This window comes from Oncorhynchus clarkii, chromosome 25 (genome assembly GCF_045791955.1).
Source record: "Oncorhynchus clarkii lewisi isolate Uvic-CL-2024 chromosome 25, UVic_Ocla_1.0, whole genome shotgun sequence".
NCBI lineage: Eukaryota > Metazoa > Chordata > Actinopteri > Salmoniformes > Salmonidae > Oncorhynchus > Oncorhynchus clarkii.
In genome coordinates this window covers 47,278,353-47,350,441 of record NC_092171.1, presented here as the reverse complement: position 1 = coordinate 47,350,441, position 72,089 = coordinate 47,278,353, and the positions used below count along the sequence as shown (strand labels likewise).

Below are 72,089 nucleotides of genomic sequence, written 5' to 3'. Positions count from 1 at the left end.
TGTCATAATATAATACAGACAACAGATCGACCTGGTCTGTCATAATATAATAGAAACAGTAGATCTAGCTGGTCTGTCATAATATAATAGAGACAGTAGATCTAACTGGTCTGTCATAATACAATAGATCTAGCTGGTCTCTCATAATATAATAGAGACAGTAGATCTTACTGGTCTGTCATAATATAATAGAGACAGTAGATCTAGCTGGTCTATCATAATGTAATAGAGACATAGAGACAGTAGATCTAGCTGGTCTGTCATAATATAATAGAGACAGCAGATCTAGTTGGTCTGTCATAATATAATAGAGACAGCAGATCTAGCTGGTCTGTCATAATATAATAGACACAGTAGATCTAGCTGGTCTGTCATAATATAATAGAGAAAGTAGATCAAGCTGGTCTGTCATAATATAATAGAGACAGTAGATCTAGCTGGTCTGTCAAAACACAATAGAGACAGTAGATCAAGCTGGTCTGTCATAATATAATAGAGACAGTAGATCAAGCTGGTCTGTCATAATATAATAGAGACAGTATATCTAGCTGGTCTGTCATCATATAATAGATACAGTATATCTAGTTGGCCTGTCATAATATAATAGAGACAGAGAGACTGTAGATATAGCTGGTCTGTCATATTATAATAGAGACAGTAGATCTAGCTGTTCTGTCATAATACAATACAGACAATCGATCTAGCTGTTCGTCATTATATAATAGAGACAGTAGATCTAGCTGGTCTGTCATTATATAATAGAGACAGTAGATCTAGCTGGTCTGTCATAATAAAATAGAGACAGTATATCTAGTTGGCCTGTCATAATATAATAGAGACAGAGAGACTGTAGATCTAGCTGGTCTGTCATATTATAATAGAGACAGTAGATCTAGCTGTTCTGTCATAATATAATAGAGACAGTAGATCTAGCTGGTCTGTCATAATATAATAGAGATAGTATATCTAGTTGATCTGTCATAATATAATAGAGACATAGATAAAGTAGATCTAGCTGGTCTGTCATATTATAATAGAGAAGGTAGATCTAGCTGGTCTGTCATAATATAATAGAGACAGTAGATCTAGCTGTTCTGTCATAATACAATAGAGACAATCAATCTAGCTGGTCTGTCATAATATAATAGAGACAGTAGATCTAGCTGGTCTGTCATAATATAATAGAGACAGTAGATCTAGCTGGTCTGTCATAATATAATAGAGGCATAGAGAAAGTAGATCTAGCTGGTCTGTCATATTATAATAGAGACAGTAGATCTAGCTGGTCTGTCATAATATAATAGAAACAGTAGATCGAGCTGGCCTGCCATAACATAATAGAGACAGCAGATCTAGCTGTTCTGTCATAATACAATAGAGACAATCGATCTAGCTGGTATGTCATAATATAATAGAGACAGTAGATCTAGCTGGTCTGTCATAATATAATAGAGACAGTAGATCGAGCTGGTTTGTCATATTATGATAGAGACAGTAGATCTAGCTGGTCTGTCATAATATAATAGAGACAGTAGATCGAGCTGGTCTGCCATAATATAATAGAGACAGCAGATCTAGCTGGTCTGTCATAATATAATAGAGACATAGAGACAGTAGATCTAGCTGGTCTATCATAATACAATAGAGGCAGTAGATCTAGCTGGTCTGTCACAATATAATAGAGACATTAGATCTAGCTGGTCTGTCATAAAATAACAGAGACAGTAGTTCTAGCTGTTCTGTCATAATACAATGGAGACAATCGATCTAGCTGGTCTGTCATAATATAATAGAGACAGAATATCTAATTTGTCTGTCATAATATAATAGAGACAGAGACAGTAGATCTAGCTGGTCTGTCATATTATAATAGAGACAGTAGATCTAGCTGTTCTGTCATAATACAATAGAGACAATCGATCTAGCTGTTCGTCATTATATAATAGAGACAGTAGATCTAGCTGGTCTGTCATTATATAATAGAGACAGTAGATCTAGCTGGTCTGTCATAATACAATAGAGACAATCAATCTAGCTGGTCTGTCATAATATAATAGAGACATAGAGACAGTAGATCTAGCTGGTCTGTCATATTATAATAGAGACAGTAGATCTAGCTGGTCTGTCATAATACAATAGAGACAATCAATCTAGCTGTTCGTCATTATATAATAGAGACAGTAGATCTAGCTGGTCTGTCATTATATAATAGAGACAGTAGATCTAGCTGGTCTGTCATAATACAATAGAGACAATCAATCTAGGTGGTCTGTCATAATATAATAGAGACATAGAGACAGTAGATCTAGCTGGTCTGTCATAATATAATACAGACAACAGATCGACCTGGTCTGTCATAATATAATAGAAACAGTAGATCTAGCTGGTCTGTCATAATATAATAGAGACAGTAGATCTAACTGGTCTGTCATAATACAATAGATCTAGCTGGTCTCTCATAATATAATAGAGACAGTAGATCTTACTGGTCTGTCATAATATAATAGAGACAGTAGATCTAGCTGGTCTATCATAATATAATAGAGACATAGAGACAGTAGATCTAGCTGGTCTGTCATAATATAATAGAGACAGCAGATCTAGTTGGTCTGTCATAATATAATAGAGACAGCAGATCTAGCTGGTCTGTCATAATATAATAGACACAGTAGATCTAGCTGGTCTGTCATAATATAATAGAGAAAGTAGATCAAGCTGGTCTTTCATAATATAATAGAGACAGTAGATCTAGCTGGTCTGTCAAAACACAATAGAGACAGTAGATCAAGCTGGTCTGTCATAATATAATAGAGACAGTAGATCAAGCTGGTCTGTCATAATATAATAGAGACAGTATATCTAGCTGGTCTGTCATCATATAATAGATACAGTATATCTAGTTGGCCTGTCATAATATAATAGAGACAGAGAGACTGTAGATATAGCTGGTCTGTCATATTATAATAGAGACAGTAGATCTAGCTGTTCTGTCATAATACAATACTACAATCGATCTAGCTGTTCGTCATTATATAATAGAGACAGTAGATCTAGCTGGTCTGTCATTATATAATAGAGACAGTAGATCTAGCTGGTCTGTCATAATAAAATAGAGACAGTATATCTAGTTGGCCTGTCATAATATAATAGAGACAGAGAGACTGTAGATCTAGCTGGTCTGTCATATTATAATAGAGACAGTAGATCTAGCTGTTCTGTCATAATATAATAGAGACAGTAGATCTAGCTGGTCTGTCATAATATAATAGAGATAGTATATCTAGTTGATCTGTCATAATATAATAGAGACATAGATAAAGTAGATCTAGCTGGTCTGTCATATTATAATAGAGAAGGTAGATCTAGCTGGTCTGTCATAATATAATAGAGACAGTAGATCTAGCTGTTCTGTCATAATACAATAGAGACAATCAATCTAGCTGGTCTGTCATAATATAATAGAGACAGTAGATCTAGCTGGTCTGTCATAATATAATAGAGACAGTAGATCTAGCTGGTCTGTCATAATATAATAGAGGCATAGAGAAAGTAGATCTAGCTGGTCTGTCATATTATAATAGAGACAGTAGATCTAGCTGGTCTGTCATAATATAATAGAAACAGTAGATCGAGCTGGTCTGCCAAAACATAATAGAGACAGCAGATCTAGCTGTTCTGTCATAATACAATAGAGACAATCGATCTAGCTGGTATGTCATAATATAATAGAGACAGTAGATCTAGCTGGTCTGTCATAATATAATAGAGACAGTAGATCGAGCTGGTTTGTCATATTATGATAGAGACAGTAGATCTAGCTGGTCTGTCATAATATAATAGAGACAGTAGATCGAGCTGGTCTGCCATAATATAATAGAGACATTAGATCTAGCTGGTCTGTCATAAAATAACAGAGACAGTAGTTCTAGCTGTTCTGTCATAATATAATGGAGACAATCGATCTAGCTGGTCTGTCATAATATAATAGAGACAGAATATCTAATTTGTCTGTCATAATATAATAGAGACAGAGACAGTAGATCTAGCTGGTCTGTCATATTATAATAGAGACAGTAGATCTAGCTGTTCTGTCATAATACAATAGAGACAATCGATCTAGCTGTTCGTCATTATATAATAGAGACAGTAGATCTAGCTGGTCTGTCATTATATAATAGAGACAGTAGATCTAGCTGGTCTGTCAAAATACAATAGAGACAATCAATCTAGCTGGTCTGTCATAATATAATAGAGACATAGAGACAGTAGATCTAGCTGGTCTGTCATATTATAATAGAGACACTAGATCTAGCTGGTCTGTCATAATATAATAGAGACAGTAGATAGAGCTGGTCTGCCATAACATAATAGAGACAGCAAATCTAGCTGTTCTGTCATAATACAATACAGACAACAGATCTACCTGGTCTGTCATAATATAATAGAAACAGTAGATCTAGCTGGTCTGTCATAATATAATAGAGACAGTAGATCTAACTGGTCTGTCATAATACAATAGATCTAGCTGGTCTCTCATAATATAATAGAGACAGTAGATCTTACTGGTCTGTCATAATATAATAGAGACAGTAGATCTAGCTGGTCTATCATAATACAATAGATCTAGCTAGTCTGTCATAATATAACAGAGACAGTAGATCTAGCTGGTCTGTCATAATATAATAGAGACAGCAGATCTAGTTGGTCTGTCATAATATAATAGAGACAGCAGATCTAGCTGGCCTGTCATAATATAATAGACACAGTAGATCTAGCTGGTCTGTCATAATATAATAGAGACAGTAGATCAAGATGGTCTGTCATAATATAATAGAGACAGTAGATCTAGCTGGTCTGTCAAAACACAATAGAGACAGTAGATCACGCTGGTCTGTCATAATATAATAGAGACAGTAGATCAAGCTGGTCTGTCATAATATAATAGAGACAGTATATCTAGCTGGTCTGTCATCGTATAATAGAGACAGTATATCTAGCTGGTCTGTCATAATATAATAGAGACAGTAGATCTAGCTGGTCTGTCATATTATGATAGAGACAGTAGATCTAGCTGGTCTGTCATAATATAATAGAGACAGTAGATCGAGCTGGTTTGTCATATTATGATAGAGACAGTAGATCTAGCTGGCCTGTCATAATATAATAGAGACAGTAGATCGAGCTGGTCTGCCATAATATAATAGAGACAGCAGATCTAGCTGGTCTGTCATAATATAATAGAGACATAGAGACAGTAGATCTAGCTGGTCTATCATAATACAATAGAGGCAGTAGATCCAGCTGGTCTGTCATAATATAATAGAGACATTAGATCTAGCTGGTCTGTCATAAAATAACAGAGACAGTAGTTCTAGCTGTTCTGTCATAATACAATGGAGACAATCGATCTAGCTGGTCTGTCATAATATAATAGAGACAGTATATCTAATTTGTCTGTCATAATATAATAGAGACAGAGACAGTAGATCTAGCTGGTCTGTCATATTATAATAGACACAGTAGATCTAGCTGTTCTGTCATAATACAATAGAGACAATCGATCTAGCTGTTCGTCATTATATAATAGAGACAGTAGATCTAGCTGGTCTGTCATAATATAACAGAGACAGTAGATCTTGCTGGTCCGTCATAATATAATAGAGACAGTAGATCTAGCTGTTCTGTCATAATACAATACAGACAATCGATCTAGCTGTTCGTCATTATATAATAGAGACAGTAGATCTAGCTGGTCTGTCATTATATAATAGAGACAGTAGATCCAGCTGGACTGTCATAATACAATAGAGACAATCAATCTAACTGGTCTGTCATAATATAATAGAGACAGTAGATCTAGCTGGTCTGTCATAATATAATAGAGACAGTAGATCGAGCTGGTCTGCCATAACATAATAGAGACAGCAGATCTAGCTGTTCTGTCATAATACAATAGAGACAATCGATCTAGCTGGTATGTCATAATACAATAGAATCAGTAATCTAGCTGGTCGGTCAAAATATAATAGAGACAGTAGATCTAGCTGGTCTGTCATATTATAATAGAGACATTAGATCTAGCTGTTCTGTCATAATACAATAGAGACAATCGATCTAGCTGGTCTGTCATAATATAATAGAGACAGTAGATGTAGCTGGTCTGTCATAATATAATAGAGACAGTAGATCTAGCTGGTCTGTCATATTATAATAGAGACAGCAGATCTAGCTGGTCTGTCATAATATAATAGAGACAGTAGATCGAGCCGGTCTGCCATAATATAATAGAGACAGCAGATCTAGCTGTTCTGTAATAATATAATAGAGACAGTAGTTCTAGCTGGTCTGTCATAATATAATAGAGACATAGAGACAGTAGATCTAGCTGGTCTGTCATAATACAATAGAGACAGTAGATCTAGCTGGTCTGTCATAATATAATAGAGACAGTAGATCTAGCTGGTCTGTCATAATACAATAGAGAAAATCAATCTAGCTGTTCGTCATTATATAATAGAGACAGTAGATCTAGCTGGTCTGTCATAATATAATAGAGACAGTAGATCTAGCTGTTCTGTCATAATACAATAGAGAAAATCAATCTAGCTGTTCGTCATTATATAATAGAGACAGTAGATCTAGCTGGTCTGTCATAATATAACAGAGACAGTAGATCTTGCTGGTCCGTCATAATATAATAGAGACAGCAGATCTAGTTGGTCTGTCATAATATAATAGAGACAGCAGATCTAGTTGTTTTGTCATAATATAATAGAGACAGTAGATCTAGCTGGTCTGTCATAATATAATAGAGACATAGAGACAGTAGATCTAGCTGGTCTGTCATAATACGATAGAGGCAGTAGATCTAGCTGGTCTGTCATAATATAATAGAGACAGTAGATCTAGCTGGTCTGTCATAAAATAACCGAGACAGTAGTTCTAGCTAGTCTGTAATAATATAATAGAGACAGTAGATCGAGCTGGTCTGCCATAACATAATAGAGACAGCAGATCTAGCTGTTCTGTCATAATATAATAGAGACAGTAGTTCTAGCTGGTCTGTCATAATATAATAGAGACATAGAGACAGTAGATCTAGCTGGTCTGTCATAATACAATAGAGACAGTAGATCTAGCTGTTCTGTCATAATACAATGGAGACAATCGATCTAGCTGGTCTGTCATAATACAATAGAATCAGTAGATCTAGCTGGTCTGTCATAATATAATAGAGACAGTATATCTAATTTGTCTGTCATAATATAATAGAGACAGAGACAGTAGATCTAGCTGGTCTGTCATATTATAATAGAGACAGTAGATCTAGCTGTTCTGTCATAATACAATAGAGAAAATCGATCTAGCTGTTCGTCATTATATAATAGAGACAGTAGATCTAGCTGGTCTGTCATAATATAACAGAGACAGTAGATCTTGCTGGTCCGTCATAATATAATAGAGACAGCAGATTTAGTAGGTCTGTCATAATATAATAGAGACAGCAGATCTAGCTGTTTTGTCATAATATAATAGAGACAGTAGATCTAGCAGGTCTGTCATATTATAATAGAGACAGTATATCGAGCTGGTCTGTCAAAATAAAAAAAGAGACAGTAGATCTAGCTGGTCTATCATAATACAATAGAGACAGCAGATCTAGCTGGTCTGTCATAATATAATAGAGACATTATATCTAATTTGTCTGTCATAATATAATAGAGACAGAGACAGTAGATATAGCTGGTCTGTCATAATATAATAGAGACAGTATATCGAGCTGCTCTGTCAAAATACAAAAGAGACAGTAGATCTAGCTGGTCTATCATAATACAATAGAGACAGCAGATCTAGCTGGTCTGTCACAATATAATAGAGACAGTAGATCGAGCTGGTCTGCCATAATATAATAGAGACAGCAGATCTAGCTGTTCTGTCATAATATAATAGAGACAGTAGTTCTAGCTGGTCTGTCATAATATAATAGAGACATAGAGACAGTAGATCAGGCTGGTCTGTCATAATACAATAGAGACAGTATATCTAGCTGTTCTGTCATAATACAATGGAGACAATCGATCTAGCTGGTCTGTCATAATACAATAGAATCAGTAGATCTAGCTGGTCTGTCATAATATAATAGAGACAGTATATCTAATTTGTCTGTCATAATATAATAGAGACAGAGACAGTAGATCTAGCTGGTCTGTCATATTATAATAGAGACAGTAGATCTAGCTGTTCTGTCATAATACAATAGAGAAAATCAATCTAGCTGTTCGTCATTATATAATAGAGACAGTAGATCTAGCTGGTCTGTCATAATATAACAGAGACAGTAGATCTTGCTGGTCCGTCATAACATAATAGAGACAGCAGATCTAGTTGGTCTGTCATAATATAATAGAGACAGCAGATCTAGTTGTTTTGTCATAATATAATAGAGACAGTAGATCTAGCTGGTCTGTCATAATATAATAGAGACATAGAGACAGTAGATCTAGCTGGTCTGTCATAATACAATAGAGGCAGTAGATCTAGCTAGTCTGTCATAATATAATAGAGACAGTAGATCTAGCTGGTCTGTCATAAAATAACCGAGACAGTAGTTCTAGCTAGTCTGTAATAATATAATAGAGACAGTAGATCGAGCTGGTCTGCCATAACGTAATAGAGACAGCAGATCTAGCTGTTCTGTCATAATATAATAGAGACAGTAGTTCTAGCTGGTCTGTCATAATATAATAGAGACATAGAGACAGTAGATCTAGCTGGTCTGTCATAATACAATAGAGACAGTAGATCTAGCTGTTCTGTCATAATACAATGGAGACAATCGATCTAGCTGGTCTGTCATAATACAATAGAATCAGTAGATCTAGCTGGTCTGTCATAATATAATAGAGACAGTATATCTAATTTGTCTGTCATAATATAATAGAGACAGAGACAGTAGATCTAGCTGGTCTGTCATATTATAATAGAGACAGTAGATCTAGCTGTTCTGTCATAATACAATAGAGAAAATCGATCTAGCTGTTCGTCATTATATAATAGAGACAGTAGATCTAGCTGGTCTGTCATAATATAACAGAGACAGTAGATCTTGCTGGTCCGTCATAATATATAGAGACAGCAGATCTAGTTGGTCTGTCATATTATAATAGAGACAGTAGATCTAGCTGTTTTGTCATAATATAATAGAGACAGTAGATCTAGCTGGTCTGTCATAATATAATAGAGACAGTATATCGAGCTGGTCTGTCAAAATACAAAAGAGACAGTAGATCTAGCTGGTCTATCATAATACAATAGAGACAGCAGATCTAGCTGTTATGTCATAATATAATAGAGACAGTAGATCTAGCTGGTCTGTCATAATATAATAGAGACAGTATATCTAATTTGTCTGTCATAATATAATAGAGACAGAGACAGTAGATCTAGCTGGTCTGTCATAATATAATAGAGACAGTAGATCTAGCTGGTCTGTCATAATATAATAGAGACAGTATATCGAGCTGCTCTGTCAAAATACAAAAGAGACAGTAGATCTAGCTGGTCTATCATAACATAATAGATACAGCAGATCTAGCTGTTCTGTCATAATATAATAGAGACATAGAGACAGTAGTTCTAGCTGGTCTGTCATAATATAATAGAGACAGTAGATCTAGCTGGTCTGCCATAAAAGAACAGAGACAGTAGTTCTAGCTAGTCTGTAATAATATAATAGAGACAGTAGATCAAGCTGGTCTGTCATAATATAATAGAGACAGTAGATCTAGCTGTTCTGTCATAATACAATAGAGACAATCGATCTAGCTGGTATGTCATAATACAATAGAATCAGTAATCTAGCTGGTCTGTCTAAATATAATAGAGACAGTAGATCTAGCTGGTCTGTCATATTATAATAGAGAAGGTAGATCTAGCTGGTCTGTCATAATATAATAGAGACAGTAGATCTAGCTGTTCTGTCATAATACAATAGAGACAATCGATTTAGCTGGTCTGTCATAATATAATAGAGGCAGTAGATCTAGCTGGTCTGTCATATTATAATAGAGACAGTAGATCTAGCTGGTCTGTCATAATATAATAGAGACAGTAGATCGAGCTGGTCTGTCATAATATAATAGAGACAGCAGATTTAGCTGTTCTGTCATAATATAATAGAGACAGTAGTTCTAGCTGGTCTGTCATAATATAATAGAGACAGAGACAGTAGATCTAGCTGGTCTGTCATAATACAATAGAGGCAGTAGATCTAGCTGGTCTGTCATAATATAATAGAGACAGTAGATCTAGCTGCTCTGTCATAATAGAATAGAGACAGTAGATCTAGCTGTTCTGTCATAATACAATAGAGACAATCGATCTAGCTGGTCTGTCATAATATAATAGAGGCAGTAGATCTAGCTGGTCTGTCATAATATAATAGAGACAGTAGATCTAGCTGGTCTATCATATTATAATAGAGACAGTAGATCTAGCTGGTCTGTCATAATATAATAGAGACAGTAGATCTAGCTGGTCTGCCATAATATAAAAGAGACAGTAGATCTAGCCGGTCTGTCATAATATAACAGAGACAGTAGATCTAGCTGGTCTGTCATAATATAATAGAGACAGAGACAGTAGATCTAGCTGGTCTGTCATATTATAATAGAGACAGTAGATCTAGCTGGTTTGACATAATATAATAGAGACAGTAGATCGAGCTGGTCTGCCATATCATAATAGATACAGCAGATCTAGCTGTTCTGTCATAATATAATAGAGACAGTAGTTCTAGCTGGTCTGTCATAATATAATAGAGACATAGAGACAGTAGATCTAGCTGGTCTGTCATAATATAATAGAGACAGTAGATCTAGCTGGTCTGTCATAAAAGAACAGAGACAGTAGTTCTAGCTAGTCTGTAATAATATAATAGAGACAGTAGATCAAGCTGGTCTGTCATAATATAATAGAGACAGTAGATCTAGCTGTTCTGTCATAATACAATAGAGACAATCGATCTAGCTGGTATTTCATAATACAATAGAATCAGTAATCTAGCTGGTCTGTCATAATATAATAGAGACAGTAGATCTAGCTGGTCTGTCATATTATAATAGAGAATGTAGATCTAGCTGGTCTGTCATAATATAATAGAGACAGTAGATCTAGCTGTTCTGTCATAATACAATAGAGACAATCGATCTAGCTGGTATTTCATAATACAATAGAATCAGTAATCTAGCTGGTCTGTCAAAATATAAGAGACAGTAGATCTAGCTGGTCTGTCATATTATAATAGAGACAGTAGATCTAGCCGGTCTGTCATAATATAACAGAGACAGCAGATCTAGCTGGTCTGTCATAATATAATAGAGACAGAGACATTAGATCTAGCTGGTCTGTCATATTATAATAGAGACAGTAGATCTAGCTGGTCTGGCATAATATAATAGAGACAGTAGATCGAGCTGGTCTGCCATAACATAATAGATACAGCAGATCTAGCTGTTCTGTCATAATATAATAGAGACAGTAGTTCTAGCTGGTCTGTCATAATATAATAGAGACATAGAGACAGAAGATCTAGCTGGTCTGTCATAATATAATAGAGACAGTAGATCTAGCTGGAATGTCATAAAAGAACAGAGACAGTAGTTCTAGCTAGTCTGTAATAATATAATAGAGACAGTAGATCAAGCTGGTCTGTCATAATATAATAGAGACAGTAGATCTAGCTTTTCTGTCATAATACAATAGAGACAATCGATATAGCTGGTATGTCATAATACAATAGAATCAGTAATCTAGCTGGTCTGTCAAAATATAATAGAGACAGTAGATCTAGCTGGTCTGTCATATTATAATAGAGACAGTAGATCTAGCTGTTCTTTCATAATACAATAGAGACAATCGATCTAGCTGGTATGTCATAATACAATAGAATCAGTAATCTAGCTGTTCTGTCATAATACAATAGAGACAGTAGATCTAGCTGTTCTGTCATAATACAATGGAGACAATCGATCTAGCTGGTCTGTCATAATACAATAGAATCAGTAGATCTAGCTGGTCTGTCATAATATAATAGAGACAGTATATCTAATTTGTCTGTCATAATATAATAGAGACAGAGACAGTAGATCTAGCTGGTCTGTCATATTATAATAGAGACAGTAGATCTAGTTTGTCTGTCATAATATAATAGAGACAGCAGATCTAGCTGTTTTGTCATAATATAATAGAGACAGTAGTTCTAGCTGGTCTGTCATAATATAATAGAGACATAGAGACAGTAGATCTAGCTGGTCTGTCATAATACAATAGAGGCAGTAGATCTAGCTGGTCTGTCATAATATAATAGAGACAGTAGATCGAGCTGGTCTGCCATAACATAATAGAGACAGCAGATCTAGCTGGTCTGTCATAATATAATAGAGACATAGAGACAGTAGATCTAGCTGGTCTGTCATAATACAATAGAGACAGTAGATCTAGCTGTTCTGTCATAATACAATAGAGAAAATCGGTCTAGCTGTTCGTCATTATATAATAGAGACAGTAGATCTAGCTGGTCTGTCATAATATAACAGAGACAGTAGATCTTGCTGGTCCGTCATAATATAATAGAGACAGTAGATCGAGCTGGTCTGCCATAACATAATAGAGACAGCAGATCTAGCTGGTCTGTCATAATATAATAGAGACATAGAGACAGTAGATCTAGCTGTTCTGTCATAATACAATACAGACAATCGATCTAGCTGTTCGTCATTATATAATAGAGACAGTAGATCTAGCTGGTCTGTCATTATATAATAGAGACAGTAGATCCAGCTGGACTGTCATAATACAATAGAGACAATCAATCTAACTGGTCTGTCATAATATAATAGAGACAGTAGATCTAGCTGGTCTGTCATAATATAATAGAGACAGTAGATCGAGCTGGTCTGCCATAACATAATAGAGACAGCAGATCTAGCTGTTCTGTCATAATACAATAGAGACAATCGATCTAGCTGGTATGTCATAATACAATAGAATCAGTAATCTAGCTGGTCGGTCAAAATATAATAGAGACAGTAGATCTAGCTGGTCTGTCATATTATAATAGAGACATTAGATCTAGCTGTTCTGTCATAATACAATAGAGACAATCGATCTAGCTGGTCTGTCATAATATAATAGAGACAGTAGATGTAGCTGGTCTGTCATAATATAATAGAGACAGTAGATCTAGCTGGTCTGTCATATTATAATAGAGACAGCAGATCTAGCTGGTCTGTCATAATATAATAGAGACAGTAGATCGAGCTGGTCTGCCATAATATAATAGAGACAGCAGATCTAGCTGTTCTGTCATAATATAATAGAGACAGTAGTTCTAGCTGGTCTGTCATAATATAATAGAGACATAGAGACAGTAGATCTAGCTGGTCTGTCATAATACAATAGAGACAGTAGATCTAGCTGGTCTGTCATAATATAATAGAGACAGTAGATCTAGCTGGTCTGTCATAATACAATAGAGAAAATCAATCTAGCTGTTCGTCATTATATAATAGAGACAGTAGATCTAGCTGGTCTGTCATAATATAATAGAGACAGTAGATCTAGCTGTTCTGTCATAATACAATAGAGAAAATCAATCTAGCTGTTCGTCATTATATAATAGAGACAGTAGATCTAGCTGGTCTGTCATAATATAACAGAGACAGTAGATCTTGCTGGTCCGTCATAATATAATAGAGACAGCAGATCTAGTTGGTCTGTCATAATATAATAGAGACAGCAGATCTAGTTGTTTTGTCATAATATAATAGAGACAGTAGATCTAGCTGGTCTGTCATAATATAATAGAGACATAGAGACAGTAGATCTAGCTGGTCTGTCATAATACGATAGAGGCAGTAGATCTAGCTGGTCTGTCATAATATAATAGAGACAGTAGATCTAGCTGGTCTGTCATAAAATAACCGAGACAGTAGTTCTAGCTAGTCTGTAATAATATAATAGAGACAGTAGATCGAGCTGGTCTGCCATAACATAATAGAGACAGCAGATCTAGCTGTTCTGTCATAATATAATAGAGACAGTAGTTCTAGCTGGTCTGTCATAATATAATAGAGACATAGAGACAGTAGATCTAGCTGGTCTGTCATAATACAATAGAGACAGTAGATCTAGCTGTTCTGTCATAATACAATGGAGACAATCGATCTAGCTGGTCTGTCATAATACAATAGAATCAGTAGATCTAGCTGGTCTGTCATAATATAATAGAGACAGTATATCTAATTTGTCTGTCATAATATAATAGAGACAGAGACAGTAGATCTAGCTGGTCTGTCATATTATAATAGAGACAGTAGATCTAGCTGTTCTGTCATAATACAATAGAGAAAATCGATCTAGCTGTTCGTCATTATATAATAGAGACAGTAGATCTAGCTGGTCTGTCATAATATAACAGAGACAGTAGATCTTGCTGGTCCGTCATAATATAATAGAGACAGCAGATTTAGTAGGTCTGTCATAATATAATAGAGACAGCAGATCTAGCTGTTTTGTCATAATATAATAGAGACAGTAGATCTAGCAGGTCTGTCATATTATAATAGAGACAGTATATCGAGCTGGTCTGTCAAAATAAAAAAAGAGACAGTAGATCTAGCTGGTCTATCATAATACAATAGAGACAGCAGATCTAGCTGGTCTGTCATAATATAATAGAGACAGTATATCTAATTTGTCTGTCATAATATAATAGAGACAGAGGCAGTAGATATAGCTGGTCTGTCATAATATAATAGAGACAGTATATCGAGCTGCTCTGTCAAAATACAAAAGAGACAGTAGATCTAGCTGGTCTATCATAATACAATAGAGACAGCAGATCTAGCTGGTCTGTCACAATATAATAGAGACAGTAGATCGAGCTGGTCTGCCATAATATAATAGAGACAGCAGATCTAGCTGTTCTGTCATAATATAATAGAGACAGTAGTTCTAGCTGGTCTGTCATAATATAATAGAGACATAGAGACAGTAGATCAGGCTGGTCTGTCATAATACAATAGAGACAGTATATCTAGCTGTTCTGTCATAATACAATGGAGACAATCGATCTAGCTGGTCTGTCATAATACAATAGAATCAGTAGATCTAGCTGGTCTGTCATAATATAATAGAGACAGTATATCTAATTTGTCTGTCATAATATAATAGAGACAGAGACAGTAGATCTAGCTGGACTGTCATATTATAATAGAGACAGTAGATCTAGCTGTTCTGTCATAATACAATAGAGAAAATCAATCTAGCTGTTCGTCATTATATAATAGAGACAGTAGATCTAGCTGGTCTGTCATAATATAACAGAGACAGTAGATCTTGCTGGTCCGTCATAACATAATAGAGACAGCAGATCTAGTTGGTCTGTCATAATATAATAGAGACAGCAGATCTAGTTGTTTTGTCATAATATAATAGAGACAGTAGATCTAGCTGGTCTGTCATAATATAATAGAGACATAGAGACAGTAGATCTAGCTGGTCTGTCATAATACAATAGAGGCAGTAGATCTAGCTAGTCTGTAATAATATAATAGAGACAGTAGATCGAGCTGGTCTGCCATAACGTAATAGAGACAGCAGATCTAGCTGTTCTGTCATAATATAATAGAGACAGTAGTTCTAGCTGGTCTGTCATAATATAATAGAGACATAGAGACAGTAGATCTAGCTGGTCTGTCATAATACAATAGAGACAGTAGATCTAGCTGTTCTGTCATAATACAATGGAGACAATCGATCTAGCTGGTCTGTCATAATACAATAGAATCAGTAGATCTAGCTGGTCTGTCATAATATAATAGAGACAGTATATCTAATTTGTCTGTCATAATATAATAGAGACAGAGACAGTAGATCTAGCTGGTCTGTCATATTATAATAGAGACAGTAGATCTAGCTGTTCTGTCATAATACAATAGAGAAAATCGATCTAGCTGTTCGTCATTATATAATAGAGACAGTAGATCTAGCTGGTCTGTCATAATATAACAGAGACAGTAGATCTTGCTGGTCCGTCATAATATATAGAGACAGCAGATCTAGTTGGTCTGTCATATTATAATAGAGACAGTAGATCTAGCTGTTTTGTCATAATATAATAGAGACAGTAGATCTAGCTGGTCTGTCATAATATAATAGAGACAGTATATCGAGCTGGTCTGTCAAAATACAAAAGAGACAGTAGATCTAGCTGGTCTATCATAATACAATAGAGACAGCAGATCTAGCTGTTCTGTCATAATATAATAGAGACAGTAGATCTAGCTGGTCTGTCATAATATAATAGAGACAGTATATCTAATTTGTCTGTCATAATATAATAGAGACAGAGACAGTAGATCTAGCTGGTCTGTCATAATATAATAGAGACAGTAGATCTAGCTGGTCTGTCATAATATAATAGAGACAGTATATCGAGCTGCTCTGTCAAAATACAAAAGAGACAGTAGATCTAGCTGGTCTATCATAATACAATAGAGAGAGCAGATCTAGCTGTTCTGTCATAATATAATAGAGACAGTAGATCTAGCTGGTCTGTCATAATATAATAGAGACAGTAGATCTAGCTGGTCTGTCATAATATAATAGAGACAGTAGATCTAGCTGGTCTGTCATAATATAATAGAGACAGTAGATCTAGCTGGTCTATCATAATATAATAGAGACATAGAGACAGTAGACCTAGCCGGTCTGTCATATTATAATAGAGACAGTAGATCTAGCTGGTCTGTCATAATATAATAGAGACAGTAGATCTAGCTGGTCTGCCATAACATAATAGAGACAGCAGATCTAGTTGGTCTGTCACAATATAATAGAGACAGTAGATCTAGCTGGTCTGTCATAATATAACAGAGACAGTAGATCTAGCTGGTCTGTCATAATATAACAGAGACAGTAGATCTAGCCGGTCTGTCATAATATAACAGAGACAGTAGATCTAGCTGGTCTGTCATAATATAATAGAGACAGAGACAGTAGATCTAGCTGGTCTGTCATATTATAATAGAGACAGTAGATCTAGCTGGTCTGGCATAATATAATAGAGACAGAAAATCGAGCTGGTCTGCCATAACATAATAGATACAGCAGATCTAGCTGTTCTGTCATAATATAATAGAGACATAGAGACAGTAGTTCTAGCTGGTCTGTCATAATATAATAGAGACAGTAGATCTAGCTGGTCTGCCATAAAAGAACAGAGACAGTAGTTCTAGCTAGTCTGTAATAATATAATAGAGACAGTAGATCAAGCTGGTCTGTCATAATATAATAGAGACAGTAGATCTAGCTGTTCTGTCATAATACAATAGAGACAATCGATCTAGCTGGTATGTCATAATACAATAGAATCAGTAATCTAGCTGGTCTGTCTAAATATAATAGAGACAGTAGATCTAGCTGGTCTGTCATATTATAATAGAGAAGGTAGATCTAGCTGGTCTGTCATAATATAATAGAGACAGTAGATCTAGCTGTTCTGTCATAATACAATAGAGACAATCGATTTAGCTGGTCTGTCATAATATAATAGAGGCAGTAGATCTAGCTGGTCTGTCATATTATAATAGAGACAGTAGATCTAGCTGGTCTGTCATAATATAATAGAGACAGTAGATCGAGCTGGTCTGTCATAATATAATAGAGACAGCAGATTTAGCTGTTCTGTCATAATATAATAGAGACAGTAGTTCTAGCTGGTCTGTCATAATATAATAGAGACAGAGACAGTAGATCTAGCTGGTCTGTCATAATACAATAGAGGCAGTAGATCTAGCTGGTCTGTCATAATATAATAGAGACAGTAGATCTAGCTGGTCTGTCATAATAGAATAGAGACAGTAGATCTAGCTGTTCTGTCATAATACAATAGAGACAATCGATCTAGCTTGTCTGTCATAATATAATAGAGGCAGTAGATCTAGCTGGTCTGTCATAATATAATAGAGACAGTAGATCTAGCTGGTCTGCCATAATATAAAAGAGACAGTAGATCTAGCCGGTCTGTCATAATATAACAGAGACAGTAGATCTAGCTGGTCTGTCATAATATAATAGAGACAGAGACAGTAGATCTAGCTGGTCTGTCATATTATAATAGAGACAGTAGATCTAGCTGGTTTGGCATAATATAATAGAGACAGTAGATCGAGCTGGTCTGCCATATCATAATAGATACAGCAGATCTAGCTGTTCTGTCATAATATAATAGAGACAGTAGTTCTAGCTGGTCTGTCATAATATAATAGAGACATAGAGACAGTAGATCTAGCTGGTCTGTCATAATATAATAGAGACAGTAGATCTAGCTGGTCTGTCATAAAAGAACAGAGACAGTAGTTCTAGCTAGTCTGTAATAATATAATAGAGACAGTAGATCAAGCTGGTCTGTCATAATATAATAGAGACAGTAGATCTAGCTGTTCTGTCATAATACAATAGAGACAATCGATCTAGCTGGTATTTCATAATACAATAGAATCAGTAATCTAGCTGGTCTGTCATAATATAATAGAGACAGTAGATCTAGCTGGTCTGTCATATTATAATAGAGAATGTAGATCTAGCTGGTCTGTCATAATATAATAGAGACAGTAGATCTAGCTGTTCTGTCATAATACAATAGAGACAATCGATCTAGCTGGTATTTCATAATACAATAGAATCAGTAATCTAGCTGGTCTGTCAAAATATAAGAGACAGTAGATCTAGCTGGTCTGTCATATTATAATAGAGACAGTAGATCTAGCCGGTCTGTCATAATATAACAGAGACAGCAGATCTAGCTGGTCTGTCATAATATAATAGAGACAGAGACAGTAGATCTAGCTGGTCTGTCATATTATAATAGAGACAGTAGATCTAGCTGGTCTGGCATAATATAATAGAGACAGTAGATCGAGCTGGTCTGCCATAACATAATAGATACAGCAGATCTAGCTGTTCTGTCATAATATAATAGAGACAGTAGTTCTAGCTGGTCTGTCATAATATAATAGAGACATAGAGACAGAAGATCTAGCTAGTCTGTAATAATATAATAGAGACAGTAGATCAAGCTGGTCTGTCATAATATAATAGAGACAGTAGATCTAGCTTTTCTGTCATAATACAATAGAGACAATCGATATAGCTGGTATGTCATAATACAATAGAATCAGTAATCTAGCTGGTCTGTCAAAATATAATAGAGACAGTAGATCTAGCTGGTCTGTCATATTATAATAGAGACAGTAGATCTAGCTGTTCTTTCATAATACAATAGAGACAATCGATCTAGCTGGTATGTCATAATACAATAGAATCAGTAATCTAGCTGTTCTGTCATAATACAATAGAGACAGTAGATCTAGCTGTTCTGTCATAATACAATGGAGACAATCGATCTAGCTGGTCTGTCATAATACAATAGAATCAGTAGATCTAGCTGGTCTGTCATAATATAATAGAGACAGTATATCTAATTTGTCTGTCATAATATAATAGAGACAGAGACAGTAGATCTACCTGGTCTGTCATATTATAATAGAGACAGTAGATCTAGTTGGTCTGTCATAATATAATAGAGACAGCAGATCTAGCTGTTTTGTCATAATATAATAGAGACAGTAGTTCTAGCTGGTCTGTCATAATATAATAGAGACATAGAGACAGTAGATCTAGCTGGTCTGTCATAATACAATAGAGGCAGTAGATCTAGCTGGTCTGTCATAATATAATAGAGACAGTAGATCGAGCTGGTCTGCCATAACATAATAGAGACAGCAGATCTAGCTGGTCTGTCATAATATAATAGAGACATAGAGACAGTAGATCTAGCTGGTCTGTCATAATACAATAGAGACAGTAGATCTAGCTGTTCTGTCATAATACAATAGAGAAAATCGGTCTAGCTGTTCGTCATTATATAATAGAGACAGTAGATCTAGCTGGTCTGTCATAATATAACAGAGACAGTAGATCTTGCTGGTCCGTCATAATATAATAGAGACAGTAGATCGAGCTGGTCTGCCATAACATAATAGAGACAGCAGATCTAGCTGGTCTGTCATAATATAATAGAGACATAGAGACAGTAGATCTAGCTGGTCTGTCATAATACAATAGAGACAGTAGATCTAGCTGTTCTGTCATAATACAAAAGAGAAAATCGGTCTAGCTGTTCGTCATTATATAATAGAGACAGTAGATCTAGCTGGTCTGTCATAATATAACAGAGACAGTAGATCTTGCTGGTCCGTCATAATATAATAGAGACAGCAGATCTAGTTGGTCTGTCATAATATAATAGAGACAGCAGATCTAGCTGTTTTGTCATAATATAATAGAGACAGTAGATCTAGCTGGTCTGTCATAATATAATAGAGACAGTATATCGAGCTGGTCTGTCAAAATACAAAAGAGACAGTAGATCTAGCTGTTCTGTCATAATATAATAGAGACAGTAGATCTAGCTGGTCTGTCATAATATAATAGAGACAGTATATCTAATTTGTCTGTCATAATATAATAGAGACAGAGACAGTAGATCTAGCTGGTCTGTCATAATATAATAGAGACAGTAGATCTAGCTGGTCTGTCATAATATAATAGAGACAGTAGATCTAGCTGGTCTGTCATAATATAATAGAGACAGTAGATCTAGCTGGTCTATCATAATATAATAGAGACTTAGAGACAGTAGACCTAGCCGGTCTGTCATATTATAATAGAGACAGTAGATCTAGCTGGTCTGTCATAATATAATAGAGACAGTAGATCTAGCTGGTCTGCCATAATATAACAGAGACAGCAGATCTAGCTGGTCTGTCATAATATAATAGAGACAGAGACAGTAGATCTAGCTGGTCTGTCATATTATAATAGAGACAGTAGATCTAGCTGTTTTGTCATAATATAATAGAGACAGTAGATCTAGCTGGTCTGTCATAATATAATAGAGACAGAATATCGAGCTGGTCTGTCAAAATACAAAAGAGACAGTAGATCTAGCTGGTCTATCATAATACAATAGAGACAGCAGATCTAGCTGTTCTGTCATAATATAATAGAGACAGTAGATCTAGCTGGTCTGTCATAATATAATAGAGACAGTAGATCTAGCTGGTCTGTCATAATATAATAGAGACAGTAGATCTAGCTGGTCTGTCATAATATAATAGAGACAGTAGATCTAGCTGGTCTGTCATAATATAATAGAGACAGTATATCTAATTTGTCTGTCATAATATAATAGAGACAGAGACAGTAGATCTAGCTGGTCTGTCATAATATAATAGAGACAGTAGATCTAGCTGGTCTGTCATAATATAATAGAGACAGTATATCGAGCTGCTCTGTCAAAATACAAAAGAGACAGTAGATCTAGCTGGTCTATCATAATACAATAGAGAGAGCAGATCTAGCTGTTCTGTCATAATATAATAGAGACAGTAGATCTAGCTGGTCTGTCATAATATAATAGAGACAGTAGATCTAGCTGGTCTGTCATAATATAATAGAGACAGTAGATCTAGCTGGTCTGTCATAATATAATAGAGACAGTAGATCTAGCTGGTCTATCATAATATAATAGAGACATAGAGACAGTAGACCTAGCCGGTCTGTCATATTATAATAGAGACAGTAGATCTAGCTGGTCTGTCATAATATAATAGAGACAGTAGATCTAGCTGGTCTGCCATAACATAATAGAGACAGCAGATCTAGTTGGTCTGTCACAATATAATAGAGACAGTAGATCTAGCTGGTCTGTCATAATATAACAGAGACAGTAGATCTAGCTGGTCTGTCATAATATAACAGAGACAGTAGATCTAGCCGGTCTGTCATAATATAACAGAGACAGTAGATCTAGCTGGTCTGTCATAATATAATAGAGACAGAGACAGTAGATCTAGCTGGTCTGCCATAATATAATAGAGACTGCAGATCTAGTTGGTCTGTCATAATATAATAGAGACAGAGACAGTAGATCTAGCTGGTCTGTCATATTATAATAGAGACAGTAGATCTAGCTGGTTTGGCATAATATAATAGAGACAGTAGATCGAGCTGGTCTGCCATATCATAATAGATACAGCAGATCTAGCTGTTCTGTCATAATATAATAGAGACAGTAGTTCTAGCTGGTCTGTCATAATATAATAGAGACATAGAGACAGTAGATCTAGCTGGTCTGTCATAATATAATAGAGACAGTAGATCTAGCTGGTCTGTCATAAAAGAACAGAGACAGTAGTTCTAGCTAGTCTGTAATAATATAATAGAGACAGTAGATCTAGCTGGTCTGTCATAATACAATAGAGACAGTAGATCTAGCTGTTCTGTCATAATACAATGGAGACAATCGATCTAGCTGGTCTGTCATAATACAATAGAATCAGTAGATCTAGCTGGTCTGTCATAATATAATAGAGACAGTATATCTAATTTGTCTGTCATAATATAATAGAGACAGAGACAGTAGATCTAGCTGGTCTGTCATATTATAATAGAGACAGTAGATCTAGCTGTTCTGTCATAATACAATAGAGAAAATCGATCTAGCTGTTCGTCATTATATAATAGAGACAGTAGATCTAGCTGGTCTGTCATAATATAACAGAGACAGTAGATCTTGCTGGTCCGTCATAATATATAGAGACAGCAGATCTAGTTGGTCTGTCATATTATAATAGAGACAGTAGATCTAGCTGTTTTGTCATAATATAATAGAGACAGTAGATCTAGCTGGTCTGTCATAATATAATAGAGACAGAATATCGAGCTGGTCTGTCAAAATACAAAAGAGACAGTAGATCTAGCTGGTCTATCATAATACAATAGAGACAGCAGATCTAGCTGTTCTGTCATAATATAATAGAGACAGTAGATCTAGCTGGTCTGTCATAATATAATAGAGACAGTATATCTAATTTGTCTGTCATAATATAATAGAGACAGAGACAGTAGATCTAGCTGGTCTGTCATAATATAATAGAGACAGTAGATCTAGCTGGTCTGTCATAATATAATAGAGACAGTATATCGAGCTGCTCTGTCAAAATACAAAAGAGACAGTAGATCTAGCTGGTCTATCATAATACAATAGAGAGAGCAGATCTAGCTGTTCTGTCATAATATAATAGAGACAGTAGATCTAGCTGGTCTGTCATAATATAATAGAGACAGTAGATCTAGCTGGTCTGTCATAATATAATAGAGACAGTAGATCTAGCTGGTCTGTCATAATATAATAGAGACAGTAGATCTAGCTGGTCTATCATAATATAATAGAGACATAGAGACAGTAGACCTAGCCGGTCTGTCATATTATAATAGAGACAGTAGATCTAGCTGGTCTGTCATAATATAATAGAGACAGTAGATCTAGCTGGTCTGCCATAACATAATAGAGACAGCAGATCTAGTTGGTCTGTCACAATATAATAGAGACAGTAGATCTAGCTGGTCTGTCATAATATAACAGAGACAGTAGATCTAGCTGGTCTGTCATAATATAACAGAGACAGTAGATCTAGCCGGTCTGTCATAATATAACAGAGACAGTAGATCTAGCTGGTCTGTCATAATATAATAGAGACAGAGACAGTAGATCTAGCTGGTCTGTCATATTATAATAGAGACAGTAGATCTAGCTGGTCTGGCATAATATAATAGAGACAGTAGATCGAGCTGGTCTGCCATAACATAATAGATACAGCAGATCTAGCTGTTCTGTCATAATATAATAGAGACATAGAGACAGTAGATCTAGCTGGTCTGTCATAATATAATAGAGACAGTAGATCTAGCTGGTCTGTCATAAAAGAACAGAGACAGTAGTTCTAGCTAGTCTGTAATAATATAATAGAGACAGTAGATCAAGCTGGTCTGTCATAATATAATAGAGACAGTAGATCTAGCTGTTCTGTCATAATACAATAGAGACAATCGATCTAGCTGGTATGTCATAATACAATAGAATCAGTAATCTAGCTGGTCTGTCTAAATATAATAGAGACAGTAGATCTAGCTGGTCTGTCATGTTATAATAGAGAAGGTAGATCTAGCTGGTCTGTCATAATATAATAGAGACAGTAGATCTAGCTGTTCTGTCATAATACAATAGAGACAATCGATTTAGCTGGTCTGTCATAATATAATAGAGGCAGTAGATCTAGCTGGTCTGTCATAATATAATAGAGACAGTAGATCTAGCTGGTCTGTCATATTATAATAGAGACAGTAGATCTAGCTGGTCTGTCATAATATAATAGAGACAGTAGATCGAGCTGGTCTGTCATAATATAATAGAGACAGCAGATTTAGCTGTTCTGTCATAATATAATAGAGACAGTAGTTCTAGCTGGTCTGTCATAATATAATAGAGACAGAGACAGTAGATCTAGCTGGTCTGTCATAATACAATAGAGGCAGTAGATCTAGCTGGTCTGTCATAATATAATAGAGACAGTAGATCTAGCTGGTCTGTCATAATAGAATAGAGACAGTAGATCTAGCTGTTCTGTCATAATACAATAGAGACAATCGATCTAGCTGGTCTGTCATAATATAATAGAGGCAGTAGATCTAGCTGGTCTGTCATAATATAATAGAGACAGTAGATCTAGCTGGTCTGTCATATTATAATAGAGACAGTAGATCTAGCTGGTCTGTCATAACATAATAGAGACAGTAGATCGAGCTGGTCTGCCATAATATAATAGTAACAGTAGATCTAGCTGGTCTGTCATAATATAATAGAGACAGTAGATCTAGCTGGTCTGTCATAATATAATAGAGACAGTAGATCGAGCTGGTCTGTCATTTTATAATAGAGACAGTAGATCTAGCTGTTCGTCATTATATAATAGAGACAGTAGATCTAGCTGGTCTGTCATAATATAACAGAGACAGTAGATCTTGCTGGTCCGTCATTATATAATAGAGACAGCAGATCTAGTTGGTCTGTCATAATATAATAGAGACAGCAGATCTAGCTGTTCTGTCATAATATAATAGAGACAGTAGATCTAGCTGGTCTGTCATAATATAATAGAGACAGTAGATCTAGATGGTCTGTCATAATATAATAGAGACAGTAGATCTAGCTGGTCTGTCATAATATAATAGAGACAGTAGATCTAGCTGGTCTGTCATAATATAATACAGACAGTAGATCTAGCTGGTCTATCATAATATAATAGAGACATAGAGACAGTAGACCTAGCCGGTCTGTCATATTATAATAGAGACAGTAGATCTAGCTGGTCTGTCATAATATAATAGAGACAGTAGATCTAGCTGGTCTGCCATAATATAATAGAGACAGCAGATCTAGTTGGTCTGTCACAATATAATAGAGACAGTAGATCTAGCTGGTCTGTCATAATATAACAGAGACAGTAGATCTAGCTGGTCTGTCATAATGTAACAGAGACAGTAGATCTAGCTTATCTGTCATAATATAACAGAGACAGTAGATCTAGCTGGTCTGTCATAATATAATAGAGACAGAGACAGTAGATCTAGCTGGTCTGTCATATTATAATAGAGACAGTAGATCTAGCTGGTCTGGCATAATATAAGAGAGACCGTATATCGAGTTGGTCTGCCATAACATAATAGAAGCACGTGGGTTCAATCCTTGTTTGACGTTTATGGAAGCTAGCTGATATTATGAAAATGTACTTTCATTAGAACAGTGTAAAGAAAAGGTCAATTGCGTCCAGACTGCAAATGAATCGCACATGCGGGAAGCTGCCGCTGGCTGATCCCGCCCTGGCTTACACAAAAAAAAAACACAATTAACCTGATTTAGAGCCAGACTAGTTACCGTAATTTTCTCACATTGCCATTGCCATTTTTTTCTATTGTCTCTTTTTGGTCCATTTAGATTGCTAATGTCGATTGTATACCATTTCTTTTTTCTAAATGTTAAGGTTAAAAATGTCAAATGTTTTAGGCTCCTAAGTGGACCATAAGGTTAAAACCAAAACAAATTAAGAAAACTAAACTGAAAAACTAAAAACAAAGAATAAAATAAAAAGGTCATGAAAAACTAAGTAGCTCCGCTCCGCCAGTATGTCTCTTTTGGTTCACTTTTGCCGGTCTCAAGCCAGCCGGGTAAAGGACGAGGGTTGGAATTGTATCATAAAAAAACAAGGATCGACAGAAGAAAGTTCATTTGTAGTTCCAAACATATTTAGGGAGTTTTTTACTCACTTTTTGTCTCTCCCACAATGTTATTCCTCACTCCTCCTTCCTTCACATTTACATGCACATTGCCAATTCTGCAAATTAGGTGATGACATGTTTTAGCAACTTCTAGCGACTTTTAGGACAGCCAATAGCTACTTTCCTTACTGAGGTGTTGGCAACACTGCTGACTTTAAACATCGGCTATCTGAGCAGCTAACTGATTGCTGCAGCTGTACATAGCCCATCTGTAAATAGCCCACCCAATCTACCTACCTCATCCCCATATTGTTTTAATTTACATTCTGCTCTTTGCACACCAGTATTTCTACTTGCACATCATCATTTGCTCATCTATCACTCCAGTGTTCATTTGCTAAATTGTAATTACTTCGCTACTATGGCCTATTTATTGCCCTACCTCCATTTGCACGCACTGTATATAGACTTTCTTTTTTTTCTTCTATTGTGTTATTGACTGTACTCTTTATTATTCCATCTGTAACTCTGTGTTGTTGTTTGTGTTGCGCTGCTTTCCTTTATCTTGGCTAGGTCGCAGTTGTAAATAAAAACTTGTTCTCAACTAGCTTACCTGGTTATATAAAGGTGAAATTTAAAAAAACAAGAAACATTTTCCTTTTTCCCAGAAAGGGGATGTAGCTCAGTGGTAGAGCGCATGTATGAGGTCCTGGGTTCAATCCCCAGCTTCTCCATTGAAAGCTTTGCAATGGCCCATCTCCTACTTTCCAGAATGTTGAAATTCTCACCAGGAAACAGAAGTGGTATGGTTGCCAACTTCAATTGCATCATTTTCAAAAACTGAAGTTCATGGGTTCAATGACTGGTCCATACTTGTATTAAGAATTGCTGCTATCATTTCATTGTAGATTCAATGGAGTGGTGTATATAAAAAGTACATTGTTTTAATATTGTATTTTACCTGCAAATAAAATGGGATGGAAGCTCAGAGGGGGAGTGCATGCTATTTATGCATGAGGTCCTTGGTTCAATCCCAAGGTTCTCCACTGAGTTTATTTGTGTGCCAAATTCACATTACACAACTACTACTTTCCAGAATGTTGATAAATATTTTGCAGCATAGATTGGCATGGTGGCCAAGTGGCAAGGCGTCGGTCTTGTAAACCGAAGATCATGGGTTCAAATCCCATCTGTGCCTTACTGAAAATTAGCTGGTACCATGGAGAGGTTCTTTAACTGGAGGAATTTGAAGAAAAGGCAAGTTGTCTCAATATGGCAACCCTGCTAATATATTGTAAGGGGATGTGTCTCTACGGTAGAGCTAATACTTGAAGTGTATGTGGTCTGAAGTTAATCCACAACTTCTCTGATGAGTATATTTAGTTGTTAAATTAGCATTTGCACAACTCCCACTTTCCAGAATGTTGACATTTTAATAAGGAAATAGATGTGCTAAGTCATCTGTTTTTGTAAACTGAAGCACGTGGGTTCAATCCTTGTTTGACGTTTATGGAAGCTGCTGATATTATGAAAATGTACTTTCATTAGAACAGTGTAAAGAAAAGGTCAATTGCGTCCAGACTGCAAATGAATCGCACATGCGGGAAGCTGCCGCTGGCTGATCCCGCCCTGGCTTACACAAAAAAAAAACACAATTAACCTGATTTAGAGCCAGACTAGTTACCGTAATTTTCTCACATTGCCATTGCCATTTTTTTCTATTGTCTCTTTTTGGTCCATTTAGATTGCTAATGTCGATTGTATACCATTTCTTTTTTCTAAATGTTAAGGTTAAAAATGTCAAATGTTTTAGGCTCCTAAGTGGACCATAAGGTTAAAACCAAAACAAATTAAGAAAACTAAACTGAAAAACTAAAAACAAAGAATAAAATAAAAAGGTCATGAAAAACTAAGTAGCTCCGCTCCGCCAGTATGTCTCTTTTGGTTCACTTTTGCCGGTCTCAAGCCAGCCGGGTAAAGGACGAGGGTTGGAATTGTATCATAAAAAAACAAGGATCGACAGAAGAAAGTTCATTTGTAGTTCCAAACATATTTAGGGAGTTTTTTACTCACTTTTTGTCTCTCCCACAATGTTATTCCTCACTCCTCCTTCCTTCACATTTACATGCACATTGCCAATTCTGCAAATTAGGTGATGACATGTTTTAGCAACTTCTAGCGACTTTTAGGACAGCCAATAGCTACTTTCCTTACTGAGGTGTTGGCAACACTGCTGACTTTAAACATCGGCTATCTGAGCAGCTAACTGATTGCTGCAGCTGTACATAGCCCATCTGTAAATAGCCCACCCAATCTACCTACCTCATCCCCATATTGTTTTAATTTACATTCTGCTCTTTGCACACCAGTATTTCTACTTGCACATCATCATTTGCTCATCTATCACTCCAGTGTTCATTTGCTAAATTGTAATTACTTCGCTACTATGGCCTATTTATTGCCCTACCTCCATTTGCACGCACTGTATATAGACTTTCTTTTTTTTCTTCTATTGTGTTATTGACTGTACTCTTTATTATTCCATCTGTAACTCTGTGTTGTTGTTTGTGTTGCGCTGCTTTCCTTTATCTTGGCTAGGTCGCAGTTGTAAATGAAAACTTGTTCTCAACTAGCTTACCTGGTTATATAAAGGTGAAATTTAAAAAAACAAGAAACATTTTTCTTTTTCCCAGAAAGGGGATGTAGCTCAGTGGTAGAGCGCATGCTTCGCATGTATGAGGTCCTGGGTTCAATCCCCAGCTTCTCCATTGAAACCTTTGCAATGGCCCATCTCCTACTTTCCAGAATGTTGAAATTCTCAGCAGGAAACAGAAGTGGTATGGTTGCCAACTTCAATTGCATCATTTTCAAAAACTGAAGTTCATGGGTTCGATGACTGGTCCATACTTGTATTAAGAATTGCTGCTATCATTTCATTGTAGATTCAATGGAGTGGTGTATGTAAAAAGTACATTGTATTAATATTGTATTTTACCTGCAAATAAAATGGGATGGAAGCTCAGAGGGGGAGTGCATGCTATTTATGCATGAGGTCCTTGGTTCAATCCCAAGGTTCTCCACTGAGTTTATTTGTGTGCCAAATTCACATTACACAACTACTACTTTCCAGAATGTTGATAAATATTTTGCAGCATAGATTGGCATGGTGGCCAAGTGGCAAGGCGTCGGTCTTGTAAACCGAAGATCATGGGTTCAAATCCCATCTGTGCCTTACTGAAAATTAGCTGGTACCATGGAGAGGTTCTTTAACTGGAGGAATTTGAAGAAAAGGCAAGTTGTCTCAATATGGCAACCCTGCTAATATATTGTAAGGGGATGTGTCTCTACGGTAGAGCTAATACTTGAAGTGTATGTGGTCTGAAGTTAATCCACAACTTCTCTGATGAGTATATTTAGTTGTTAAATTAGCATTTGCACAACTCCCACTTTCCAGAATGTTGACATTTTAATAAGGAAATAGATGTGCTAAGTCATCTGTTTTTGTAAACTGAAGCACGTGGGTTCAATCCTTGTTTGACGTTTATGGAAGCTAGCTGATATTATGAAAATGTACTTTCATTAGAACAGTGTAAAGAAAAGGTCAATTGCGTCCAGACTGCAAATGAATCGCACATGCGGGAAGCTGCCGCTGGCTGATCCCGCCCTGGCTTACACAAAAAAAAAACACAATTAACCTGATTTAGAGCCAGACTAGTTACCGTAATTTTCTGACATTGCCATTGCCATTTTTTTCTATTGTCTCTTTTTGGTCCATTTAGATTGCTAATGTCGATTGTATACCATTTCTTTTTTCTAAATGTTAAGGTTAAAAATGTCAAATGTTTTAGGCTCCTAAGTGGACCATAAGGTTAAAACCAAAACAAATTAAGAAAACTAAACTGAAAAACTAAAAACAAAGAATAAAATAAAAAGGTCATGAAAAACTAAGTAGCTCCGCTCCGCCAGTATGTCTCTTTTGGTTCACTTTTGCCGGTCTCAAGCCAGCCGGGTAAAGGACGAGGGTTGGAATTGTATCATAAAAAAACAAGGATCGACAGAAGAAAGTTCATTTGTAGTTCCAAACATATTTAGGGAGTTTTTTACTCACTTTTTGTCTCTCCCACAATGTTATTCCTCACTCCTCCTTCCTTCACATTTACATGCACATTGCCAATTCTGCAAATTAGGTGATGACATGTTTTAGCAACTTCTAGCGACTTTTAGGACAGCCAATAGCTACTTTCCTTACTGAGGTGTTGGCAACACTGCTGACTTTAAACATCGGCTATCTGAGCAGCTAACTGATCGCTGCAGCTGTACATAGCCCATCTGTAAATAGCCCACCCAATCTACCTACCTCCATTTGCACGCACTGTATATAGACTTTCTTTTTTTTCTTCTATTGTGTTATTGACTGTACTCTTTATTATTCCATCTGTAACTCTGTGTTGTTGTTTGTGTTGCGCTGCTTTCCTTTATCTTGGCTAGGTCGCAGTTGTAAATGAAAACTTGTTCTCAACTAGCTTACCTGGTTATATAAAGGTGAAATTTAAAAAAACAAGAAACATTTTTCTTTTTCCCAGAAAGGGGATGTAGCTCAGTGGTAGAGCGCATGCTTCGCATGTATGAGGTCCTGGGTTCAATCCCCAGCTTCTCCATTGAAACCTTTGCAATGGCCCATCTCCTACTTTCCAGAATGTTGAAATTCTCAGCAGGAAACAGAAGTGGTATGGTTGCCAACTTCAATTGCATCATTTTCAAAAACTGAAGTTCATGGGTTCAATGACTGGTCCATACTTGTATTAAGAATTGCTGCTATCATTTCATTGTAGATTCAATGGAGTGGTGTATGTAAAAAGTACATTGTATTAATATTGTATTTTACCTGCAAATAAAATGGGATGGAAGCTCAGAGGGGGAGTGCATGCTATTTATGCATGAGGTCCTTGGTTCAATCCCAAGGTTCTCCACTGGGTTCATTTGTGTGCCAAATTCACATTACACAACTACTACTTTCCAGAATGTTGATAAATATTTTGCAGCATAGATTGGCATGGTGGCCAAGTGGCAAGGCGTCGGTCTTGTAAACCGAAGATCATGGGTTCAAATCCCATCTGTGCCTTACTGAACATTAGCTGGTACCATGGAGAGGTTCTTTAACTGGAGGAATTTGAAGAAAAGGCAAGTTGTCTCAATATGGCAACCCTGCTAATATATTGTAAAGGGATTTGTCTCTACGGTAGAGCTAATACTTGAAGTGTATGTGGTCTGAAGTTAATCCACAACTTCTCTGATGAGTATATTTAGTTGTTAAATTAGCATTTGCACAACTCCCACTTTCCAGAATGTTGACATTCTAATAAGGAAATAGATGTGCTAAGTCATCTGTTTTTGTAAACTGAAGCACGTGGGTTCAATCCTTGTTTGACGTTTATGGAAGCTAGCTGATATTATGAAAATGTACTTTCATTAGAACAGTGTAAAGAAAAGGCCAATTGCGTCCAGACTGCAAATGAATCGCACATGCGGGAAGCTGCCGCTGGCTGATCCCGCCCTGGCTTACACAAAAAAAAAACACAATTAACCTGATTTAGAGCCAGACTAGTTACCGTAATTTTCTCACATTGCCATTGCCATTTTTTTCTATTGTCTCTTTTTGGTCCATTTAGATTGCTAATGTCGATTGTATACCATTTCTTTTTTCTAAATGTTAAGGTTAAAAATGTCAAATGTTTTAGGCTCCTAAGTGGACCATAAGGTTAAAACCGAAACAAATTAAGAAAACTAAACTGAAAAACTAAAAACAAAGAATAAAATAAAAAGGTCATGAAAAACTAAGTAGCTCCGCTCCGCCAGTATGTCTCTTTTGGTTCACTTTTGCCGGTCTCAAGCCAGCCGGGTAAAGGACGAGGGTTGGAATTGTATCATAAAAAAACAAGGATCGACAGAAGAAAGTTCATTTGTAGTTCCAAACATATTTAGGGAGTTTTTTACTCACTTTTTGTCTCTCCCACAATGTTATTCCTCACTCCTCCTTCCTTCACATTTACATGCACATTGCCAATTCTGCAAATTAGGTGATGACATGTTTTAGCAACTTCTAGCGACTTTTAGGACAGCCAATAGCTACTTTCCTTACTGAGGTGTTGGCAACACTGCTGACTTTAAACATCGGCTATCTGAGCAGCTAACTGATCGCTGCAGCTGTACATAGCCCATCTGTAAATAGCCCACCCAATCTACCTACCTCATCCCCATATTGTTTTAATTTACATTCTGCTCTTTGCACACCAGTATTTCTACTTGCACATCATCATTTGCTCATCTATCACTCCAGTGTTCATTTGCTAAATTGTAATTACTTCGCTACTATGGCCTATTTATTGCCCTACCTCCATTTGCACGCACTGTATATAGACTTTCTTTTTTTTCTTCTATTGTGTTATTGACTGTACTCTTTATTATTCCATCTGTAACTCTGTGTTGTTGTTTGTGTTGCGCTGCTTTCCTTTATCTTGGCTAGGTCGCAGTTGTAAATGAAAACTTGTTCTCAACTAGCTTACCTGGTTATATAAAGGTGAAATTTAAAAAAACAAGAAACATTTTTATTTTTCCCAGAAAGGGGATGTAGCTCAGTGGTAGAGCGCATGCTTCGCATGTATGAGGTCCTGGGTTCAATCCCCAGCTTCTCCATTGAAACCTTTGCAATGGCCCATCTCCTACTTTCCAGAATGTTGAAATTCTCAGCAGGAAACAGAAGTGGTATGGTTGCCAACTTCAATTGCATCATTTTCAAAAACTGAAGTTCATGGGTTCAATGACTGGTCCATACTTGTATTAAGAATTGCTGCTATCATTTCATTGTAGATTCAATGGAGTGGTGTATATAAAAAGTACATTGTATTAATATTGTATTTTACCTGCAAATAAAATGGGATGGAAGCTCAGAGGGGGAGTGCATGCTATTTATGCATGAGGTCCTTGGTTCAATCCCAAGGTTCTCCACTGAGTTTATTTGTGTGCCAAATTCACATTACACAACTACTACTTTCCAGAATGTTGATAAATATTTTGCAGCATAGATTGGCATGGTGGCCAAGTGGCAAGGCGTCGGTCTTGTAAACCGAAGATCATGGGTTCAAATCCCATCTGTGCCTTACTGAAAATTAGCTGGTACCATGGAGAGGTTCTTTAACTGGAGGAATTTGAAGACAAGGCAAGTTGTCTCAATATGGCAACCCTGCTAATATATTGTAATAGGATGTGTCTCTACGGTAGAGCTAATACTTGAAGTGTATGTGGTCTGAAGTTAATCCACAACTTCTCTGATGAGTATATTTAGTTGTTAAATTAGCATTTGCACAACTCCCACTTTCCAGAATGTTGACATTTTAATAAGGAAATAGATGTGCTAAGTCATCTGTTTTTGTAAACTGAAGCATGTGGGTTCAATCCTTGTTTGACGTTTATGGAAGCTAGCTGATATTATGAAAATGTACTTTCATTAGAACAGTGTAAAGAAAAGGTCAATTGCGTCCAGACTGCAAATGAATCGCACATGCGGGAAGCTGCCGCTGGCTGATCCCGCCCTGGCTTACACAAAAAAAAAACACAATTAACCTGATTTAGAGCCAGACTAGTTACCGTAATTTTCTCACATTGCCATTGCCATTTTTTTCTATTGTCTCTTTTTGGTCCATTTAGATTGCTAATGTCAATTGTATACCATTTCTTTTTTCTAAATGTTAAGGTTAAAAATGTCAAATGTTTTAGGCTCCTAAGTGGACCATAAGGTTAAAACCAAAACAAATTAAGAAAACTAAACTGAAAAACTAAAAACAAAGAATAAAATAAAAAGGTCATGAAAAACTAAGTAGCTCCGCTCCGCCAGTATGTCTCTTTTGGTTCACTTTTGCCGGTCTCAAGCCAGCCGGGTAAAGGACGAGGGTTGGAATTGTATCATAAAAAAACAAGGATCGACAGAAGAAAGTTCATTTGTAGTTCCAAACATATTTAGGGAGTTTTTTACTCACTTTTTGTCTCTCCCACAATGTTATTCCTCACTCCTCCTTCCTTCACATTTACATGCACATTGCCAATTCTGCAAATTAGGTGATGACATGTTTTAGCAACTTCTAGCGACTTTTAGGACAGCCAATAGCTACTTTCCTTACTGAGGTGTTGGCAACACTGCTGACTTTAAACATCGGCTATCTGAGCAGCTAACTGATTGCTGCAGCTGTACATAGCCCATCTGTAAATAGCCCACCCAATCTACCTACCTCATCCCCATATTGTTTTAATTTACATTCTGCTCTTTGCACACCAGTATTTCTACTTGCACATCATCATTTGCTCATCTATCACTCCAGTGTTCATTTGCTAAATTGTAATTACTTCGCTACTATGGCCTATTTATTGCCCTACCTCCATTTGCACGCACTGTATATAGACTTTCTTTTTTTTCTTCTATTGTGTTATTGACTGTACTCTTTATTATTCCATCTGTAACTCTGTGTTGTTGTTTGTGTTGCGCTGCTTTCCTTTATCTTGGCTAGGTCGCAGTTGTAAATGAAAACTTGTTCTCAACTAGCTTACCTGGTTATATAAAGGTGAAATTTAAAAAAACAAGAAACATTTTTCTTTTTCCCAGAAAGGGGATGTAGCTCAGTGGTAGAGCGCATGCTTCGCATGTATGAGGTCCTGGGTTCAATCCCCAGCTTCTCCATTGAAACCTTTGCAATGGCCCATCTCCTACTTTCCAGAATGTTGAAATTCTCAGCAGAAAACAGAAGTGGTATGGTTGCCAACTTCAATTGCATCATTTTAAAAAACTGAAGTTCATGGGTTCAATGACTGGTCCATACTTGTATTAAGAATTGCTGCTATCATTTCATTGTAGATTCAATGGAGTGGTGTATGTAAAAAGTACATTGTATTAATATTGTATTTTACCTGCAAATAAAATGGGATGGAAGCTCAGAGGGGGAGTGCATGCTATTTATGCATGAGGTCCTTGGTTCAATCCCAAGGTTCTCCACTGGGTTCATTTGTGTGCCAAATTCACATTACACAACTACTACTTTCCAGAATGTTGATAAATATTTTGCAGCCTAGATTGGCATGGTGGCCAAGTGGCAAGGCGTCGGTCTTGTAAACCGAAGATCATGGGTTCAAATCCCATCTGTGCCTTACTGAACATTAGCTGGTACCATGGAGAGGTTCTTTAACTGGAGGAATTTGAAGAAAAGGCAAGTTGTCTCAATATGGCAACCCTGCTAATATATTGTAAAGGGATTTGTCTCTACGGTAGAGCTAATACTTGAAGTGTATGTGGTCTGAAGTTAATCCACAACTTCTCTGATGAGTATATTTAGTTGTTAAATTAGCATTTGCACAACTCCCACTTTCCAGAATGTTGACATTCTAATAAGGAAATAGATGTGCTAAGTCATCTGTTTTTGTAAACTGAAGCACGTGGGTTTAATCCTTGTTTGACGTTTATGGAAGCTAGCTGATATTATGAAAATGTACTTTCATTAGAACAGTGTAAAGAAAAGGCCAATTGCGTCCAGACTGCAAATGAATCGCACATGCGGGAAGCTGCCGCTGGCTGATCCCGCCCTGGCTTACACAAAAAAAAAACACAATTAACCTGATTTAGAGCCAGACTAGTTACCGTAATTTTCTCACATTGCCATTGCCATTTTTTTCTATTGTCTCTTTTTGGTCCATTTAGATTGCTAATGTCGATTGTATACCATTTCTTTTTTCTAAATGTTAAGGTTAAAAATGTCAAATGTTTTAGGCTCCTAAGTGGACCATAAGGTTAAAAACCAAAACAAATTAAGAAAACTAAACTGAAAAACTAAAAACAAAGAATAAAATAAAAAGGTAATGAAAAACTAAGTAGCTCCGCTCCGCCAGTATGTCTCTTTTGGTTCACTTTTGCCGGTCTCAAGCCAGCCGGGTAAAGGACGAGGGTTGGAATTGTATCATAAAAAAACAAGGATCGACAGAAGAAAGTTCATTTGTAGTTCCAAACATATTTAGGGAGTTTTTTACTCACTTTTTGTCTCTCCCACAATGTTATTCCTCACTCCTCCTTCCTTCACATTTACATGCACATTGCCAATTCTGCAAATTAGGTGATGACATGTTTTAGCAACTTCTAGCGACTTTTAGGACAGCCAATAGCTACTTTCCTTACTGAGGTGTTGGCAACACTGCTGACTTTAAACATCGGCTATCTGAGCAGCTAACTGATTGCTGCAGCTGTACATAGCCCATCTGTAAATAGCCCACCCAATCTACCTACCTCATCCCCATATTGTTTTAATTTACATTCTGCTCTTTGCACACCAGTATTTCTACTTGCACATCATAATTTGCTCATCTATCACTCCAGTGTTCATTTGCTAAATTGTAATTACTTCGCTACTATGGCCTATTTATTGCCCTACCTCCATTTGCACGCACTGTATATAGACTTTCTTTTTTTTCTTCTATTGTGTTATTGACTGTACTCTTTATTATTCCATCTGTAACTCTGTGTTGTTGTTTGTGTTGCGCTGCTTTCCTTTATCTTGGCTAGGTCGCAGTTGTAAATGAAAACTTGTTCTCAACTAGCTTACCTGGTTATATAAAGGTGAAATTTAAAAAAACAAGAAACATTTCTCTTTTTCCCAGAAAGGGGATGTAGCTCAGTGGTAGAGCGCATGCTTCGCATGTATGAGGTCCTGGGTTCAATCCCCAGCTTCTCCATTGAAACCTTTGCAATGGCCCATCTCCTACTTTCCAGAATGTTGAAATTCTCAGCAGGAAACAGAAGTGGTATGGTTGCCAACTTCAATTGCATCATTTTCAAAAACTGAAGTTCATGGGTTCGATGACTGGTCCATACTTGTATTAAGAATTGCTGCTATCATTTCATTGTAGATTCAATGGAGTGGTGTATATAAAAAGTACATTGTATTAATATTGTATTTTACCTGCAAATAAAATGGGATGGAAGCTCAGAGGGGGAGTGCATGCTATTTATGCATGAGGTCCTTGGTTCAATCCCAAGGTTCTCCACTGAGTTTATTTGTGTGCCAAATTCACATTACACAACTACTACTTTCCAGAATGTTGATAAATATTTTGCAGCATAGATTGGCATGGTGGCCAAGTGGCAAGGCGTCGGTCTTGTAAACCGAAGATCATGGGTTCAAATCCCATCTGTGCCTTACTGAAAATTAGCTGGTACCATGGAGAGGTTCTTTAACTGGAGGAATTTGAAGAAAAGGCAAGTTGTCTCAATATGGCAACCCTGCTAATATATTGTAAGGGGATGTGTCTCTACGGTAGAGCTAATACTTGAAGTGTATGTGGTCTGAAGTTAATCCACAACTTCTCTGATGAGTATATTTAGTTGTTAAATTAGCATTTGCACAACTCCCACTTTCCAGAATGTTGACATTTTAATAAGGAAATAGATGTGCTAAGTCATCTGTTTTTGTAAACTGAAGCACGTGGGTTCAATCCTTGTTTGACGTTTATGGAAGCTAGCTGATATTATGAAAATGTACTTTCATTAGAACAGTGTAAAGAAAAGGTCAATTGCGTCCAGACTGCAAATGAATCGCACATGCGGGAAGCTGCCGCTGGCTGATCCCGCCCTGGCTTACACAAAAAAAAAACACAATTAACCTGATTTAGAGCCAGACTAGTTACCGTAATTTTCTGACATTGCCATTGCCATTTTTTTCTATTGTCTCTTTTTGGTCCATTTAGATTGCTAATGTCGATTGTATACCATTTCTTTTTTCTAAATGTTAAGGTTAAAAATGTCAAATGTTTTAGGCTCCTAAGTGGACCATAAGGTTAAAACCAAAACAAATTAAGAAAACTAAACTGAAAAACTAAAAACAAAGAATAAAATAAAAAGGTCATGAAAAACTAAGTAGCTCCGCTCCGCCAGTATGTCTCTTTTGGTTCACTTTTGCCGGTCTCAAGCCAGCCGGGTAAAGGACGAGGGTTGGAATTGTATCATAAAAAAACAAGGATCGACAGAAGAAAGTTCATTTGTAGTTCCAAACATATTTAGGGAGTTTTTTACTCACTTTTTGTCTCTCCCACAATGTTATTCCTCACTCCTCCTTCCTTCACATTTACATGCACATTGCCAATTCTGCAAATTAGGTGATGACATGTTTTAGCAACTTCTAGCGACTTTTAGGACAGCCAATAGCTACTTTCCTTACTGAGGTGTTGGCAACACTGCTGACTTTAAACATCGGCTATCTGAGCAGCTAACTGATCGCTGCAGCTGTACATAGCCCATCTGTAAATAGCCCACCCAATCTACCTACCTCCATTTGCACGCACTGTATATAGACTTTCTTTTTTTTCTTCTATTGTGTTATTGACTGTACTCTTTATTATTCCATCTGTAACTCTGTGTTGTTGTTTGTGTTGCGCTGCTTTCCTTTATCTTGGCTAGGTCGCAGTTGTAAATGAAAACTTGTTCTCAACTAGCTTACCTGGTTATATAAAGGTGAAATTTAAAAAAACAAGAAACATTTTTCTTTTTCCCAGAAAGGGGATGTAGCTCAGTGGTAGAGCGCATGCTTCGCATGTATGAGGTCCTGGGTTCAATCCCCAGCTTCTCCATTGAAACCTTTGCAATGGCCCATCTCCTACTTTCCAGAATGTTGAAATTCTCAGCAGGAAACAGAAGTGGTATGGTTGCCAACTTCAATTGCATCATTTTCAAAAACTGAAGTTCATGGGTTCAATGACTGGTCCATACTTGTATTAAGAATTGCTGCTATCATTTCATTGTAGATTCAATGGAGTGGTGTATGTAAAAAGTACATTGTATTAATATTGTATTTTACCTGCAAATAAAATGGGATGGAAGCTCAGAGGGGGAGTGCATGCTATTTATGCATGAGGTCCTTGGTTCAATCCCAAGGTTCTCCACTGGGTTCATTTGTGTGCCAAATTCACATTACACAACTACTACTTTCCAGAATGTTGATAAATATTTTGCAGCATAGATTGGCATGGTGGCCAAGTGGCAAGGCGTCGGTCTTGTAAACCGAAGATCATGGGTTCAAATCCCATCTGTGCCTTACTGAACATTAGCTGGTACCATGGAGAGGTTCTTTAACTGGAGGAATTTGAAGAAAAGGCAAGTTGTCTCAATATGGCAACCCTGCTAATATATTGTAAAGGGATTTGTCTCTACGGTAGAGCTAATACTTGAAGTGTATGTGGTCTGAAGTTAATCCACAACTTCTCTGATGAGTATATTTAGTTGTTAAATTAGCATTTGCACAACTCCCACTTTCCAGAATGTTGACATTCTAATAAGGAAATAGATGTGCTAAGTCATCTGTTTTTGTAAACTGAAGCACGTGGGTTCAATCCTTGTTTGACGTTTATGGAAGCTAGCTGATATTATGAAAATGTACTTTCATTAGAACAGTGTAAAGAAAAGGCCAATTGCGTCCAGACTGCAAATGAATCGCACATGCGGGAAGCTGCCGCTGGCTGATCCCGCCCTGGCTTACACAAAAAAAAAACACAATTAACCTGATTTAGAGCCAGACTAGTTACCGTAATTTTCTCACATTGCCATTGCCATTTTTTTCTATTGTCTCTTTTTGGTCCATTTAGATTGCTAATGTCGATTGTATACCATTTCTTTTTTCTAAATGTTAAGGTTAAAAATGTCAAATGTTTTAGGCTCCTAAGTGGACCATAAGGTTAAAACCGAAACAAATTAAGAAAACTAAACTGAAAAACTAAAAACAAAGAATAAAATAAAAAGGTCATGAAAAACTAAGTAGCTCCGCTCCGCCAGTATGTCTCTTTTGGTTCACTTTTGCCGGTCTCAAGCCAGCCGGGTAAAGGACGAGGGTTGGAATTGTATCATAAAAAAACAAGGATCGACAGAAGAAAGTTCATTTGTAGTTCCAAACATATTTAGGGAGTTTTTTACTCACTTTTTGTCTCTCCCACAATGTTATTCCTCACTCCTCCTTCCTTCACATTTACATGCACATTGCCAATTCTGCAAATTAGGTGATGACATGTTTTAGCAACTTCTAGCGACTTTTAGGACAGCCAATAGCTACTTTCCTTACTGAGGTGTTGGCAACACTGCTGACTTTAAACATCGGCTATCTGAGCAGCTAACTGATCGCTGCAGCTGTACATAGCCCATCTGTAAATAGCCCACCCAATCTACCTACCTCATCCCCATATTGTTTTAATTTACATTCTGCTCTTTGCACACCAGTATTTCTACTTGCACATCATCATTTGCTCATCTATCACTCCAGTGTTCATTTGCTAAATTGTAATTACTTCGCTACTATGGCCTATTTATTGCCCTACCTCCATTTGCACGCACTGTATATAGACTTTCTTTTTTTTCTTCTATTGTGTTATTGACTGTACTCTTTATTATTCCATCTGTAACTCTGTGTTGTTGTTTGTGTTGCGCTGCTTTCCTTTATCTTGGCTAGGTCGCAGTTGTAAATGAAAACTTGTTCTCAACTAGCTTACCTGGTTATATAAAGGTGAAATTTAAAAAAACAAGAAACATTTTTATTTTTCCCAGAAAGGGGATGTAGCTCAGTGGTAGAGCGCATGCTTCGCATGTATGAGGTCCTGGGTTCAATCCCCAGCTTCTCCATTGAAACCTTTGCAATGGCCCATCTCCTACTTTCCAGAATGTTGAAATTCTCAGCAGGAAACAGAAGTGGTATGGTTGCCAACTTCAATTGCATCATTTTCAAAAACTGAAGTTCATGGGTTCAATGACTGGTCCATACTTGTATTAAGAATTGCTGCTATCATTTCATTGTAGATTCAATGGAGTGGTGTATATAAAAAGTACATTGTATTAATATTGTATTTTACCTGCAAATAAAATGGGATGGAAGCTCAGAGGGGGAGTGCATGCTATTTATGCATGAGGTCCTTGGTTCAATCCCAAGGTTCTCCACTGAGTTTATTTGTGTGCCAAATTCACATTACACAACTACTACTTTCCAGAATGTTGATAAATATTTTGCAGCATAGATTGGCATGGTGGCCAAGTGGCAAGGCGTCGGTCTTGTAAACCGAAGATCATGGGTTCAAATCCCATCTGTGCCTTACTGAAAATTAGCTGGTACCATGGAGAGGTTCTTTAACTGGAGGAATTTGAAGACAAGGCAAGTTGTCTCAATATGGCAACCCTGCTAATATATTGTAATAGGATGTGTCTCTACGGTAGAGCTAATACTTGAAGTGTATGTGGTCTGAAGTTAATCCACAACTTCTCTGATGAGTATATTTAGTTGTTAAATTAGCATTTGCACAACTCCCACTTTCCAGAATGTTGACATTTTAATAAGGAAATAGATGTGCTAAGTCATCTGTTTTTGTAAACTGAAGCATGTGGGTTCAATCCTTGTTTGACGTTTATGGAAGCTAGCTGATATTATGAAAATGTACTTTCATTAGAACAGTGTAAAGAAAAGGTCAATTGCGTCCAGACTGCAAATGAATCGCACATGCGGGAAGCTGCCGCTGGCTGATCCCGCCCTGGCTTACACAAAAAAAAAACACAATTAACCTGATTTAGAGCCAGACTAGTTACCGTAATTTTCTCACATTGCCATTGCCATTTTTTTCTATTGTCTCTTTTTGGTCCATTTAGATTGCTAATGTCAATTGTATACCATTTCTTTTTTCTAAATGTTAAGGTTAAAAATGTCAAATGTTTTAGGCTCCTAAGTGGACCATAAGGTTAAAACCAAAACAAATTAAGAAAACTAAACTGAAAAACTAAAAACAAAGAATAAAATAAAAAGGTCATGAAAAACTAAGTAGCTCCGCTCCGCCAGTATGTCTCTTTTGGTTCACTTTTGCCGGTCTCAAGCCAGCCGGGTAAAGGACGAGGGTTGGAATTGTATCATAAAAAAACAAGGATCGACAGAAGAAAGTTCATTTGTAGTTCCAAACATATTTAGGGAGTTTTTTACTCACTTTTTGTCTCTCCCACAATGTTATTCCTCACTCCTCCTTCCTTCACATTTACATGCACATTGCCAATTCTGCAAATTAGGTGATGACATGTTTTAGCAACTTCTAGCGACTTTTAGGACAGCCAATAGCTACTTTCCTTACTGAGGTGTTGGCAACACTGCTGACTTTAAACATCGGCTATCTGAGCAGCTAACTGATTGCTGCAGCTGTACATAGCCCATCTGTAAATAGCCCACCCAATCTACCTACCTCATCCCCATATTGTTTTAATTTACATTCTGCTCTTTGCACACCAGTATTTCTACTTGCACATCATCATTTGCTCATCTATCACTCCAGTGTTCATTTGCTAAATTGTAATTACTTCGCTACTATGGCCTATTTATTGCCCTACCTCCATTTGCACGCACTGTATATAGACTTTCTTTTTTTTCTTCTATTGTGTTATTGACTGTACTCTTTATTATTCCATCTGTAACTCTGTGTTGTTGTTTGTGTTGCGCTGCTTTCCTTTAACTTGGCTAGGTCGCAGTTGTAAATGAAAACTTGTTCTCAACTAGCTTACCTGGTTATATAAAGGTGAAATTGAAAAAAACAAGAAACATTTTTCTTTTTCCCAGAAAGGGGATGTAGCTCAGTGGTAGAGCGCATGCTTCGCATGTATGAGGTCCTGGGTTCAATCCCCAGCTTCTCCATTGAAACCTTTGCAATGGCCCATCTCCTACTTTCCAGAATGTTGAAATTCTCAGCAGAAAACAGAAGTGGTATGGTTGCCAACTTCAATTGCATCATTTTAAAAAACTGAAGTTCATGGGTTCAATGACTGGTCCATACTTGTATTAAGAATTGCTGCTATCATTTCATTGTAGATTCAATGGAGTGGTGTATATAAAAAGTACATTGTATTAATATTGTATTTTACCTGCAAATAAAATGGGATGGAAGCTCAGAGGGGGAGTGCATGCTATTTATGCATGAGGTCCTTGGTTCAATCCCAAGGTTCTCCACTGAGTTTATTTGTGTGCCAAATTCACATTACACAACTACTACTTTCCAGAATGTTGATAAATATTTTGCAGCATAGATTGGCATGGTGGCCAAGTGGCAAGGCATCGGTCTTGTAAACCGAAGATCATGGGTTCAAATCCCATCTGTGCCTTACTGAAAATTAGCTGGTACCATGGAGAGGTTCTTTAACTGGAGGAATTTGAAGAAAAGGCAAGTTGTCTCAATATGGCAACCCTGCTAATATATTGTAAGGGGATGTGTCTCTACGGTAGAGCTAATACTTGAAGTGTATGTGGTCTGAAGTTAATCCACAACTTCTCTGATGAGTATATTTCGTTGTTAAATTAGCATTTGCACAACTCCCACTTTCCAGAATGTTGACATTTTAATAAGGAAATAGATGTGCTAAGTCATCTGTTTTTGTAAACTGAAGCACGTGGGTTCAATCCTTGTTTGACGTTTATGGAAGCTAGCTGATATTATGAAAATGTACTTTCATTAGAACAGTGTAAAGAAAAGGTCAATTGCGTCCAGACTGCAAATGAATCGCACATGCGGGAAGCTGCCGCTGGCTGATCCCGCCCTGGCTTACACAAAAAAAAAACACAATTAACCTGATTTTGAGCCAGACTAGTTACCGTAATTTTCTCACATTGCCATTGCCATTTTTTTCTATTGTCTCTTTTTGGTCCATTTAGATTGCTAATGTCGATTGTATACCATTTCTTTTTTCTAAATGTTAAGGTTAAAAATGTCAAATGTTTTAGGCTCCTAAGTGGACCATAAGGTTAAAACCAAAACAAATTAAGAAAACTAAACTGAAAAACTAAAAACAAAGAATAAAATAAAAAGGTCATGAAAAACTAAGTAGCTCCGCTCCGCCAGTATGTCTCTTTTGGTTCACTTTTGCCGGTCTCAAGCCAGCCGGATAAAGGACGAGGGTTGGAATTGTATCATAAAAAAACAAGGATCGACAGAAGAAAGTTCATTTGTAGTTCCAAACATATTTAGGGAGTTTTTTACTCACTTTTTGTCTCTCCCACAATGTTATTCCTCACTCCTCCTTCCTTCACATTTACATGCACATTGCCAATTCTGCAAATTAGGTGATGACATGTTTTAGCAACTTCTAGCGACTTTTAGGACAGCCAATAGCTACTTTCCTTACTGAGGTGTTGGCAACACTGCTGACTTTAAACATCGGCTATCTGAGCAGCTAACTGATCGCTGCAGCTGTACATAGCCCATCTGTAAATAGCCCACCCAATCTACCTACCTCATCCCCATATTGTTTTAATTTACATTCTGCTCTTTGCACACCAGTATTTCTACTTGCACATCATCATTTGCTCATCTATCACTCCAGTGTTCATTTGCTAAATTGTAATTACTTCGCTACTATGGCCTATTTATTGCCCTACCTCCATTTGCACGCACTGTATATAGACTTTCTTTTTTTTCTTCTATTGTGTTATTGACTGTACTCTTTATTATTCCATCTGTAACTCTGTGTTGTTGTTTGTGTTGCGCTGCTTTCCTTTATCTTGGCTAGGTCGCAGTTGTAAATGAAAACTTGTTCTCAACTAGCTTACCTGGTTATATAAAGGTGAAATTGAAAAAAACAAGAAACATTTTTCTTTTTCCCAGAAAGGGGATGTAGCTCAGTGGTAGAGCGCGTGCTTCGCATGTATGAGGTCCTGGGTTCAATCCCCAGCTTCTCCATTGAAACCTTTGCAACGGCCCATCTCCTACTTTCCAGAATGTTGAAATTCTCAGCAGGAAACAGAAGTGGTATGGTTGCCAACTTCAATTGCATCATTTTCAAAAACTGAAGTTCATGGGTTCGATGACTGGTCCATACTTGTATTAAGAATTGCTGCTATCATTTCATTGTAGATTCAATGGAGTGGTGTATATAAAAAGTACATTGTATTAATATTGTATTTTACCTGCAAATAAAATGGGATGGAAGCTCAGAGGGGGAGTGCATGCTATTTATGCATGAGGTCCTTGGTTCAATCCCAAGGTTCTCCACTGGGTTCATTTGTGTGCCAAATTCACATTACACAACTACTACTTTCCAGAATGTTGATAAATATTTTGCAGCATAGATTGGCATGGTGGCCAAGTGGCAAGGCGTCGGTCTTGTAAACCGAAGATCATGGGTTCAAATCCCATCTGTGCCTTACTGAAAATTAGCTGGTACCATGGAGAGGTTCTTTAACTGGAGGAATTTGAAGAAAAGGCAAGTTGTCTCAATATGGCAACCCTGCTAATATATTGTAAGGGGATGTGTCTCTACGGTAGAGCTAATACTTGAAGTGTATGTGGTCTGAAGTTAATCCACAACTTCTCTGATGATTATATTTAGTTGTTAAATTAGCATTTGCACAACTCCCACTTTCCAGAATGTTGACATTCTAATAAGGAAATAGATGTGCTAAGTCATCTGTTTTTGTAAACTGAAGCACGTGGGTTCAATCCTTGTTTGACGTTTATGGAAGCTAGCTGATATTATGAAAATGTACTTTCATTAGAACAGTGTAAAGAAAAGGTCAATTGCGTCCAGACTGCAAATGAATCGCACATGCGGGAAGCTGCCGCTGGCTGATCCCGCCCTGGCTTACACAAAAAAAAAACACAATTAACCTGATTTAGAGCCAGACTAGTTACCGTAATTTTCTCACATTGCCATTGCCATTTTTTCTATTGTCTCTTTTTGGTCCATTTAGATTGCTAATGTCGATTGTATACCATTTCTTTTTTCTAAATGTTAAGGTTAAAAATGTCAAATGTTTTAGGCTCCTAAGTGGACCATAAGGTTAAAAACCAAAACAAATTAAGAAAACTAAACTGAAAAACTAAAAACAAAGAATAAAATAAAAAGGTCATGAAAAACTAAGTAGCTCCGCTCCGCCAGTATGTCTCTTTTGGTTCACTTTTGCCGGTCTCAAGCCAGCCGGGTAAAGGACGAGGGTTGGAATTGTATCATAAAAAAACAAGGATCGACAGAAGAAAGTTCATTTGTAGTTCCAAACATATTTAGGGAGTTTTTTACTCACTTTTTGTCTCTCCCACAATGTTATTCCTCACTCCTCCTTCCTTCACATTTACATGCACATTGCCAATTCTGCAAATTAGGTGATGACATGTTTTAGCAACTTCTAGCGACTTTTAGGACTGCCAATAGCTACTTTCCTTACTGAGGTGTTGGCAACACTGCTGACTTTAAACATCGGCTATCTGAGCAGCTAACTGATCGCTGCAGCTGTACATAGCCCATCTGTAAATAGCCCACCCAATCTACCTACCTCATCCCCATATTGTTTTAATTTACATTCTGCTCTTTGCACACCAGTATTTCTACTTGCACATCATCATTTGCTCATCTATCACTCCAGTGTTCATTTGCTAAATTGTAATTACTTCGCTACTATGGCCTATTTGTTGCCCTACCTCCATTTGCACGCACTGTATATAGACTTTCTTTTTTTTCTTCTATTGTGTTATTGACTGTACTCTTTATTATTCCATCTGTAACTCTGTGTTGTTGTTTGTGTTGCGCTGCTTTCCTTTATCTTGGCTAGGTCGCAGTTGTAAATGAAAACTTGTTCTCAACTAGCTTACCTGGTTATATAAAGGTGAAATTTAAAAAAACAAGAAACATTTTTCTTTTTCCCAGAAAGGGGATGTAGCTCAGTGGTAGAGCGCATGCTTCGCATGTATGAGGTCCTGGGTTCAATCCCCAGCTTCTCCATTGAAACCTTTGCAATGGCCCATCTCCTACTTTCCAGAATGTTGAAATTCTCAGCAGAAAACAGAAGTGGTATGGTTGCCAACTTCAATTGCATCATTTTAAAAAACTGAAGTTCATGGGTTCAATGACTGGTCCATACTTGTATTAAGAATTGCTGCTATCATTTCATTGTAGATTCAATGGAGTGGTGTATATAAAAAGTACATTGTATTAATATTGTATTTTACCTGCAAATAAAATGGGATGGAAGCTCAGAGGGGGAGTGCATGCTATTTATGCATGAGGTCCTTGGTTCAATCCCAAGGTTCTCCACTGGGTTCATTTGTGTGCCAAATTCACATTACACAACTACTACTTTCCAGAATGTTGATAAATATTTTGCAGCATAGATTGGCATGGTGGCCAAGTGGCAAGGCGTCGGTCTTGTAAACCGAAGATCATGGTTTCAAATCCCATCTGTGCCTTACTGAAAATTAGCTGGTACCATGGAGAGGTTCTTTAACTGGAGGAATTTGAAGAAAAGGCAAGTTGTCTCAATATGGCCACCCTGCTAATATATTGTAAGGGGATGTGTCTCTACGGTAGAGCTAATACTTGAAGTGTATGTGGTCTGAAGTTAATCCACAACTTCTCTGATGATTATATTTAGTTGTTAAATTAGCATTTGCACAACTCCCACTTTCCAGAATGTTGACATTCTAATAAGGAAATAGATGTGCTAAGTCATCTGTTTTTGTAAACTGAAGCACGTGGGTTCAATCCTTGTTTGACGTTTATGGAAGCTAGCTGATATTATGAAAATGTACTTTCATTAGAACAGTGTAAAGAAAAGGTCAATTGCGTCCAGACTGCAAATGAATCGCACATGCGGGAAGCTGCCGCTGGCTGATCCCGCCCTGGCTTACACAAAAAAAAAACACAATTAACCTGATTTAGAGCCAGACTAGTTACCGTAATTTTCTCACATTGCCATTGCCATTTTTTTCTATTGTCTCTTTTTGGTCCATTTAGATTGCTAATGTCGATTGTATACCATTTCTTTTTTCTAAATGTTAAGGTTAAAAATGTCAAATGTTTTAGGCTCCTAAGTGGACCATAAGGTTAAAAACCAAAACAAATTAAGAAAACTAAACTGAAAAACTAAAAACAAAGAATAAAATAAAAAGGTCATGAAAAACTAAGTAGCTCCGCTCCGCCAGTATGTCTCTTTTGGTTCACTTTTGCCGGTCTCAAGCCAGCCGGGTAAAGGACGAGGGTTGGAATTGTATCATAAAAAAACAAGGATCGACAGAAGAAAGTTCATTTGTAGTTCCAAACATATTTAGGGAGTTTTTTACTCACTTTTTGTCTCTCCCACAATGTTATTCCTCACTCCTCCTTCCTTCACATTTACATGCACATTGCCAATTCTGCAAATTAGGTGATGACATGTTTTAGCAACTTCTAGCGACTTTTAGGACAGCCAATAGCTACTTTCCTTACTGAGGTGTTGGCAACACTGCTGACTTTAAACATCGGCTATCTGAGCAGCTAACTGATCGCTGCAGCTGTACATAGCCCATCTGTAAATAGCCCACCCAATCTACCTACCTCATCCCCATATTGTTTTAATTTACATTCTGCTCTTTGCACACCAGTATTTCTACTTGCACATCATCATTTGCTCATCTATCACTCCAGTGTTCATTTGCTAAATTGTAATTACTTCGCTACTATGGCCTATTTATTGCCCTACCTCCATTTGCACGCACTGTATATAGACTTTCTTTTTTTTCTTCTATTGTGTTATTGACTGTACTCTTTATTATTCCATCTGTAACTCTGTGTTGTTGTTTGTGTTGCGCTGCTTTCCTTTATCTTGGCTAGGTCGCAGTTGTAAATGAAAACTTGTTCTCAACTAGCTTACCTGGTTATATAAAGGTGAAATTTAAAAAAACAAGAAACATTTCTAATTTTCCCAGAAAGGGGATGTAGCTCAGTGGTAGAGCGCATGCTTCGCATGTATGAGGTCCTGGGTTCAATCCCCAGCTTCTCCATTGAAACCTTTGCAATGGCCCATCTCCTACTTTCCAGAATGTTGAAATTCTCAGCAGGAAACAGAAGTGGTATGGTTGCCAACTTCAATTGCATCATTTTCAAAAACTGAAGTTCATGGGTTCGATGACTGGTCCATACTTGTATTAAGAATTGCTGCTATCATTTCATTGTAGATTCAATGGAGTGGTGTATATAAAAAGTACATTGTATTAATATTGTATTTTACCTGCAAATAAAATGGGATGGAAGCTCAGAGGGGGAGTGCATGCTATTTATGCATGAGGTCCTTGGTTCAATCCCAAGGTTCTCCACTGGGTTCATTTGTGTGCCAAATTCACATTACACAACTACTACTTTCCAGAATGTTGATAAATATTCTGCAGCATAGATTGGCATGGTGGCCAAGTGGCAAGGCGTCGGTCTTGTAAACCGAAGATCATGGATTCAAATCCCATCTGTGCCTTACTGAAAATTAGCTGGTACCATGGAGAGGTTCTTTAACTGGAGGAATTTGAAGAAAAGGCAAGTTGTCTCAATATGGCAACCCTGCTAATATATTGTAAGGGGATGTGTCTCTACGGTAGAGCTAATACTTGAAGTGTATGTGGTCTGAAGTTAATCCACAACTTCTCTGATGATTATATTTAGTTGTTAAATTAGCATTTGCACAACTCCCACTTTCCAGAATGTTGACATTCTAATAAGGAAATAGATGTGCTAAGTCATCTGTTTTTGTAAACTGAAGCACGTGGGTTCAATCCTTGTTTGACGTTTATGGAAGCTAGCTGATATTATGAAAATGTACTTTCATTAGAACAGTGTAAAGAAAAGGTCAATTGCGTCCAGACTGCAAATGAATCGCACATGCGGGAAGCTGCCGCTGGCTGATCCCGCCCTGGCTTACACAAAAAAAAAACACAATTAACCTGATTTAGAGCCAGACTAGTTACCGTAATTTTCTCACATTGCCATTGCCATTTTTTTCTATTGTCTCTTTTTGGTCCATTTAGATTGCTAATGTCGATTGTATACCATTTCTTTTTTCTAAATGTTAAGGTTAAAAATGTCAAATGTTTTAGGCTCCTAAGTGGACCATAAGGTTAAAAACCAAAACAAATTAAGAAAACTAAACTGAAAAACTAAAAACAAAGAATAAAATAAAAAGGTCATGAAAAACTAAGTAGCTCCGCTCCGCCAGTATGTCTCTTTTGGTTCACTTTTGCCGGTCTCAAGCCAGCCGGGTAAAGGACGAGGGTTGGAATTGTATCATAAAAAAACAAGGATCGACAGAAGAAAGTTCATTTGTAGTTCCAAACATATTTAGGGAGTTTTTTACTCACTTTTTGTCTCTCCCACAATGTTATTCCTCACTCCTCCTTCCTTCACATTTACATGCACATTGCCAATTCTGCAAATTAGGTGATGACATGTTTTAGCAACTTCTAGCGACTTTTAGGACAGCCAATAGCTACTTTCCTTCCTGAGGTGTTGGCAACACTGCTGACTTTAAACATCGGCTATCTGAGCAGCTAACTGATTGCTGCAGCTGTACATAGCCCATCTGTAAATAGCCCACCCAATCTACCTACCTCATCCCCATATTGTTTTAATTTACATTCTGCTCTTTGCACACCAGTATTTCTACTTGCACATCATCATTTGCTCATCTATCACTTTGCTCATCTATCACTCCAGTGTTCATTTGCTAAATTGTAATTACTTCGCTACTATGGCCTATTTATTGCCCTACCTCCATTTGCACGCACTGTATATAGACTTTCTTTTTTTTCTTCTATTGTGTTATTGACTGTACTCTTTATTATTCCATCTGTAACTCTGTGTTGTTGTTTGTGTTGCGCTGCTTTCCTTTATCTTGGCTAGGTCGCAGTTGTAAATAAAAACTTGTTCTCAACTAGCTTACCTGGTTATATAAAGGTGAAATTTAAAAAAAACAGAAACATTTTTCTTTTTCCCAGAAAGGGGATGTAGCTCAGTGGTAGAGCGCATGCTTCGCATGTATGAGGTCCTGGGTTCAATCCCCAGCTTCTCCATTGAAACCTTTGCGATGGCCCATCTCCTACTTTCCAGAATGTTGAAATTCTCAGCAGGAAACAGAATGTGGTTGCCAACTTCAATTGCATCATTTTCAAAAACTGAAGTTCATGGGTTCGATGACTGGTCCATACTTGTATTAAGAATTGCTGCTATCATTTCATTGTAGATTCAATGGAGTGGTGTATAAAAAGTACATTGTATTAATATTGTATTTTACCTGCAAATAAAATGGGATGGAAGCTCAGAGGGGGAGTGCATGCTATTTATGCATGAGGTCCTTGGTTCAATCCCAAGGTTCTCCACTGAGTTTATTTGTGTGCCAAATTCACATTACACAACTACTACTTTCCAGAATGTTGATAAATATTTTGCAGCATAGATTGGCATGGTGGCCAAGTGGCAAGGCGTCGGTCTTGTAAACCGACGCCTTGTAAACCCTAACCCTAACCCTAACCCTAACCCATTTAATAGAGGCAGTAGATCGAGCTGGTCTGTCATAATATAAAAGAGACAGCAGATCTAGTTGATCTGTCATAATATAATAGAGACAGTAGATCTAGCTGGTCTGTCAAAATACAATAGACACAGTAGATCTAGCTGGTCTATCATAATACAATAGAGACAGCAGATCTAGCTGTTCTGTCATAATATAATAGAGACAGTAGATCTAGCTGGTCTGTCATAATATAATAGATACAATAGATCTAGCTGGTCTGTCATAATATAATAGAGACAGTAGATCTAGCTGGTCTATCATAATATAATAGAGACATAGAGACAGTAGATCTAGCCGGTCTGTCATATTATAATAGAGACAGTAGATCTAGCTGGTCTGTCATAATATAATGGAGACAGTAGATCCAGCTAGTCTGTAATAATATAATAGAGACAGTAGATCAGGATGGTCTGTCATAATATAATAGAGACAGTAGATCTAGCTGGTCTGTCAAAATACAATAGAGACAGTAGATCTAGCTGGTCTATCATAATACACAAGAGACTGTAGATCCAGCTAGTCTGTAATAATATAATAGAGACAGTAGATCAAGCTGGTCTGTCATAATATAACAGAGACAGTATATATAGCTGGTCTGTCATAATATAATAGAGACAGTAGATCTAGCTGGTCTGTCATAATATAATAGAGACAGTAGATCTAGCTGTTGTTTGTCATAATATAATAGAGACAATCAATCTAGCTGGTCTGTCATAATACAATAGAATCAGTAGACCTAGCTGGTCTGTCATAATATAATAGAGACAGTATATCTAGTTGGTCTGTCATAATATAATAGAGACAGAGAGACTGTAGAGCTAGCTGGTCTGTCATATTATAATAGAGACAGTAGATCTAGCTGTTCTGTCATAATACAATACAGACAATCGATCTAGCTGTTCGTCATTATATAATAGAGACAGTAGATCTAGCTGGTCTGTCATAATACAATAGAATCAGTAGATCCAGCTGGTCTGTCAAAATATAATAGAGATAGTATATCTAGTTGATCTGTCATAATATAATAGAGACATAGATAAAGTAGATCTAGCTGGTCTGTCATATTATAATAGAGAAGGTAGATCTAGCTGGTCTGTCATAATATAATAGAGACAGTAGATCTAGCTGTTCTGTCATAATACAATAGAGACAATCGATCTAGCTGGTCTGTCATAATATAATAGAGACAGTAGATCTAGCTGGTCTGTCAAAATATAATAGAGACAGTAGATCTAGCTGGTCTGTCATATTATAATAGAGACAGTAGATCTAGCTGGTCTGGCATAATATAATAGAGACAGTAGATCGAGCTGGTCTGCCATAACACAATAGAGACAGTAGATCAAGCTGGTCTGTCATAATATAATAGAGACAGTAGATCTAGCTGGTCTGTCATAATATAATAGAGACAGTAGATCTAGCTGGCCTGTCATAAAATAACAGAGACAGTAGTTCTAGCTAGTTTGTAATAATATAATAGAGACAGTAGATCAAGCTGGTCTGTCATAATATAATAGAGACAGTAGATCTAGCTGGTCTGTCATAATATAATAGAGACAGTAGATCTAGCTGTTGTTTGTCATAATACAATAGAGACAATCAATCTAGCTGGTCTGTCATAATACAATAGAATCAGTAGACCTAGCTGGTCTGTCATAATATAATAGAGACAGTATATCTAGTTGGTCTGTCATAATATAATAGAGACAGAGAGACTGTAGAGCTAGCTGGTCTGTCATATTATAATAGAGACAGTAGATCTAGCTGTTCTGTCATAATACAATACAGACAATCGATCTAGCTGTTCGTCATTATATAATAGAGACAGTAGATCTAGCTGGTCTGTCATAATACAATAGAATCAGTAGATCCAGCTGGTCTGTCAAAATATAATAGAGATAGTATATCTAGTTGATCTGTCATAATATAATAGAGACATAGATAAAGTAGATCTAGCTGGTCTGTCATATTATAATAGAGAAGGTAGATCTAGCTGGTCTGTCATAATATAATAGAGACAGTAGATCTAGCTGTTCTGTCATAATACAATAGAGACAATCGATCTAGCTGGTCTGTCATAATATAATAGAGACAGTAGATCTAGCTGGTCTGTCAAAATATAATAGAGACAGTAGATCTAGCTGGTCTGTCATATTATAATAGAGACAGTAGATCTAGCTGGTCTGGCATAATATAATAGAGACAGTAGATCGAGCTGGTCTGCCATAACACAATAGAGACAGTAGATCAAGCTGGTCTGTCATAATATAATAGAGACAGTAGATCTAGCTGGTCTGTCATAATATAATAGAGACAGTAGATCTAGCTGGTCTGTCATAAAATAACAGAGACAGTAGTTCTAGCTAGTTTGTAATAATATAATAGAGACAGTAGATCAAGCTGGTCTGTCATAATATAATAGAGACAGTAGTTCTAGCTGGTCTGTCATAATATAATAGAGGCAGTAGATCTAGCTGGTCTGTCATAATATAATAGAGACAGTAGATCTAGCTGGTCTGTCATAATATAATAGAGACAGTAGATCTAGCTGGTCTATCATAATATAATAGAGACATAGAGACAGTAGATCTAGCCGGTCTGTCATATTATAATAGAGACAGTAGATCTAGCTGGTCTGTCATAATATAATAGAGACAGTAGATCTAGCTGGTCTGTCATAATATAAAAGAGACAGCAGATCTAGTTGATCTGTCATAATATAATAGAGACAGTAGATCTAGCTGGTCTGTCATAATATAACAGAGACAGTAGATCTAGCTGGTCTGTCATAATATAACAGAGACAGTAGATCTAGCTGGTCTGTCATAATATAACAGAGACAGTAGATCTAGCTGGTCTATCATAATATAATAGAGACATAGAGACAGTAGATCTAGCCGGTCTGTCATATTATAATAGAGACAGTAGATCTAGCTGGTCTGTCATAATATAATGGAGACAGTAGATCCAGCAAGTCTGTAATAATATAATAGAGACAGTAGATCAGGCTGGTCTGTCATAATATAATAGAGACAGTAGATCTAGCTGGTCTATCATAATACACAAGAGACTGTAGATCCAGCTAGTCTGTAATAATATAATAGAGACAGTAGATCAAGCTTGTCTGTCATAATATAACAGAGACAGTATATATAGCTGGTCTGTCATAATATAATAGAGACAGTAGATCTAGCTGGTCTGTCATAATATAATAGAGACAGTAGATCTATCTGTTGTTTGTCATAATACAATAGAGACAATCAATGTAGCTGGTCTGTCATAATACAATAGAGACAGTATATCTAGTTGGTCTGTCATAATATAATAGAGACAGAGAGACTGTAGATCTAGCTGATCTGTCATATTATAATAGAGACAGTAGATCTAGCTGTTCTGTCATAATACAATACAGACAATCGATCTAGCTGTTCGTCATTATATAATAGAGACAGTAGATCTAGCTGGTCTGTCATAATACAATAGAATCAGTAGATCCAGCTGGTCTGTCAAAATATAATAGAGATAGTATATCTAGTTGATCTGTCATAATATAATAGAGACATAGACAAAGTAGATCTAGCTGGTCTGTCATATTATAATAGAGAAGGTAGATCTAGCTGGTCTGTCATAATATAATAGAGACAGTAGATCTAGCTGTTCTGTCATAATACAATAGAGACAATCGATCTAGCTGGTCTGTCAAAATATAATAGAGACAGTAGATCTAGCTGGTCTGTCATAATATAATAGAGACAGAGACAGTAGATCTAGCTGGTCTGTCATATTATAATAGAGACAGTAGATCTAGCTGGTCTATCATAATATAATAGAGACATAGAGACAGTAGATCTAGCCGGTCTGTCATATTATAATAGAGACAGTAGATCTAGCTGGTCTGTCATAATATAATGGAGACAGTAGATCCAGCTAGTCTGTAATAATATAATAGAGACAGTAGATCAGGATGGTCTGTCATAATATAATAGAGACAGTAGATCTAGCTGGTCTGTCAAAATACAATAGAGACAGTAGATCTAGCTGGTCTATCATAATACACAAGAGACTGTAGATCCAGCTAGTCTGTAATAATATAATTGAGACAGTAGATCAAGCTGGTCTGTCATAATATAACAGAGACAGTATATATAGCTGGTCTGTCATAATATAATAGAGACAGTAGATCTAGCTGGTCTGTCATAATACAATGGAGACAATCGATCTAGCTGGTCTGTCATAATACAATAGAATCAGTAGATCTAGCTGGTCTGTCATAATATAATAGAGACAGTATATCTAATTTGTCTGTCATAATATAATAGAGACAGAGACAGTAGATCTAGCTGGTCTGTCATATTATAATAGAGACAGTAGATCTTGCTGGTCCGTCATAATATAATAGAGACAGTAGATCTAGCTGGTCTGTCATAAAAGAACAGAGACACTAGTTCTAGCTAGTCTGTAATAATATAATAGAGACAGTAGATCAAGCTGGTCTGTCATAATATAATAGAGACAGTAGATCTAGCTGTTCTGTCATAATACAATAGAGACAATCGATCTAGCTGGTCTGTCATAATATAATAGAGGCAGTAGATCTAGCTGGTCTGTCATAATATAATAGAGACAGTAGATCTAGCTGGTCTGTCATATTATAATAGAGACAGTAGATCTAGCTGGTCTGTCATAATATAGAGACAGTAGTTCTAGCTGGTCTGTCATAATATAATAGAGACATAGAGACAGTAGATCTAGCTGGTCTGTCATAATACAATAGAGACAGTAGATCTAGCTGTTCTGTCATAATACAATGGAGACAATCGATCTAGCTGGTCTGTCATAATACAATAGAATCAGTAGATCTAGCTGGTCTGTCATAATATAATAGAGACAGTATATCTAATTTGTCTGTCATAATATAATAGAGACAGAGACAGTAGATCTAGCTGGTCTGTCATATTATAATAGAGACAGTAGATCTTGCTGGTCCGTCATAATATAATAGAGACAGTAGATCTAGCTGTTCGTCATTATATAATAGAGACAGTAGATCTAGCTGGTCTGTCATAATATAACAGAGACAGTAGATCTTGCTGGTCTGTCATAATATAACAGAGACAGTAGATCTAGCTGTTCTGTCATAATACAATACAGACAATCAATCGAGCTGTTCGTCATTATATAATAGAGACAGTAGATCTAGCTGGTCTGTCATTATATAATAGAGACAGTAGATCTAGCTGGTCTGTCATAATACAATAGAATCAGAAGATCCAGCTGGTCTGTCAAAATATAATAGAGATAGTATATCTAGTTGATCTGTCATAATATAATAGAGACATAGATAAAGTAGATCTAGCTGGTCTGTCATATTATAATAGAGAAGGTAGATCTAGCTGGTCTGTCATAATATAATAGAGACAGTAGATCTAGCTGTTCTGTCATGATACAATAGAGACAATCAATCTAGCTGCTCTGTCATAATATAATAGAGACAGTAGATCTAGCTGGTCTGTCATAATATAATAGAAACAGTAGATCTAGCTGGTCTGTCATAATATAATAGAGACATAGAGACAGTAGATCTAGCTGGTCTGTCATATTATAATAGAGACAGTAGATCTAGCTGGTCTGTCATAATATAATAGAGACAGTAGATCGAGCTGGTCTGCCATAACATAATAGAGACAGCAGATCTAGCTGTTCTGTCATAATACAATAGAGACAATCGATCTAGCTGGTATGTCATAATACAATAGAATCAGTAATCTAGCTGGTATGTCAAAATATAATAGAGACAATAGAGCTAGCTGGTCTGTCATATTATAATAGAGAAGGTAGATCTAGCTGGTCTGTCATAATATAATAGAGACAGTAGATCTAGCTGTTCTGTCATAATACAATAAAGACAATCGATCTAGCTGTTCTGTCATAATATAATAGAGACAGTAGATCTAGCTGGTCTGTCATAATATAATAGAGACAGTAGATCTAGCTGGTCTGTCATATTATAATAGAGACAGTAGTTCTAGCTAGTCTGTAATAATATAATAGAGACAGTAGATTGAGCTGGTCTGCCATAACATAATAGAGAGAGCAGATCTAGCTGTTCTGTCATAATATAATAGAGGCAGTAGATCTAGCTGGTCTGTCATAATATAATAGAGACAGTAGATCTAGCTGGTCTGTCATAAAAGAACAGAGACAGTAGTTCTAGCTAGTCTGTAATAATATAATAGAGACAGTAGATCTAGCTGTTCTGTCATAATATAATAGAGACAGTAGTTCTAGCTGGTCTGTCATAAAAGAACAGAGACACTAGTTCTAGCTAGTCTGTAATAATATAATAGAGACAGTAGATCAAGCTGGTCTGTCATAATATAATAGAGACAGTAGATCTAGCTGGTCTGTCATAAAAGAACAGAGACACTAGTTCTAGCTAGTCTGTAATAATATAATAGAGACAGTAGATCAAGCTGGTCTGTCATAATATAATAGAGACAGTAGATCTAGCTGTTCTGTCATAATACAATAGAGACAATCGATCTAGCTGGTCTGTCATAATATAATAGAGGCAGTAGATCTAGCTGGTCTGTCATAATATAATAGAGACAGTAGATCTAGCTGGTCTGTCATATTATAATAGAGACAGTAGATCTAGCTGGTCTGTCATAATATAGAGACAGTAGTTCTAGCTGGTCTGTCATAATATAATAGAGACATAGAGACAGTAGATCTAGCTGGTCTGTCATCATACAATAGAGACAGTAGATCTAGCTGTTCTGTCATAATACAATGGAGACAATCGATCTAGCTGGTCTGTCATAATACAATAGAATCAGTAGATCTAGCTGGTCTGTCATAAAATAATAGAGACAGTATATCTAATTTGTCTGTCATAATATAATAGAGACAGAGACAGTAGATCTAGCTGGTCTGTCATATTATAATAGAGACAGTAGATCTTGCTGGTCCGTCATAATATAATAGAGACAGTAGATCTAGCTGTTCGTCATTATATAATAGAGACAGTAGATCTAGCTGGTCTGTCATAATATAACAGAGACAGTAGATCTTGCTGGTCCGTCATAATATAACAGAGACAGTAGATCTAGCTGTTCTGTCATAATACAATACAGACAATCAATCGAGCTGTTCGTCATTATATAATAGAGACAGTAGATCTAGCTGGTCTGTCATTATATAATAGAGACAGTAGATCTAGCTGGTCTGTCATAATATAATAGAGACATAGATAAAGTAGATCTAGCTGGTCTGTCATTTTATAATAGAGAAGGTAGATCTAGCTGGTCTGTCATAATATAATAGAGACAGTAGATCTAGTTGATCTGTCATAATATAATAGAGACATAGATAAAGTAGATCTAGCTGGTCTGTCATATTATAATAGAGAAGGTAGATCTAGCTGGTCTGTCATAATATAATAGAGACAGTAGATCTAGCTGTTCTGTCATGATACAATAGAGACAATCAATCTAGCTGCTCTGTCATAATATAATAGAGACAGTAGATCTAGCTGGTCTGTCATCATATAATAGAAACAGTAGATCTAGCTGGTCTGTCATAATATAATAGAGACATAGAGACAGTAGATCTAGCTGGTCTGTCATATTATAATAGAGACAGTAGTTCTAGCTAGTCTGTAATAATATAATAGAGACAGTAGATTGAGCTGGTCTGCCATAACATAATAGAGAGAGCAGATCTAGCTGTTCTGTCATAATATAATAGAGGCAGTAGATCTAGCTGGTCTGTCATAATATAATAGAGACAGTAGATCTAGCTGGTCTGTCATAAAAGAACAGAGACAATCGATCTAGCTGGTCTGTCATAATATAATAGAGGCAGTAGATCTAGCTGGTCTGTCATAATATAATAGAGACAGTAGATCTAGCTGGTCTGTCATATTATAATAGAGACAGTAGATCTAGCTGGTCTGTCATAATATAGAGACAGTAGTTCTAGCTGGTCTGTCATAATATAATAGAGACATAGAGACAGTAGATCTAGCTGGTCTGTCATAATACAATAGAGACAGTAGATCTAGCTGGTCTGTCATAATACAATAGAATCAGTAGATCTAGCTGGTCTGTCATAAAATAATAGAGACAGTATATCTAATTTGTCTGTCATAATATAATAGAGACAGAGACAGTAGATCTAGCTGGTCTGTCATATTATAATAGAGACAGTAGATCTTGCTGGTCCGTCATAATATAATAGAGACAGTAGATCTAGCTGTTCGTCATTATATAATAGAGACAGTAGATCTAGCTGGTCTGTCATAATATAACAGAGACAGTAGATCTTGCTGGTCCGTCATAATATAACAGAGACAGTAGATCTAGCTGTTCTGTCATAATACAATACAGACAATCAATCGAGCTGTTCGTCATTATATAATAGAGACAGTAGATCTAGCTGGTCTGTCATTATATAATAGAGACAGTAGATCTAGCTGGTCTTTCATAATACAATAGAATCAGAAGATCCAGCTGGTCTGTCAAAATATAATAGAGATAGTATATCTAGTTGATCTGTCATAATATAATAGAGACATAGATAAAGTAGATCTAGCTGGTCTGTCATATTATAATAGAGAAGGTAGATCTAGCTGGTCTGTCATAATATAATAGAGACAGTAGATCTAGCTGTTCTGTCATGATACAATAGAGACAATCAATCTAGCTGCTCTGTCATAATATAATAGAGACAGTAGATCTAGCTGGTCTGTCATAATATAATAGAAACAGTAGATCTAGCTGGTCTGTCATAATATAATAGAGACATAGAGACAGTAGATCTAGCTGGTCTGTCATATTATAATAGAGACAGTAGATCTAGCTGGTCTGTCATAATATAATAGAGACAGTAGATCGAGCTGGTCTGCCATAACATAATAGAGACAGCAGATCTAGCTGTTCTGTCATAATACAATAGAGACAATCGATCTAGCTGGTATGTCATAATACAATAGAATAAGTAATCTAGCTGGTATGTCAAAATATAATAGAGACAATAGATCTAGCTGGTCTGTCATATTATAATAGAGAAGGTAGATCTAGCTGGTCTGTCATAATATAATAGAGACAGTAGATCTAGCTGTTCTGTCATAATACAATAAAGACAATCGATCTAGCTGTTCTGTCATAATATAATAGAGACAGTAGATCTAGCTGGTCTGTCATAATATAATAGAGACAGTAGATCTAGCTGGTCTGTCATATTATAATAGAGACAGTAGTTCTAGCTAGTCTGTAATAATATAATAGAGACAGTAGATTGAGCTGGTCTGCCATAACATAATAGAGAGAGCAGATCTAGCTGTTCTGTCATAATATAATAGAGGCAGTAGATCTAGCTGGTCTGTCATAATATAATAGAGACAGTAGATCTAGCTGGTCTGTCATAAAAGAACAGAGACAGTAGTTCTAGCTAGTCTGTAATAATATAATAGAGACAGTAGATCGAGCTGGTCTGCCATAACATAATAGAGACAGCAGATCTAGCTGTTCTGTCATAATATAATAGAGACAGTAGTTCTAGCTGGTCTGTCATAACATAATAGAGACATAGAGACAGCAGATCTAGCTGTTCTGTCATAATATAATAGAGACAGCAGATCTAGCTGTTCTGTCATAATACAATGGAGACAATCGATCTAGCTGGTCTGTCATAATATAATAGAGACATAGAGACAGTAGATCTAGCTGGTCTGTCATAATACAATAGAGGCAGTAGATCTAGCTGGTCTGTCATAATATAATAGAGACAGTAGATCTAGCTGGTCTGTCATAAAAGAACAGAGACAGTAGTTCTAGCTAGTCTGTAATAATATAATAGAGACAGTAGATCGAGCTGGTCTGCCATAACATAATAGAGACAGCAGATCTAGCTGTTCTGTCATAATATAATAGAGACAGTAGTTCTAGCTGGTCTGTCATAACATAATATAGACATAGAGACAGCAGATCTAGCTGTTCTGTCATAACATAATAGAGACAGCAGATCTAGCTGTTCTGTCATAATACAATGGAGACAATCGATCTAGCTGGTCTGTCATAATACAATAGAATCAGTAGATCTAGCTGGTCTGTCATAATATAATAGAGAGTATATCTAATTTGTCTGTCATAATATAATAGAGACAGAGACAGTAGATCTAGATGGTCTGTCATATTATAATAGAGACAGTAGATCTAGCTGTTCTGTCATAATACAATAGAGACAATCGATCTAGCTGTTCGTCATTATATAATAGAGACAGTAGATCTAGCTGGTCTGTCATAATATAACAGAGACAGTAGATCTTGCTGGTCCGTCATAATATAATAGAGACAGCAGATCTAGTTGGTCTGTCATAATATAATAGAGACAGCAGATCTAGCTGTTCTGTCATAATATAATAGAGACAGTAGATCTAGCTGGTCTGTCATAATATAATAGAGACAGTATAACGAGCTGGTCTGTCAAAATACAATAGACACAGTAGATCTAGCTGGTCTATCATAATACAATAGAGACAGCAGATCTAGCTGTTCTGTCATAATATAATAGAGACAGTAGATCTAGCTGGTCTGTCATAATATAATAGAGACAATCGATCTAGCTGGTCTGTCATAATATAATAGAGACAGTAGATCTAGCTGGTCTGTCATAATATAATAGAGACAGTAGATCTAGCTGGTCTATCATAATACAATAGAGACATAGAGACAGTAGATCTAGCCGGTCTGTCATATTATAATAGAGACAGTAGATCTAGCTGGTCTGTCATAATATAATAGAGACAGTAGATCTAGCTGGTCTGTCATAATATAAAAGAGACAGCAGATCTAGTTGATCTGTCATAATATAATAGAGACAGTAGATCTAGCTGGTCTGTCATAATTTAACAGAGGCAGTAGATCTAGCTGGTCTGTCATAATATAACAGAGACAGTAGATCTAGCTGGTCTGTCATAATATAAAAGAGACAGTAGATCTAGCTGGTCTATCATAATACACAAGAGACTGTAGATCCAGCTAGTCTGTAATAATATAATAGAGACAGTAGATCAGGCTGGTCTGTCATAATATAATAGAGACAGTAGATCTAGCTGGTCTGTCAAAATACAATAGAGACAGTAGATCTAGCTGGTCTATCATAATACACAAGAGACTGTAGATCCAGCTAGTCTGTAATAATATAATAGAGACAGTAGATCAAGCTGGTCTGTCATAATATAACAGAGACAGTATATATAGCTGGTCTGTCATAATATAATAGAGACAGTAGATCTAGCTGGTCTGTCATAATATAATAGAGACAGTAGATCTAGCTGTTGTTTGTCATAATACAATAGAGACAGTCAATCTAGCTGGTCTGTCATAATACAATAGAGACAGTATATCTAGTTGGTCTGTCATAATATAATAGAGACAGAGAGACTGTAGATCTAGCTGGTCTGTCATATTATAATAGAGACAGTAGATCTAGCTGGTCTGCCATAATACAATAGAATCAGTAGATCCAGCTGGTCTGTCATAATATAATAGAGACAGCAGATCTAATTGGTCTGTCATAATATAATAGAGACAGCAGATCTAGTTGGTCTGTCATAATATAATAGAGACGGCAGATCTAGCTGTTCTGTCATAATATAATAGAGACAGAAGATCTAGCTGGTCTGTCATAATATAATAGAGACAGTTGATCTAGCTGGTCTGTCATAATATAACAGAGACAGTAGATCTAGCTGGTCTGTCATAAAATAACAGAGACAGTAGATCTAGCTGGTCTGTCATAATATAACAGAGACAGTAGATCTATCTGGTCTATCATAATACACAAGAGACTGTAGATCCAGCTAGTCTGTAATAATATAATAGAGACAGTAGATATAGCTGGTCTGTCATAATATAATAGAGACAGTATATCTAGCTGGTCTGTCAAAATACAAGAGACAGCAGATCTAGCTGGTCTATCATAATACAATAGAGACAGCAGATCTAGCTGTTCTGTCCTAATATAATAGAGACAGTAGATCTAGCTGGTCTGTCTTAATATAATAGAGACAGTAGATCTAGCTGTTCTGTCACAATATAATAGAGACAGAAGATCTAGCTGGTCTATCATAATATAATAGAGACATAGAGACAGTAGATCTAGCCGGTCTGTCATATTATAATAGAGACAGTAGATCTAGCTGGTCTGTCATAATATAATAGAGACAGTAGATTGAGCTGGTCTGTCATAATATAATAGAGACAGTGGATCTAGCGGTTCTGTCATAATAGAATAGAGACAATCGATCTAGCTGTTCGTAATTATATAATAGAGACAGTAGATCTAGCTGGTCTGTCATAATATAATAGAGACAGTAGATCTTGCTGGTCCATCATAATATAATAGTGACAGTAGATCTAGTTGGTCTGTCATAATATAATAGATCTAGCTGGCCTGTCATAATATAATAGAGACAGTAGATCTTACTGGTCTGTCATAATATAATAGAGACAGAGACAGTAGATCTAGCTGGTCTGTCATAATATAATAGAGACAGTAGATCTAGCTGGTCTGTCATAATACAATAGATCTAGCTAGTCTGTCATAATATAACAGAGACAGTAGATCTAGCTGGTCTGTCATAATATAATAGAGACATAGAGACAGTAGATCTAGCTGGTCTGTCATAATACAATAGATCTAGCTAGTCTGTCATAATATAACAGAGACAGTAGATCTAGCTGGTCTGTCATAATATAATAGAGACAGTAGATCTAGCTGTTCTGTCATGATACAATAGAGACAATCAATCTAGCTGCTCTGTCATAATATAATAGAGACAGTAGATCTAGCTGGTCTGTCATAATATAATAGAAACAGTAGATCTAGCTGGTCTGTCATAATATAATAGAGACATAGAGACAGTAGATCTAGCTGGTCTGTCATATTATAATAGAGACAGTAGATCTAGCTGGTCTGTCATAATATAATAGAGACAGTAGATCGAGCTGATCTGCCATAACATAATAGAGACAGCAGATCTAGCTGTTCTGTCATAATACAATAGAGACAATCGATCTAGCTGGTATGTCATAATACAATAGAATCAGTAATCTAGCTGGTATGTCAAAATATAATAGAGACAATAGATCTAGCTGGTCTGTCATATTATAATAGAGAAGGTAGATCTAGCTGGTCTGTCATAATATAATAGAGACAGTAGATCTAGCTGTTCTGTCATAATACAATAAAGACAATCGATCTAGCTGTTCTGTCATAATATAATAGAGACAGTAGATCTAGCTGGTCTGTCATAATATAATAGAGACAGTAGATCTAGCTGGTCTGTCATATTATAATAGAGACAGTAGTTCTAGCTAGTCTATAATAATATAATAGAGACAGTAGATTGAGCTGGTCTGCCATAACATAATAGAGAGAGCAGATCTAGCTGTTCTGTCATAATATAATAGAGGCAGTAGATCTAGCTGGTCTGTCATAATATAATAGAGACAGTAGATCTAGCTGGTCTGTCATAAAAGAACAGAGACAGTAGTTCTAGCTAGTCTGTAATAATATAATAGAGACAGTAGATCGAGCTGGTCTGCCATAACATAATAGAGACAGCAGATCTAGCTGTTCTGTCATAATATAATAGAGACAGTAGTTCTAGCTGGTCTGTCATAACATAATAGAGACATAGAGACAGCAGATCTAGCTGTTCTGTCATAATATAATAGAGACAGCAGATCTAGCTGTTCTGTCATAATACAATGGAGACAATCGATCTAGCTGGTCTGTCATAATATAATAGAGACATAGAGACAGTAGATCTAGCTGGTCTGTCATAATACAATAGAGGCAGTAGATCTAGCTGGTCTGTCATAATATAATAGAGACAGTAGATCTAGCTGGTCTGTCATAAAATAACAGAGACAGTAGTTCTAGCTAGTCTGTAATAATATAATAGAGACAGTAGATCGAGCTGGTCTGCCATAACATAATAGAGACAGCAGATCTAGCTGTTCTGTCATAATATAATAGAGACAGTAGTTCTAGCTGGTCTGTCATAACATAATAGAGACATAGAGACAGCAGATCTAGCTGTTCTGTCATAACATAATAGAGACAGCAGATCTATCTGTTCTGTCATAATACAATGGAGACAATCGATCTAGCTGGTCTGTCATAATACAATAGAAACAGTAGATCTAGCTGGTCTGTCATAATATAATAGAAACAGTAGATCTAGCTGGTCTGTCATAATATAATAGAGACATAGAGACAGTAGATCTAGCTGGTCTGTCATATTATATTAGAGACAGTAGATCTAGCTGGTCTGTCATAATATAATAGAGACAGTAGATCGAGCTGGTCTGCCATAACATAATAGAGACAGCAGATCTAGCTGTTCTGTCATAATACAATAGAGACAATTGATCTAGCTGGTATATCATAATACAATAGAATCAGTAATCTAGCTGGTATGTCAAAATATAATAGAGACAATAGATCTAGCTGGTCTGTCATATTATAATAGAGAAGGTAGATCTAGCTGGTCTGTCATAATATAATAGAGACAGTAGATCTAGCTGTTCTGTCATAATACAATAAAGACAATCGATCTAGCTGTTCTGTCATATTATAATAGAGACAGTAGTTCTAGCTAGTCTGTAATAATATAATAGAGACAGTAGATTGAGCTGGTCTGCCATAACATAATAGAGAGAGCAGATCTAGCTGTTCTGTCATAATATAATAGAGGCAGTAGATCTAGCTGGTCTGTCATAATATAATAGAGACAGTAGATCTAGCTGGTCTGTCATAAAAGAACAGAGACAGTAGTTCTAGCTAGTCTGTAATAATATAATAGAGACAGTAGATCTAGCTGTTCTGTCATAATATAATAGAGACAGTAGTTCTAGCTGGTCTGTCATAAAAGAACAGAGACACTAGTTCTAGCTAGTCTGTAATAATATAATAGAGACAGTAGATCAAGCTGGTCTGTCATAATATAATAGAGACAGTAGATCTAGCTGGTCTGTCATAAAAGAACAGAGACACTAGTTCTAGCTAGTCTGTAATAAAAGTCTGTCATAAAAGAACAGAGACAGTAGTTCTAGCTAGTCTGTAATAATATAATAGAGACAGTAGATCGAGCTGGTCTGCCATAACATAATAGAGACAGCAGATCTAGCTGTTCTGTCATAATATAATAGAGACAGTAGTTCTAGCTGGTCTGTCATAACATAATAGAGACATAGAGACAGCAGATCTAGCTGTTCTGTCATAACATAATAGAGACAGCAGATCTAGCTGTTCTGTCATAATACAATGGAGACAATCGATCTAGCTGGTCTGTCATAATACAATAGAATCAGTAGATCTAGCTGGTCTGTCATAATATAATAGAAACAGTAGATCTAGCTGGTCTGTCATAATATAATAGAGACATAGAGACAGTAGATCTAGCTGGTCTGTCATATTATAATAGAAACAGTAGATCTAGCTGGTCTGTCATAATATAATAGAGACAGTAGATCGAGCTGGTCTGCCATAACATAATAGAGACAGCAGATCTAGCTGTTCTGTCATAATACAATAGAGACAATCGATCTAGCTGGTATGTCATAATACAATAGAATCAGTAATCTAGCTGGTATGTCAAAATATAATAGAGACAATAGATCTAGCTGGTCTGTCATATTATAATAGAGAAGGTAGATCTAGCTGGTCTGTCATAATATAATAGAGACAGTAGATCTAGCTGTTCTGTCATAATACAATAAAGACAATCGATCTAGCTGTTCTGTCATAATATAATAGAGACAGTAGATCTAGCTGGTCTGTCATAATATAATAGAGACAGTAGATCTAGCTGGTCTGTCATATTATAATAGAGACAGTAGTTCTAGCTAGTCTGTAATAATATAATAGAGACAGTAGATTGAGCTGGTCTGCCATAACATAATAGAGAGAGCAGATCTAGCTGTTCTGTCATAATATAATAGAGGCAGTAGATCTAGCTGGTCTGTCATAATATAATAGAGACAGTAGATCTAGCTGGTCTGTCATAAAAGAACAGAGACAGTAGTTCTAGCTAGTCTGTAATAATATAATAGAGACAGTAGATCTAGCTGTTCTGTCATAATATAATAGAGACAGTAGTTCTAGCTGGTCTGTCATAAAAGAACAGAGACACTAGTTCTAGCTAGTCTGTAATAATATAATAGAGACAGTAGATCAAGCTGGTCTGTCATAATATAATAGAGACAGTAGATCTAGCTGGTCTGTCATAAAAGAACAGAGACACTAGTTCTAGCTAGTCTGTAATATTATAATAGAGACAGTAGATCAAGCTGGTCTGTCATAATATAATAGAGACAGTAGATCTAGCTGTTCTGTCATAATACAATAGAGACAATCGATCTAGCTGGTCTGTCATAATATAATAGAGGCAGTAGATCTAGCTGGTCTGTCATAATATAATAGAGACAGTAGATCTAGCTGGTCTGTCATATTATAATAGAGACAGTAGATCTAGCTGGTCTGTCATAATATAGAGACAGTAGTTCTAGCTGGTCTGTCATAATATAATAGAGACATAGAGACAGTAGATCTAGCTGGTCTGTCATAATACAATAGAGACAGTAGATCTAGCTGTTCTGTCATAATACAATGGAGACAATCGATCTAGCTGGTCTGTCATAATACAATAGAATCAGTAGATCTAGCTGGTCTGTCATAATATAATAGAGACAGTATATCTAATTTGTCTGTCATAATATAATAGAGACAGAGACAGTAGATCTAGCTGGTCTGTCATATTATAATAGAGACAGTAGATCTTGCTGGTCCGTCATAATATAATAGAGACAGTAGATCTAGCTGTTCGTCATTATATAATAGAGACAGTAGATCTAGCTGGTCTGTCATAATATAACAGAGACAGTAGATCTTGCTGGTCCGTCATAATATAACAGAGACAGTAGATCTAGCTGTTCTGTCATAATACAATACAGACAATCAATCGAGCTGTTCGTCATTATATAATAGAGACAGTAGATCTAGCTGGTCTGTCATTATATAATAGAGACAGTAGATCTAGCTGGTCTGTCATAATACAATAGAATCAGAAGATCCAGCTGGTCTGTCAAAATATAATAGAGATAGTATATCTAGTTGATCTGTCATAATATAATAGAGACATAGATAAAGTAGATCTAGCTGGTCTGTCATAATATAATAGAGACAGTAGATCTAGCTGTTCTGTCATGATACAATAGAGACAATCAATCTAGCTGCTCTGTCATAATATAATAGAGACAGTAGATCTAGCTGGTCTGTCATAATATAATAGAAACAGTAGATCTAGCTGGTCTGTCATAATATAATAGAGACATAGAGACAGTAGATCTAGCTGGTCTGTCATATTATAATAGAGACAGTAGATCTAGCTGGTCTGTCATAATATAATAGAGACAGTAGATCGAGCTGGTCTGCCATAACATAATAGAGACAGCAGATCTAGCTGTTCTGTCATAATACAATAGAGACAATCGATCTAGCTGGTATGTCATAATACAATAGAATCAGTAATCTAGCTGGTATGTCAAAATATAATAGAGACAATAGATCTAGCTGGTCTGTCATATTATAATAGAGAAGGTAGATCTAGCTGGTCTGTCATAATATAATAGAGACAGTAGATCTAGCTGTTCTGTCATAATACAATAAAGACAATCGATCTAGCTGTTCTGTCATAATATAATAGAGACAGTAGATCTAGCTGGTCTGTCATAATATAATAGAGACAGTAGATCTAGCTGGTCTGTCATATTATAATAGAGACAGTAGTTCTAGCTAGTCTGTAATAATATAATAGAGACAGTAGATTGAGCTGGTCTGCCATAACATAATAGAGAGAGCAGATCTAGCTGTTCTGTCATAATATAAAAGAGGCAGTAGATCTAGCTGGTCTGTCATAATATAATAGAGACAGTAGATCTAGCTGGTCTGTCATAAAAGAACAGAGACAGTAGTTCTAGCTAGTCTGTAATAATATAATAGAGACAGTAGATCGAGCTGGTCTGCCATAACATAATAGAGACAGCAGATCTAGCTGTTCTGTCATAATATAATAGAGACAGTAGTTCTAGCTGGTCTGTCATAACATAATAGAGACATAGAGACAGCAGATCTAGCTGTTCTGTCATAATATAATAGAGACAGCAGATCTAGCTGTTCTGTCATAATACAATGGAGACAATCGATCTAGCTGGTCTGTCATAATATAATAGAGACATAGAGACAGTAGATCTAGCTGGTCTGTCATAATACAATAGAGGCAGTAGATCTAGCTGGTCTGTCATAATATAATAGAGACAGTAGATCTAGCTGGTCTGTCATAAAATAACAGAGACAGTAGTTCTAGCTAGTCTGTAATAATATAATAGAGACAGTAGATCGAGCTGGTCTGCCATAACATAATAGAGACAGCAGATCTAGCTGTTCTGTCATAATATAAAAGAGACAGTAGTTCTAGCTGGTCTGTCATAACATAATAGAGACATAGAGACAGCAGATCTAGCTGTTCTGTCATAACATAATAGAGACAGCAGATCTATCTGTTCTGTCATAATACAATGGAGACAATCGATCTAGCTGGTCTGTCATAATACAATAGAATCAGTAGATCTAGCTGGTCTGTCATAATATAATAGAAACAGTAGATCTAGCTGGTCTGTCATAATATAATAGAGACATAGAGACAGTAGATCTAGCTGGTCTGTCATATTATATTAGAGACAGTAGATCTAGCTGGTCTGTCATAATATAATAGAGACAGTAGATCGAGCTGGTCTGCCATAACATAATAGAGACAGCAGATCTAGCTGTTCTGTCATAATACAATAGAGACAATCGATCTAGCTGGTATATCATAATACAATAGAATCAGTAATCTAGCTGGTATGTCAAAATATAATAGAGACAATAGATCTAGCTGGTCTGTCATATTATAATAGAGAAGGTAGATCTAGCTGGTCTGTCATAATATAATAGAGACAGTAGATCTAGCTGTTCTGTCATAATACAATAAAGACAATCGATCTAGCTGTTCTGTCATATTATAATAGAGACAGTAGTTCTAGCTAGTCTGTAATAATATAATAGAGACAGTAGATTGAGCTGGTCTGCCATAACATAATAGAGAGAGCAGATCTAGCTGTTCTGTCATAATATAATAGAGGCAGTAGATCTAGCTGGTCTGTCATAATATAATAGAGACAGTAGATCTAGCTGGTCTGTCATAAAAGAACAGAGACAGTAGTTCTAGCTAGTCTGTAATAATATAATAGAGACAGTAGATCTAGCTGTTCTGTCATAATATAATAGAGACAGTAGTTCTAGCTGGTCTGTCATAAAAGAACAGAGACACTAGTTCTAGCTAGTCTGTAATAATATAATAGAGACAGTAGATCAAGCTGGTCTGTCATAATATAATAGAGACAGTAGATCTAGCTGGTCTGTCATAAAAGAACAGAGACACTAGTTCTAGCTAGTCTGTAATAAAAGTCTGTCATAAAAGAACAGAGACAGTAGTTCTAGCTAGTCTGTAATAATATAATAGAGACAGTAGATCGAGCTGGTCTGCCATAACATAATAGAGACAGCAGATCTAGCTGTTCTGTCATAATATAATAGAGACAGTAGTTCTAGCTGGTCTGTCATAACATAATAGAGACATAGAGACAGCAGATCTAGCTGTTCTGTCATAACATAATAGAGACAGCAGATCTAGCTGTTCTGTCATAATACAATGGAGACAATCGATCTAGCTGGTCTGTCATAATACAATAGAATCAGTAGATCTAGCTGGTCTGTCATAATATAATAGAAACAGTAGATCTAGCTGGTCTGTCATAATATAATAGAGACATAGAGACAGTAGATCTAGCTGGTCTGTCATATTATAATAGAAACAGTAGATCTAGCTGGTCTGTCATAATATAATAGAGACAGTAGATCGAGCTGGTCTGCCATAACATAATAGAGACAGCAGATCTAGCTGTTCTGTCATAATACAATAGAGACAATTGATCTAGCTGGTATGTCATAATACAATAGAATCAGTAATCTAGCTGGTATGTCAAAATATAATAGAGACAATAGATCTAGCTGGTCTGTCATATTATAATAGAGAAGGTAGATCTAGCTGGTCTGTCATAATATAATAGAGACAGTAGATCTAGCTGTTCTGTCATAATACAATAAAGACAATCGATCTAGCTGTTCTGTCATAATATAATAGAGACAGTAGATCTAGCTGGTCTGTCATAATATAATAGAGACAGTAGATCTAGCTGGTCTGTCATATTATAATAGAGACAGTAGTTCTAGCTAGTCTGTAATAATATAATAGAGACAGTAGATTGAGCTGGTCTGCCATAACATAAT

At 36.4% G+C, this 72,089-nt stretch overlaps 24 non-coding genes across 24 annotated transcripts; all 24 read left to right on the top strand.

Annotated features, from left to right (window-relative positions):
* The first annotated feature begins 27,370 nt into the window (after positions 1-27,370).
* On the top strand, positions 27,371-27,442 carry trnat-ugu (transfer RNA threonine (anticodon UGU)). The gene has a single exon. It is a non-coding gene; the product is annotated as a tRNA-Thr (tRNA).
* Positions 27,443-28,940: 1,498 nt separating this feature from the next.
* On the top strand, positions 28,941-29,012 carry trnaa-cgc (transfer RNA alanine (anticodon CGC)). The gene has a single exon. It is a non-coding gene; the product is annotated as a tRNA-Ala (tRNA).
* A 392-nt stretch (positions 29,013-29,404) lies between these two features.
* Positions 29,405-29,476, top strand: trnat-ugu (transfer RNA threonine (anticodon UGU)). The gene has a single exon. It is a non-coding gene; the product is annotated as a tRNA-Thr (tRNA).
* A 1,354-nt stretch (positions 29,477-30,830) lies between these two features.
* Positions 30,831-30,902, top strand: trnaa-cgc (transfer RNA alanine (anticodon CGC)). The gene has a single exon. It is a non-coding gene; the product is annotated as a tRNA-Ala (tRNA).
* Positions 30,903-31,294: 392 nt separating this feature from the next.
* On the top strand, positions 31,295-31,366 carry trnat-ugu (transfer RNA threonine (anticodon UGU)). Its single transcript has one exon. It is a non-coding gene; the product is annotated as a tRNA-Thr (tRNA).
* Positions 31,367-32,865: 1,499 nt separating this feature from the next.
* On the top strand, positions 32,866-32,937 carry trnaa-cgc (transfer RNA alanine (anticodon CGC)). Its single transcript has one exon. It is a non-coding gene; the product is annotated as a tRNA-Ala (tRNA).
* Positions 32,938-33,329: 392 nt separating this feature from the next.
* trnat-ugu (transfer RNA threonine (anticodon UGU)) lies at positions 33,330-33,401 on the top strand. Its single transcript has one exon. It is a non-coding gene; the product is annotated as a tRNA-Thr (tRNA).
* A 1,499-nt stretch (positions 33,402-34,900) lies between these two features.
* Positions 34,901-34,972, top strand: trnaa-cgc (transfer RNA alanine (anticodon CGC)). The gene has a single exon. It is a non-coding gene; the product is annotated as a tRNA-Ala (tRNA).
* Positions 34,973-35,364: 392 nt separating this feature from the next.
* Positions 35,365-35,436, top strand: trnat-ugu (transfer RNA threonine (anticodon UGU)). Its single transcript has one exon. It is a non-coding gene; the product is annotated as a tRNA-Thr (tRNA).
* A 1,500-nt stretch (positions 35,437-36,936) lies between these two features.
* On the top strand, positions 36,937-37,008 carry trnaa-cgc (transfer RNA alanine (anticodon CGC)). The gene has a single exon. It is a non-coding gene; the product is annotated as a tRNA-Ala (tRNA).
* Positions 37,009-37,400: 392 nt separating this feature from the next.
* Positions 37,401-37,472, top strand: trnat-ugu (transfer RNA threonine (anticodon UGU)). Its single transcript has one exon. It is a non-coding gene; the product is annotated as a tRNA-Thr (tRNA).
* A 1,354-nt stretch (positions 37,473-38,826) lies between these two features.
* On the top strand, positions 38,827-38,898 carry trnaa-cgc (transfer RNA alanine (anticodon CGC)). Its single transcript has one exon. It is a non-coding gene; the product is annotated as a tRNA-Ala (tRNA).
* A 392-nt stretch (positions 38,899-39,290) lies between these two features.
* trnat-ugu (transfer RNA threonine (anticodon UGU)) lies at positions 39,291-39,362 on the top strand. Its single transcript has one exon. It is a non-coding gene; the product is annotated as a tRNA-Thr (tRNA).
* A 1,499-nt stretch (positions 39,363-40,861) lies between these two features.
* trnaa-cgc (transfer RNA alanine (anticodon CGC)) lies at positions 40,862-40,933 on the top strand. The gene has a single exon. It is a non-coding gene; the product is annotated as a tRNA-Ala (tRNA).
* A 392-nt stretch (positions 40,934-41,325) lies between these two features.
* On the top strand, positions 41,326-41,397 carry trnat-ugu (transfer RNA threonine (anticodon UGU)). Its single transcript has one exon. It is a non-coding gene; the product is annotated as a tRNA-Thr (tRNA).
* Positions 41,398-42,896: 1,499 nt separating this feature from the next.
* trnaa-cgc (transfer RNA alanine (anticodon CGC)) lies at positions 42,897-42,968 on the top strand. Its single transcript has one exon. It is a non-coding gene; the product is annotated as a tRNA-Ala (tRNA).
* A 392-nt stretch (positions 42,969-43,360) lies between these two features.
* trnat-ugu (transfer RNA threonine (anticodon UGU)) lies at positions 43,361-43,432 on the top strand. Its single transcript has one exon. It is a non-coding gene; the product is annotated as a tRNA-Thr (tRNA).
* A 1,499-nt stretch (positions 43,433-44,931) lies between these two features.
* Positions 44,932-45,003, top strand: trnaa-cgc (transfer RNA alanine (anticodon CGC)). The gene has a single exon. It is a non-coding gene; the product is annotated as a tRNA-Ala (tRNA).
* Positions 45,004-45,395: 392 nt separating this feature from the next.
* trnat-ugu (transfer RNA threonine (anticodon UGU)) lies at positions 45,396-45,467 on the top strand. The gene has a single exon. It is a non-coding gene; the product is annotated as a tRNA-Thr (tRNA).
* A 1,499-nt stretch (positions 45,468-46,966) lies between these two features.
* Positions 46,967-47,038, top strand: trnaa-cgc (transfer RNA alanine (anticodon CGC)). The gene has a single exon. It is a non-coding gene; the product is annotated as a tRNA-Ala (tRNA).
* A 392-nt stretch (positions 47,039-47,430) lies between these two features.
* Positions 47,431-47,502, top strand: trnat-ugu (transfer RNA threonine (anticodon UGU)). Its single transcript has one exon. It is a non-coding gene; the product is annotated as a tRNA-Thr (tRNA).
* A 1,500-nt stretch (positions 47,503-49,002) lies between these two features.
* On the top strand, positions 49,003-49,074 carry trnaa-cgc (transfer RNA alanine (anticodon CGC)). The gene has a single exon. It is a non-coding gene; the product is annotated as a tRNA-Ala (tRNA).
* A 392-nt stretch (positions 49,075-49,466) lies between these two features.
* trnat-ugu (transfer RNA threonine (anticodon UGU)) lies at positions 49,467-49,538 on the top strand. The gene has a single exon. It is a non-coding gene; the product is annotated as a tRNA-Thr (tRNA).
* Positions 49,539-51,054: 1,516 nt separating this feature from the next.
* trnaa-cgc (transfer RNA alanine (anticodon CGC)) lies at positions 51,055-51,126 on the top strand. The gene has a single exon. It is a non-coding gene; the product is annotated as a tRNA-Ala (tRNA).
* The last annotated feature ends 20,963 nt before the right edge of the window (positions 51,127-72,089 follow it).